Genomic DNA, 72,089 nt, shown 5'->3' on the forward strand with positions numbered 1-72,089 from the left:
TCTGAACCAGTCACATTTATCTCTGAGATTAGGAGGTCTCCTTTCAGTAACCTTAGATGGATTTCGGTAAACCTCTTCTCTCCAAGGATCCTATGACATCATTTGTTTCCTAAAAGTTTATAACAAGTACATTTGAGCATAAATCTGAAATATCTACAGAGAAGAAATAAGTTGGCTAAGACACTCTCTTTGTTGAAGTCTGCAAAATATTTAAAATAATCTGGAGAATTCAGGAGATAAGATTGGCGTGAGTTGTAAGGGTATTCAAAAATTGTCCACAAATAAAGTGTTAACTCACAAGCCTCTGATAAAGGGCCTTACCAGCTGGGTTACTTCCTTAAATGTGAGTTTTATGTATTTTATTAGCTATTGAAACTAAGCTGGATTCTTGTCATTAGCCAGCACAGTTTTAAGCTTTCCAAGTTGTGATGAAATAGATTTCAGTTGCAGTATTCAAGACAGATCTTATCTGTTTTTTTATTCCTTCAATTTACAAGTAGTATGGTTTCCGTTTTCCAACCTCATGAAGTTTTTGGATGAACAGCCCTTCGCGGCAGGATTCCATATAACTTTCAAACTTTAACATTATAATTTGATCCTTGCATCCCAAGATTTTACATTGATTAAAGCCTATGAACCAAAATCAATTTAACTCTTTTTTCAGGTTTTAAAGTTGTAAATTTTACACTTTACAATATGGTTGTATTGCATACTGTACTGATATGTCTGTTCTGTGTGTTAGCTTCAGGAAGCAGGTAAAACTATTAAGGATTTCAAAAACTTTAGTTTGTTGAAAGACTCAATTCCTTTTATACTAATACCATCGTTGTACTGTCCTGGGATTAATTCACCTCATGATTGGCTTTATTTGAATATTTCATTAAAGGAATGTCATAAAAAAATATTTTCACCATCTCTGCCTCACCTCTTCAAGACTTGAATTTGACTTCCATGTGTCTAGTCTGCATTGATTTAATCTCAGTAGGGTTTCCAGTCAAAATTTTGCATAACAATTTCTTTCACTTAGGGCCTAGTGACACTTGATTAAGGTGTAATTATGCAAAATTATGTAATACTAAACAATACAACCATTTCCAATCTGATAGGACAATCTAAATACTTTTAATTTGAAGTTTCGTCATTTATGCTCATTTATTGCAACATTTTGTAAAATTACTTTTGTTGAAATTACGGGAAATTGCAGCCAATTACCGTTAATTATTACAAAATTTTGCCAAATTACCCAGTAGAAAATTACAACATTAAGCTAATTTCGCATAATCATTACAAAATTTTGCAATATTACGTTGTAGAAATTATGCAAAATTACATTGACGTTGGACACCCTAACTCTCAGAGAACATATAATATTTCTTTTTGTTCAACTTTAAAATAAGAATTTGAATGTAGCAACATTTTATCAGAATTTTATAATTTGAAAGATATATGATATTATTCATTTTTAGAATTTTTGAGAAAATGAAGAAAATCTCTAAACCAACATGGGATCAAGCTCGAAATAAACAGGAACAATTATATATTATTTTAGCTAGATGTGGTGTAGAAATAAAATTATAATGTTTAAAATAATATGATTTTTATTTTTGATAAAATAATAATTTTAATCATATTTACACTTGAAGCAAGGATTGAAATTGCCAAAATACACTAGTTTTCATTGGAGGATAAATATATACTGATTACCTAGATTGTCAAACATGATGTAAAACAGTGTGCAGGGGCTTGTGCAGTATTGAAGGATACCTGCAATGCTGTACATTTTGAAGCTTCAAATAACACTTGCTCCCTTGCAGAGGTGGGATGATTTAGTGAATGGTGTATTTTGGGACCATCCCATGTAGTTATACAACCAATCAGACCTACTAGCATGTAGTTCTACAGCTGTTATTGATCAAATGTATTGTAAGATGACTGGACAAATTTAAAACAGCATATTAATAGTTATTATCTTATTAGTTGACACATATTATATCGCATTTTGTTTTTAAATATAACTTTAAGGGGGTAAAGACAATGAAAGTTATTACCTTTTGAATTTTGTCCTCCATTCAAATTTACTAACAATTAATATCTGCTCCAGACATAGATAATATTTAATTTGCCAAAAAAATAATGTTGGCTGTTATTTAGTCAATTTAATACTGCAGGCAGCAGAGCTTGTTTGGCCCCTAGCCTGTTCTAAATGCACCATTCAGCCTAGACTTAACCTAACCTAACATCCCACTTATAGAGCATGTGCATCCTCCTCTCAAAAGTATTCATCCAACCATCAAAACTGTGCATCTGACCCTTTGAAGGTGCCCATCCTTCCTATAAAAAGTGCCCATCTGACATACAAAAAGTTTCTATATGTCCTATGAAAAGTGCTCATCCAACCTTCAAAAAATGCTCATCCAACCTACTAAATTGCCCATCTGACATGCAAAAAGAGCCCATCCAACTTACTCAAAGTGCCAATCCAACATAGAAAAAGTGCCCATCTGACCTACAAAAAAAGTGCCAGTCTGACCTGCAAATAAGCTTGTACATCTGACCTATAAGAATATATTTGTCTTGCACTGGACTATATGTTATACTCGCGAATAAAAGTTGCTGTAAGTTTGGTGTTGCAGTAGGGCAGATATTCTGTGTAGCACATGGGCAAGGTGAATAGAATGGATGGGGGTAAATGTTGATCAATATTACGGATTTAGTATGCTATTTATAAGTCTTGACTATGATGAGGAGGGGAAGGCAAGCTGCCCCCATCCTGCAATTTACTGTGGCAATGTGGTAAACAGTAGTGCTTCCTGAGCCACATCCCTTTATAATCTCCAGCAATATGTTCTAAATTTTCAATGCTTATTAAAAAAAATGCAGTGTTAATTCAGGATTTTCTAGTAAAAATTGTTTTATTATATAGATAGATTTGTTATGATTGTGATCATATGTTATTCCATATTGCAAGATATACCATTTTATTTACCATGGGTTTGTATTTTCAGATAACTTTATTGGAAGAGCCTCCTGAGGAGGAAGCATTCCCTGTATTCATGGATACTCAAGCATTCAAATCTCTAGTGAGAAAGTTACATAATTAATTTTTCCAACTATTGAACTAAATTATGACACTGTTGAATCCCTGATACTTACATTGCAACCCTGAAACCAGGGTGTCAATGTTACATTGCTACCCTAGGGATGGTTTTAGGGTTGCAAAGTATCTTTTGCAAATAGTTGTGGATAACTACAACTAAAATCAAAAATAAATATATAGAACTTATGTTAACAAATACACAAATATTCATTCTGTATATCAAAAACAAACATCCAACTTTGGAAAGTTAAAAGCACATTTGACGAATCAAAAGTTAAATGTTCCAGAAAATGTTTTATAAATACAACTTTGTCTTTCACGATGGCACATCCTCCTGTCCAAGAGTTGGCCCAGCCATAGAAATTCATGAGTAGTGCCACTAATGCCCCCTGATCAGCTAGTGCAGTTGTAGGAAACCTATAGGCTATGTAGGCTATGGAAGGTTAAAGTCTCTGCATTGTCTCTCTGCAGCAGCTAGGCCACCTCACTAGCACTTTAGCAATGAGATTTTTTCTAAATTGTTTTCCAAAGAAAGCTAAATGATTGTATATAAAGAAACAGGTTCCACTAAATAGGCCTAGATCATCATTGAGCTTCTGGATATAGATATTGACTACTTCTGCAGAATCTACAAGGCCCCCACCAGGAACCAGGATCTTGGTTTAACGTTTATCTATCCTTTGTTTGCACCTGAAACTCAAAAATTAAGCATTAATCTTTAAATGTATAATTTTGAAAAGCAATATTTTCGTATACCTCAAATAAGTGACATATACGTCTAGTCTTCTTAATCTTTTATAGTGTCTTTTCAAGTGTTATTAGTTCTAGATGGCAGAGTCCACAATAAAAGGCCAAGATGATGAAAACCTAGCCAATTTAAAAGTGGTATTTTCTGATAGTGAAATAAGGCCCAATATGTATTTCTTGAATTAAATATTTAACACTATTTGGAGTTGCATAGTTGTCATTATTAATCTAAATAAATCTAAACCTTTCTTACAATCCAGTATGGGGTTGGGAACAGATGTTCCATGAACTCTTGACATCTGACCATGCCTTGCCATTTTTCCTTAAGCATGTTATAGAAGGCATTAAGAAGCTTTTCCCAAGGCATGACAGTGTTGAATTAATTTCCTTAAGCATGGGCCACAAAGAGGCTTCTAACAATCAAACTACATTTTCTATAGGAATAAGTCTAGCAATTTCTCTAAGGACAATATTCCCATGGCTATCCCAGGGAGCTCCATGATGATGTTGATCCAATCAAGGTTTTCTGAAAACTGACTTGGGAATTAGTTAAAATTGATTAAAAAAATGTCTGCCAAGAAGTTGCAGGTTTACAACTTCAAAAATTAGATTTAATTTCTGAACTCAAATATATCTGTTCTAAAACTAAATAAATTTTCCAGTTTAATAAGCTTATAAAAGGGTTTAATTTTATATAAATTATAATTTTAAATTTAGTTGAGAAGTGAAAAAATCTCCATAAAAGAACCTGTCAAATCATTCGTTGGGATGTTTAGAAAGATGAAAATTTCCCTGTATGATAATTGAAGGACTGCAGTATGGATTTGGTGAAATATATTGGCGTACAAAGCCTAGGGGTGTCAGAAATGATTTTTTTTTGCAAACTTTCTGAAAGGTTTCACATCGATATGTATAAGGATATCTACTCGATATAAAGCAATATTTATTAATACTTATTTTAACTCAAACTCTTAACTTAATGAATATAGAAAAAATATGCCGGTTTAAGAAAGTTTTAGAAGGATATTTGTAATCATCCAGAACAAAAAGTTTTATCAAAATTAAACTTTTTTAGGTTTAATGGACGTTTTCAAAAAAATGCAAAAAAAATCATTTCTGACACCCCTAGGCTTAGTACGTCAATATAATTCACCAAAAACATACTGCAGTCCTTCAATTATCATACAGGGAAATTTTCATCTTTCTAAACATCCCAACGAATGATTTGACAGGTTCTTTGATTAAAAGTTGAAAATATTATATAGGAGTGGACATTACATTACCTTGGGTTCCCTTAGTCAAGGGAAGCCTTGGCAATGTAATATTGTAATATTCCCCTCTATATTTATTGCATCCCTTCGTGTAATAACAAATTAACAATGTATGCATGTATTATGTCACAGTGGTAGGCAATTAAATCAATAAAATGATTATGACTTTTAAATTTCAGTTTTGATTGATAACAAGCTTTTTTTAAATTACCTGTTACAAGTAATCAAAGATAAGCTTTCTTAATTAGCTTGAAAAAAATCAAAATTGAAATCAAAAGTTGACTTTATTGTATTGATATTATTGACGGCCAACATATGACTTTCTTTTTTTACCATGAGTAATCTATAGATCTGTAAATAAGCGAATGTAAGTTCAGTATCCTAAGTTAGTTGAATCTGTTTTTCTAATTTTGTATTTTTGTATTGGGTCAAAAATCTTTTTCTTTTAGGAACAGAAAGAAAATTTTCTTCTGGTTAGCAAAGGTAATAAACTGTTAGTATGTTAGTAAGTTAAATATCTACATGACTTGATGGGCAAACATATTTTGACCCAGAATTGAACTAAACCTTTCATTAAATTAAATTAAATTAAATTTAATTGGCAGAAAATTGGCAGCAAATATCAAAAATGTCAAAAATAAGAAGATCCTAAAATCTCAGGCATCTGGGTTTGCACCCACCATCAGACTCCAACAGTAATTTGTGAAACTTTGGGAATTTCCTAGTGCCTGGGTTTTTGGGAAATTTCCCAAATGCCAGGGTATCTGGAAATTTCCCAAATGCCTGGGTATTTGCGAAATTCCCCAAATGTCTGGGTATTGGGGAAATTTCCACGATTCCCCAAATTCCTTGAAATTTAATGGTGGTGTATTTTAAATATTTTACAAATTTCCTAAATGCCTGGGTATCTAGGAAATTTGCCAAATGCCTAGATTTTCAGGAAATTTTGGGAATTTCCCAAATACATTGGTATCTGGTTAAATTCCTAAATGCCCTTGTTATTTGGGAATTTTTCAAAATGCCTGGGTATATTGGAAATTTTATATTGATTTTAATCTGATGGTGGTGAATTTCCCAAATGCATGGGTATCTGGGAAATTTCCTAAATGTCTGGGTATGCAAGAAATATCCCAAGTGCTTGAGTATTTGGGGATTTCTTCAGATTTTTAATTTCCTGTTGGGATCTGATTGTGGTGTATTTGGAATATTTTGGAAATTTCCCAATAATTAGTTATTTGAGAAATTTCTAAAATCTTTAAAATTTACTTCCCTCAAATTCCTAGAGGAAATAGGAAATTTCAAATTCCTATAGAAATTTGGAAAATTTTGGGAATTTCTCAAATGCCTGGGTATCTGGAAAAATTTCCGAGATTCCCAAAATTTCTATTGGAATTTATGGTGTTGTATTTTAAATAATTTAGAAATTTTCCAAGTGCCTAGGTATCGGGGAAATTCCTCAAATATCTAAATTTTTGTTAAAACCTTATGGTGGTGTATTTCAAATGTTTTAGAAAGTTCTTTTAGAAATTTATAAATACTTGGAAATCTGGGAAATTTCCCAAATACCTGGGTATCTGGGAAATTTCTCTAATGCCTAGGTTTTTGGGAAATTCTCTAAAAGTCCAGTCATTAGAGAAATTTCAAAATCTTGGAATTAAACCACCTTAAATTTCTATAGAAATTTGGGAAATTTTCAAGAATCCCCAAATACCTATTTTAATCTGATGGTGGTATGTGTTAATTATTCTAGAAATTTTCCCAAATGCCTGGGTATCTGGGAAATTTCTCAAATGTAAGGGTTCCCAGATTCCTCTTGTATTTAAAAGTATAATTGCTGTCAGATCATGTAAGTTGTGTAGAAAATTACTTAGAAATAGTTAAATTTCAATTCATTGGCAAGTTTACCTAAACCATTGAATGGATTCTAATCTGCGATTATGTAGATCTGTTAAATCAATTATGAGTTGACCTTAGAGATTCTAGATCTAAGTATTGTCCCAAGCCCTATTCAAACTCAATACTTCATCTGAATTTGAAATAAATTCCCCACTACCCTCAATACCACGTGTTCGTATAAAATGCCCTCTTTTGAGCGAAAATTTTATGTACAAATTAAAAGAAAATAGTATTGAAGGCTTTGAGAGCTAGTTTTTGTACATTTTTTGAGACTTTTCAAATTATTAAATGCCTTTTTTTCAAAATTAGAAAATGTAAATACTTTTAAATAGAAGTTTTGGTGGTAGTGAGATTTGAAATTCCAAAATGAGAATATAAAATTCAAACTTTTATTTTCAAACTGTGTTGTAATCTGTAACGGATTAGGAATACCTTAGAATTTACGTATATATATATAGAAAATGCAGCCAGCGCTTTATATAATGAATCAAAGCAAACGGGAACGGGCAGTGCACAAAGAACCTTAACAGTAGAAAGACTTATATACAAATATAATCTTCTACCTTAGGTAAGTGCAGCTCCCAAGTTTATATTGATTCATAACTCAGACTATTAACATAATGTAGACTGATAAATATATTGAACTGTGAATAGCTAGTTATAGATATTTATACTAACATAGACAAGCCAGGATACATACAATTCTGCATAGCTAAACCCAATACATAGCTACCCAGAATTAATAGCTCCGCAGAGTTAATAGCTCCACAAAGCTAACAGCTCCGCAACATTAATAGTTAATAGCTTCGCAAAACTAAATATCTAGCTCTACATCAATGGACTAGAATATATAGTTCCACATAGCTAAATACCATGCATAGCTCTGCAATGCTAGATGAGATAAATAGCTCCGTAAAGCTAAGCCGGATAAACAGCGCTGTAAAGCTAAGCCGGACAAATAGCTCCATAAAGCTATGCAGGACAAATAGCTTCATAAAGCTAAGCCGGCTCCTTGGCCCTGCAAAGCTAGATAAGACAAATAGCTTTGTAAAGCTATTTGTATAAAGATGATCCTTAGCTCCGCAAAGCAAAATTAAATAGCTTCATATAATTAAGCACGACAAATAGCTTAGTAAAGCTATTTTTAAAGATAACTGATTTTAATTATATCAATAGTTAAGTAACTAAACTACCATAAGAGTTGCTAAAGCTTTATTATAAATAATGACGGATTAGAGTTTGTGGCATTGTTTATCTCTGATATCAAGTGAGATAATCAATACACGCTAGATAAGGTTAATAGCTCCGTAAAGTCAGTAGCTCCGTAAAACTAGATAAGATAGCTCTGTAACACTAAGCAAGACCAATAGCTTAGTAAAGTTATATAAAAAGATAGATAATTCTTGATTGATTATAAGTATATTAATAGCTAAGTAATTAACAATACCACAAAGGGTTAATAAAAGCTATAATGGAGATTACGACTACCCTACCCCCAGGGGGAGGTGACCATGAAGACCATGGGGCTGTAGTTCGGGTCCTGCCTGCTGATGATGTGTCTGAGAGATCTGTAGAGGAAGGAGGGAATGATCTGGATAGGAGAGGGCCAGGAGAAGGTGAACCCCAGACGGGGGATCCTAATGTAGATCCCCCAAACCCGGAGGATAAGCCGGAGGATGCAGACAAGAATGACCTCCTGTGGATGAGACTGGGCCTCCAGCCAGACGGAGGCCGGGTAGATGTAGTTATCAGTAACTGGAGAAGGATCGAGGGTCAGATAGATGTTGCCTGGCAGAGCCTACATCAATTGATTGTAGATGCATCTCAGGGGCATAGGAGGATATCTAAGGAGGAAAGCTATCTGAGGATGGAGGTGGAACTGTTGACCCACATGTCCTTGCTGATGCTGAGAAGGGCGGAGCTCCTGATGTTGTTTGAGACCGAGGTGGATCCGAATGCTGAATATTAATCTCCTAATTATAAATATACAATTATTACAATTATCGAATTAATAAATATGAACAAAGAGAGTCAATTATTGTGTTTTAAATTCTGCTGTAGATCGAATAAAACTTGGGGTTTACAGCAACTGTGGTATTGGCGGTAGTGAGATTTGAATGTAAAATTTCAATAAGGGAGAAAACGAGCATTAAGCCTAATGCTCATTTTCTGCCTTATAGAAAACAAGCATTAAGCCTAATGCTTGTTTTTTGTCTTATAGAAAACGAGCATTAAGCCTAATGCTCGCTTTCTATTAGGCTGAAAACGCCCAAAACCCCCTTATGCTTGGGTTTAAAGGCGAGAAAGTGTTAGAGTTCCCCAACTGAATAAATGTAGACATTAAGATTTTAAAAGGCGAAGGTAGTGAGGGTTATGGAGAATTGAAAAAAAATCTTGAATAAATGTTGGTAAAAAGATTTCAACAAGACGGTGGTAGTGAGGGTAGTTTGAAATCGAAAAAAAAAATTCTTAAATAAATGTTGATAACAAATTTAAACCAGTCAGTTGTAGTGAGGGTAGTTTGAAATAAATTCCCTCACTCACAGACTAATAGAAATCAACATTTAATCAAGATTTTTTTTTCAATTCTCCACTACCCTTACTACCACCAACTTGTTGAAACTTGTTTATCAACATTTATTCAAGAATTTTTTTTCAATTCCCCACTCACTAACACCAACTGTTGAAACTTTTTTATCAAAATTAATAAATGTTGATAAAAAGATTAGAAGATGATGGTGGTAGCGGGGGTGTTTAAAATTGAATAAAAATAATTGAATAAATGTTAATATTATGATTTTTAAAAGTCAGAGGTAGTGAGGGTTGTGAAAAATTGAAAAAAAATATTGAATAAATTTTTAAAAAAATTTAATTTAATAATTTAATCAAGGATTTTTTTTTTAATTCTCTACTACTCTCACAACCTCCGACTTTTAATAATCTATATATCAACTTTTATTCATGAATTTTTTTAAATTTTAAACCACCCTCACTACCACCAACTTGTTGAAACTTTTATATCAAAATTTATTTAAGATTTTTTTTTTATTAATACCACACTTCCCACACTACCTATGACTTGTTGAAATCTTTTTATCAATATTCATTAAAGAATTTTTTGTTAAATCAATAACTACCCTCACTACCACAAACTTTTTAAAATTTAATATCAACATTTAATCAAGACGTTTTTTTTCTATTCCCCACTATCCTCACTACCTTCTTTTTTAATAATTTAATATTTACATAATTTAAATTATATTTTTTCCAATTACCTTCATCCCCCACTTCCAGGGACTTCTTAAAATCTTAATTTCACCATTTATTATTTTTTTTTTCAATTTCCAACTACCGTCACTTCCTAGACAAAAAGCTTAAGCAAGTCTTTAAGAAAAAAAAGAGGTGGTTTAAAGAATTTTAAAGTTGAATTTCTTGCTAAATATTTTTTAATGAAAAATATCTGCTAACTACAATACATACCTATGTTTATGAAAAAATTCACCTATTTTTCAGCAAAAAAGGCATTTTATATGTTCACTTGCCTCTGCCCCTCCCCTCTCATCTCCAATAATTAAAGTTTATCATAGGTTCTGTGTCAAATCATGTTGTTATGTGTTTAAATTTTTATATGTTTCATTAAAATTTTTGTTTTTATAGCAGCTAGGGTTGTCTCTGCCCCCCCCCCTCTCATTTCTAATAATTAAAGTTCATCATAGTTTCTGCTTCAAATCATTTTGTTATGAGTTAAAACTTTGTATATTTCATTAAAATTTTTGTTATAAATGCAGCTAGTATTAGTATGGTTCAGTCCTATCCCTGCAACTTTTCTGTACCTGGAATTGATGCTTTTGAACGAGGAGGTAAATGTATACAAATCTACTGTTCTAAAAGCCTGAATTAAAACTTAAACCTGTGATTCTGGGTGCCCTTTAGTTTCAAATTTGCTTCCCTGAGCTAAAAGTCTAAAAGCCCAAACCAAAATTTCAAACCGGATTTGAACCAGTTTTGGGCGCGAGCTATAAGTTTCAAATTTGATTTGCTGCTGTCAACTTGATACTGGCGGCCCGGTCTGGGGATCAAGGTTGATCCAGCTGTGATCCCAGTATTTAATGGGATCATGTCTGGATCAAATTTGAAACTAGCGAAAAACAAATGAATATAAATAATAAATATGGGGGTTTTGACAATGAAATGACATGACATGAAAATGATTAAAAGATTAAAATATTTTGCCAAATTAAATAAAATTTATAATTTTGATTCTTGCATTCTACAAGATGAAATAAATTCTACTGCTTAAATGTGTATAAAGTACAGTTTATACGATTTATATACTTTCCCTCTCCTATCCCTTAGAATTACTCCCCCCCCCCTCAAATAAATCTCCACAGAGTTCTAATCCCCCCTTCCCCTCTACATATGGAAAGTGCCATCCCCTCCACCTTTATTTAAGTATAATTAATCAATTGGTCCAATAATTTACAATATGTGACCGTACATTTCTTTGGTCTTATGGTTGATAAATACATTGCTTATTACCGTTTCTGATAAATGGTATCAAAACTTTAATGATATGGTAGTCATAGTTTTTATTGATATTTACATTTAATTTAAAGCTTCAAACTCTAAAAATGAGTCAGGTTAAGCCTAAGACTTCCTACAATTATTTCTGAAAATTCTAATTATAGGAATGGCTGTGCTAAGAGGAAAAATCCATATTTACAACTATGAAACTAACAAGTAAGTAATTTAGAATCTATTAGATAGGCAGTAGAGTAATTAACAAAATGAACTGTGATTTTAGAAGCATAAATCTGAATTAAACCCAGCATTAGACTATGAATTTAGCCCATACAAATAGACTTATTCTTTGAATACCTTCCTGGTTGAGTTTTAGGGCTCCAATGAGTTGTCAGCTTATTTGACCCAATTTAAGAGCCCAAAAATAACAAAAGCTCAAGGGAAGCATTTAAAAGTTTCGTAATTAGCTTGGTTCTGTTTGATCACAGATCTTTGTTAAAATATAAGCTTCATTTCTTCTAAGTATTTAAAAAATAAAAATTCCTTCTAGTCTATCCTTCACTCAGCTCTGACAAAGCACTATGTTAAACATCAACTTTGTCTGAAAAATAACAATTATGAATATAAATACTTAACAGATTCATATTAAACCTCAGAATAATATTTGGAGTTTATAGATGACTCTTCTAAAAAAGTCATAGAACTAAGATAACTTCAATTTGGGTCTATATTAATACTAGTTTTGTTAATTCAAAAGAAGTTATCAGGACATTTCATAATATCTTCTGCATCAACATAGGCCAATAAATAGCAGATTCTTCTGGCGCCCATCTCCATTCAACATTTAATCATTAGCAGGGGGATTTTAAAATTTTAACAAGTATCTACATAAAGAAAACAACAAATGAGTGATGGAACTTCTCTCAGTAGACATCCACTCCTAGGTGTTTCATAACAGATGCATTAATTAGTGATGATTGATTTATATTAATGTGCATAAAGAACTAGTAAAAATGTAATCAAAGAATTAGAACCTTTCTTTTAGAAATTCGTTGCTGTTCTGTTCTGTTGCAGTCAGGGAAATCAGTTTCCATACCCCAAAAACACATTTCAGAAATTTACATGTTACACCTCAATTTCTTTGCTGTTTACTGCTGAATTTGAATTCAAAAACTAATTTTAAAAAAATTAAAAGTTGAATGAGCTAGAGCACAAAAACTCAAAAAAACAGCCTTGGTTATCGATTTGGAATGCTGTTTCAAATTCCCAAGAAAACAATGTCTAACAAGACATTTTTTGAATTATTTATTTTTGGGGCCTGGGACATTAATAACTTTTTTTTAATACATTAAATTTTAGGCTTTAAAGAATATATTAACATCAACAGAGCTTTATTATGATTGGATGCAAAACATAGTTAAACTATGATTGGATTCTTAATATTATCCTTTCTAGTTTTCTAAAATCATTAACATTAAGATGTCAAAAACTGGCAGGCCTTATAATAAGAATAAAGCCTAAATGCTTAGCATCATCAATTTTTTACTGATTTTAACTGTTGCCCCCCCAAGAAGGGTTTGCAGCAAAAGAAAGGTTTTAGTGAAAAAATGCAATATTTTTCTTCCTTATTTTGAAACTTTTGTGCAAAATTTTCCATTTCTTAGCGAAATTGAATGCAACAAAAATTTAGCACAATTGAAAATATATTTTTGGAATTTTTTTTTTTGTAAAACCCAAAGGTGTTAATGCTGTTTTTTTGTCTTTTTTAAATTCCAAATTTTTTGCATTTCTTATTTTGGAGAAATTTCGCATTTTTTTCACAAAACACATTGAAGCAAAATTTCTTGAAAAAAGCAAAGATTCTGCTTTTTAACTTAATGTACAGGAACTGGAAGGACTCTTAATTTTAAAAAACCGGTTTTTGATTTTTCTGTACTATATCCAAAAAAGGGTGGATTCAGCAAAAGTGTCCAGATTGGATATTCAGATTAAGCAGTCAGGATTAATGGTATCCCATTCTAATGTTCTCAGCTCTGATACTCTAAAGTTTTCCTGTCTATTAGGATGAATACTTGTACACTGTTCTTCTGTCTCAATCCTAAGAAGCATTGACCACAAGATGATGGTGGATAGTCTGATACTACTGTTTCCTAAAACTATCTGTACTCCTTAAGAAATGTCCTATTGAAGATTTAGTTCCTGCTCCCCTGAAAAGCTAGGATTTTAAAGTGTTGGATTGAAGCAATGCATTCAATTCATTAATCTTTAAAAGGAATGAACAATGAACATGCTTCTATTCAAGCTGTGTTCACCTTAACGAAGAAGAATATAGAGAAAGTTTCTGTAGTCAAGATTTTACCTTTAATTCTATAACATTCCTAATATATGATATAGAGTTTTCAGTTGTAATTATGTGTAATTACCTAAGACAATTTCTTTCACTTACACCTGAGCATTACACAAAATTACAAGATAATTATGTGCATCAAAGAAAGCCTAGTTTTGTGTAATTTTTTAATACAAATTTGCTTTTTATTATTCCATTTTATCAATGAAACTGATTCATGTTTTAAACACACATTGGCAGGGTGAGTTAGATTGGAGTAATATATAAATAGTATATACTTGTCTCCCTCTCCCTTGCACTAAAATAAAAGTTGCCGTCAACATAAGTATATAATCGGTTTTGTTTTGTCTGCTATATATACAGGCAAAGTTAGAAATGTTTCCACTGATAAAAATATATTTAGGTCTTCAATATAGATAATCTTGCAGTTTCTAACATTGAGCACACCGATTTGCTTAATTTGAAGGAGAGCATGTACTTATAATGCAGAACTAAAACCAATAAATATATATATATATATATATATATGGAATTGTTAAATACACATTTATAGATATTGAATATAAATATGTATAAGCATTGAATCTTAAATTATTTACAGTATTTTTAACACCCCCTCTCTACAAGTCCTGATATCTTATCTACCCCCTTCCCATACACCATACTCCCCCTCCCTCTTTTTTCACCAGTTTTCAAAACAGTCTTCCTTCCACCATCTCTCTATCTCCCCACTACCTTTTCTTCATCTCCCCTTCTCCATTCCTTTGGGTTAGAATTTGCGAAATTGAAATGCCTTATAAATAAAGTAATTTTGCTTAATGTTGAAAAATTAGGTCATATTTACCTAAAATTATTTGTATTTTCTGAAATATGAAATTAAGGTAATTCAGCATAATTTTGTGTGATTACACATAATTTGACAAAGTAAAAATACAATTGGGTTGGAAACTCTTAGACTTAATTAATATTGAGATGCTGAGGTTCTTGTATTCTTAAAAAGAGGTACAAACACAAATATTGTTGATGGAGTTCTGGCAACCCAATAGAATCTTCAAATAATCTCTGACAACCTGACTTTTCTGTTAAAACCCAAATTAAAAGTTTTATTAAAGGTAAAAACAGTCAAGGATAAATAAAGTTGAAGGGTCATAAAAAGAAAATTAAGCTTGCCATGTAGTGATCAATGTACACTAATCTTTAATAGGTGTTACCATCGAAGTATTGTGGTTTCTGGGGTCTGGGATGAAACACTGGACTGCTTAACGCCCCGTAGAAAATTTCAGACTATGACAGCTGTAGGGGACTACATTCTGATGACTGGAGGAAGTCCAGGGGGAGGCTCAAGGTAATTTTTAAGTCCTTTTTAACAGATATTTTAGCTTTAGAATCTCATCTTCCCCTCCTTCTGTCCATTCTCATTTCTACAGATCCCATGTTGAGCAAGTGGTCTCCATTCTAATTATCATGGCTTAACTTAGTTTTAGCCATTCTTCATAATAGTATTTCCTAATTTTTCTTCACCTAAATTGAAATGCAATAAGTTCAGTTTGATCTTGGTTTACCTTATGTTTGGACCTCATTCTACTTTCAAATTTGTGTCTCCCTTTCATAATGTTGCATTCTGGACTGATCCAAAAAAAGGGTGAACGTTCCCTTAGATACAATGAGAGATTGGAGAGACCAGAACGGATTAGACACTAGTACAACCCGAGCCACTGCAGTAAACACAAGTTTCCTGCATACAGCTGCTCTGGGTCCTGTGCTACATACAGCGTACAGGATATTTATATATTTACAGTGAGTTCCCATGAAGATGAGCAGTGAAGATTAGATGATGATGAATCCTGCATACCGAGTGAAGCCTAATGATGGATATGGTGAAGGTGCAGCTAAAGATGCATCTGAAGATGCAGATAAAATGCAGCTGAAGATGTAGTTGAAGAGGATGAGGATGCAGCTGAGGATGAGAGCGAGTCGGAGGATGAAAGTGTCCCCAGCCTGGAGACTGACCTTTCATCAGATGATGACCAGATAAACATTCCTGGAATAGAAGGAAGGAGTTCTTCATTGAGAGATCATGTGGATCATGAGGATCAAGATTGTTGTTAGCCCTTTGATGAAGGGGCACTTACTCCACCTCATATCCCTAGTATCTGGGATCCTCCTGAACGTCATGGAGCCCAGTTACATGAGTTCCTCCATTCAACCAGGGAAAAGATATTGGACTGTTTGTTTGTGCAGGTTTTGAGGATGAAGAGATATCTGGAGGAGCAACAGAGGTTAAACTTGATCCCTGAGTATGAGATATTATTAGAGGGTTTATCCCTCCTTAAGATGATAGGATCCAAGCTTGATAGGATTGCAGAGATCTCAAGAGATCCTGCTCATGATGCTAAATAAGATATTCTTATTCATTTGATAAGGTCCCCAGGGATCTTGATCATGATGCTAATAAAAAAGGATCATGGCCAATACTCATTTGACTTTATAACAGTATCATATTAATAATATGTTTGTGTGATTAAAAATATCTAATAAATACAAATGTGCTAGATTAATGTTTTATTTATTGGGAAGGAACAAGGTTACAAAGATATAAGAAATATACGGTATTAGTCTGAACTAGGACTACACCTGAAGTATGACCTTATCTAATTTAATACCAAAGAAAGTTTATATATAGATCAATCCAAGATGAATCATGTTTATTTGTGGAAACTACTATCCATATTGTTTTTCTTCCTCCAGATAGCTTCAAATATGTGCTTCTGTATCTAAACCAGATGAATATCTTACAGCTGTAGAGATATGAATAAATGAATTGCTTGACTGTAAAGTTGAAGTTTATTTCTAAGATGTTCTCTTCTTTCTGTGTCAGCATAATCCCCATATGTTTACCTACTCATCCACTTTCCCTTTTCCAAGTTCATTTTTTTTGCAACATTGGTTGATAGCATATCCAGTCTCTTTACATAGGGAGTGAAAGGAATCAAGGAGTTCCTGATAATCTTCTTTGAATTCTAATTGGAATGGAATGCTTGTGTTGTCTGCTTACTAGATCTTCTGGTTCGTCATCATGTTTAAGTGCCCATCTGAAATTCTTAATTCTGTGTAGGAGCATCAATTTATTAGAACTAGTCAGATCTCCTTGTCCTGTCCCACTCTTTAAATATGTTTCTTTTAACTACTTTCCAAACATTTCTATAAGTTCCATAAGTTTGCTAAACAAAAACACAGGAATGTGTTTTATACTAACACTTTGAGTGCTTGATACTCAAAAAAAACTTTCCAAATTTAAAGAATACACCTTTGACATAATTATAATATGGACAAGGCAATAGACTAGAAATGGACAAATAGGGAAAAAGTGTTCTGGAGTGTTAATTTAGGCAGAACAAGAAAATGTCATGGCAGAAAAAATCCACAAAAACCCCACAAACGCTAAATGATCTATGTAACTGAAAGTTTCTCAAACCAAATTTGCAAAGTTTTTGAGTTGATGATTTTTGTTGAACATGCTTAAAAAGTTTAAGTCTGTAGATTAGATATTTAGACTGTGAAAAGAATCGTTTACAGGATCTGGAAGAAAGCTAATTGGGTCCAACATATTATTTGTTTGGTTTGTCAGAAAATTGTAATGGTATTAATATAGTTAACTTAAAGAAAAAAAATGAGACATCTAGAAGTACCTTTAATAATATGTTTACAGGAATCTTTCACAGGAAAATCCGGTGAAAATGTTGACAGCTATTCCAAGGAATTTCTTGTAACTCATTCTGAGGAATTTTTCATAACTCTATCCAAGGAATGTCTTTTAACCAATTCCAGGGAATTTCTTGTTAACAATTTTGCAGAAAAACCGGAGAAAATGTCGACAAAATTTGTGGAAATTCTTGGGAATTTCCAACGAAAAGTTCTTCAGATCCAATTCCTGGGAATTTCCTAGGAACTATTCCCGAGATTTTCTCAAGAGTTCCTTAGGAATATCTAGAAATTCACTAACCAGGACTTAGACCCAATAGTAGTGAATAACTTAACCCTATTCCCGCTGGGGGGAGGGGGTCAATTTGACCCCCCCCCCTGTAGTTTTTTTTACATAACTCAAAAAGTATTGGTCTGAGGCTGTTGAAATTTTCTGACTTTTCTTACATACCCAAAGCCCTTCCTTTAGGTCTAAAACCGGGCTTTAATACTAACTGCCTGAGTCCTCAGGCACACTGCCTGAATGACTGCTTTTGCCTGTAGCAAACTAAATCTTTGTTTTGACCCACTTTCACTTGTCAGATTTTGATAAAATTTAGCTTTTTGGAAAGCCTATGACATAAGGAAACGGATTGCACAAGTTTTGCGAAAAAAATTGCAAATTTTTTGCAAACAACCTGTCAAAGGAAATTTGCACATTTTTAGTTTTTCTTGATTAAAAATCAGGTTATTTAAAATTTTGCAAAAATTTTTGCATATTTGAAATGGCATGGTCAAGGGCTTTTCAAAAATGTATAATTTGTCATTTTTTGGACAAATTTTTTTTGCAAACATTTTTACTATAAGACTGGATTTTGCGATAAAAATTCAATTTTCGCAAATTTGCAAATTTTTTTGCAGATTCTAAAAGTAGAGCACAAGAGCTTTCTAATGATGTATCATTTGCATATTTGGACATAAAACATGGGATTTAGAGGTGGGGGGTCAAATTGACCTCCCCCCCAGCGTATCCTGGTTTTCAAGTACCCCAGCGGGGATAGGGTTAACAACTATATTGCCCCTCCAACTTTTTAAAAGTATAACCATCTTCTTAAGTCAGAATGTTACAGTTGTTTTTGATCTTACTGAAGTTGTCATGTATTTTGTTTATTCAGACAACTAAATTGTCAAGAAAAAATAAAAAATAAAAACAAATTTTAAATATTTTTTTAAAAAGATGGTTCTTAAGTAAATTATCATTTTTTATCAATAAGGATTCAAAGAAAAAAAGATTTAGTTAGGGCAGTGCATAATAGAAGAAAATCTCAGAAATTTCCGGAGAAGCATTCAGGAGAATTTCTCAGGAATTTCTTGGGGTGAAATTCCATAAAAATTCTCAAGAATTTCTAGAAACTTATTCTCTTATTTAATTCCCCTGTAATTCCCCAAGTCCTAAGAATTTTCCAGAAATTTCCGGAGAAGCATTCAGGAGAATTTCTCAGAATTTCTTGGGGTGAAATTCCGGAGAAATTCCCAGGAATTTCTTGAAACTAATTCTCTTATTAAATTCCCCTTAAAATCTGCAAACATGGTGACCAAGTCCTAAGAATTTTTTAGGAATTTCTTAGGAATTTCTTGAGAAAAATTTCAGAGAAATTCTCAGTAATCTCTCAAAACTTATTATCTTATTTAATTCCCATAAAAATCAGTAAACTTGGTGACCAAGTCCTAAGAATTTCTCAGGAATTTCCGGAGAATTTCTCAGGAATTTCATGCTGTGAAACTTAAGAGAAATTCCCAGGAATTTCTTGAAAATAATTCTCTTATTTAATTCCCCTAAAATTATGTAAACTTGGTGACCAAGTACTAAGAATTTCTCAGGAATTTCCGGAGAAGTAGTCGGAGAAATTTTCAGGATTTTCTTGGGATGAAATTCCAGAGTAATTCTTTAAACTAATTCTCTTCATAAATTCCCCTAAAAATCAGTAAACATGGCGACTAAGTCCTAAGAAATTCTCAGGAATTTCTGGGTATTTATTCTGGAGAAATTCTGAGGAATTTTGTGGGGAAAAATTCCGAAGAATTTCTTCAGAATTTCTTAGGAATCAGTTACAGGAAATGATTTTTGAGAATTTTCTTGGAAATTCCTCAAAAGGAAGTCACCACGGCTGGAGAATCTTGGAAAATTCCTCACTTTTGTTACTTGGGTAAGCTCATCCATATCAAACTTAAAGAATATAGGAAGATGACTAGACATATTATTTGGATGAATTATCACACCAGCTTTGCTAACTGAACTATAAAATCTTTCATTACTGAGGAAATGATCAATAGTGGAAGTGTGAGTTATATTGTGTAACTTACTTCTTTAATTCGATCATTATCTGACAGATTCCAGATATATCAAAGCCTGTCCTCTGCAAATGTTCTAATACTTTGCACAAATTGTGTAGCTCTAGAAAAATCACAATTTATACATTTTTACATTTTGTTATAGACAATATTTTGTCTTTTTCACCCGGGAGAGATAGCAGTTCAAAGATCATTAATATTATTATTTTGGAAATCCACCATTAAGTATAAATTTAATACTAAGAATTCAGCATTGGGAAAGTTAAATTTTGTACCCGAGAAACCATCTTACGTACCTTACGAAATTTCGTTTTCTGCTTTGTTTCTGTATTGTTTCTGTATCGTTACATGAAACGTAACATTACATAACGTTTTAGAACCGTATTTGAAACATTTCTGGATACTAATCCAAATTGTATGCTAATGAACAATTGTATTTGTCAACTATAAATTTCTTATGTAATTCCTATGTGTTAATTAATTCATGCGTCAAAATGTGTAAATTTTAATCTTTTTAAAAAGTTTTTAAATTTCGTTTCTGAATCGTAAAGTTACGTAATGGATTTAAAAAAAAAATAAGGATTTAGTGTTCTCTATATTAGTAAGATATATTTAGTGTTCTTTATAGAATATTAAGAAGTACTAAGTATATATACTTATATAAGATTTTTTTCTTCAGATTTTTTTTGCATTTGAACATTTTAAAACAAAATTTGAAAGGTTTTTTTATTAATGTTTTACGTAACTAAAACGTTAAAAGTTCGAATTTTTTACGATCTTAAAACGTTTCTGGGAAACGATACTGGAAAACGTTTCAGTAACGTAAAAAGTGGTTCGTTTTACGTAGCATTTACGTATCAGGAAAACGAAGCCATAACGTAACGCTACCTTACATAACGTTTTTGTAACGTTCTAGAAACGAAATTTGGTTTGTCGGGTAGTTTGGATCCTGAAGAAATCACACTTGATTTAACAAACAAATTTTATGAGTCCATTCTTCCACATCGTAGCAAGACCCCCTTTACCCCGTCCAGGTTTGACCACTGTATCCTCTTTGAATGTAAGCACAATAGACATCACGAGTTACTAGGGTTGCCAACTCCAAAATTTTGCTCAGAACTGCAAATTTCACCAGTTGGGAACCAGATTTCTTTATGCATAACCACTTCAAAACCAGTGAAATAAGGGCATTTTATAACTGAAAAATAACAAAATTAAGCATAAAGTAAGTAAAAATTACATGTGAATCATAAGTTTTAGCAAAAAAATGTAAAGAAAATCAAAAAATAACAAGTTAAGTACTAAGCTTAGCAACAATTTTTCAGAACATAAAAAAAAGGGTTTTACAGTATAAGTATTGATATATCAATATGCTTGATCTAGAAGAGATGTTATGGTTACAAACACTTCCTCCTCATTAACCTCCTCAGGGGTCTGATGATGAGAACCCTTATCAGATTCAGAATACATTGTAACGTTCATGCGTCTAAACAAACTTATTGCAGCAGATGCTGCGAGCCTACAGGCAAGGAAAGTTTTATTTTCAATGATAGGTAGAATTTAAATTATACTGTCTATTAAATATCCCTTCCTTAACTTTTAGGATATTTAGTTAAATAGTGTATACACACAACACATAAAAAAGGGGGGAAAGATGTTTATGCATCTTTAGTAAATATTGTGAAGTTGTGAGGGGTAACCATTGCCTGAAGGTAAGATTTCAAAAATAGAATGCTATTCAACATTGGGACTTGTATGCGATTCCTCAATCTAGTTTTGACATATGTCATAATGGAGAATACACGCTCAACCTGAGCATTAGAGCAGGGGAGAGAATATACTGCTAGAGCATACTCTGCAAGCTCAGTGAAAACTGGAAGCTTTTTTATAGTTATAGTTATAGTATTTATTTCAAACACAAAATACAAAATAATATTGCATGATGGTTCAGCTTAAAATAAAACACAAAAGAAAATTTATTATGAGCCAATAAAAAATATATTGTTTGATAATTTTGTTTTGATCGTATTTGTTGAAACAAAGTACACATATTGAAAACTCAGCTAAGAATACATTCATTGTGCATTTACAAGTAGATAATTAGTCAGCACTTAAATAATCAAAACATTTTCAGGAATGCATTAATTGAACTTATGAATACATATTGATTCAACAAAAGGCAATGTATTCTCGTTGACTGTAGTAGACTTTGACATTCACCATTAGCAGAGGGTGTGAACCCATTCTTGTTGACTGTAGTAGACTGTGATATCTACCATTAGCAAAGGGTGTGACCCCATTCTTGTTGACTGTAGTAGACTTTGATATCTACCATTAGCAAAAGGTGTGAACCCATTCTTGTTGAGTGGAGTATACTTTGACATCCACCATTAACAAAGGGTGTGAACCCATACTCGTTGACTGTAGTAGACTTTGACATCCACCATTAGCAAAGGGTGTGAACCCATTTTTGTTGACTGTAGTAGACTTTGACATCCACCAGTAGCAAAGGGTGTGAACCCATTCTTGTTGACTGTAGTAGACTTTGACATCTACCATTAGCAAAGTTTCCCCCAAAATACTGTAGGATTTTCTTGCCATTTCTCTCCTAGCTCCTCCCAGTTCATGTGTACAACCTTTCTCCAGCCTTCCGCAACTTTCTCCTGGTCCTTCATGAACTCAGAGAAGGGGAGTTCCTGGAAGGAAACTTTTCCAATCTCAGATGGTCTCAGTTTGAGCTGGTTTGCTAGAATCTTGTTTGTCTGTGGGAGATGTAATTCAGTCTGCTCCACAGCGATCAGCAAAAACTTCTTACATACCTCCCTAACTTCATCCTTGGACTTGGGTCTAATTTCAGCAGTTTCCAGCTCATGGTTGAACTTCACACCATAGTCAATCCTCTAAATTAATCTTTTGTAGACCACAATTAAAAATAGTACAGTTAATTCATTGTAAATAAATACAATGTTCAGCTAGAAATAAAAAAGGTTACCTTGTAACTTATCATTTATGTTTGATCTTATCTCTTCCCAAGATTGACTCATAAAGCCTTCCTCTTGTACTCTTGTAGAGAACAGTTAGATTTGAACGAAGCAAATCAACATCAAGGGAAGAGGATTGAAAACTGGCATTTACAGCTTCATATTCCTGGACAATAGGAGTCAGGAATGTAACATACAAGAAGTTTCTCCGATCCTGAAAAAGTAGAAAAACATTTATATTTTTGTTTAGATTTCAATAAATGAATTATGAATGCAATTATGCAATTGTTGTAAACTACAATCCGAATTACCTTCAATGTTTGATAGATCTGTCTTATTTCATCCTCTGGCCAGGTGGAGCTGTATCCATGATGAGCTGGAAGTATGCAAGCAACTCTTCCCAGTTCACTAAGATGTTGTATAGTATCTTTCCCCTAACTAACCATCTGGTTTTACAGAATTTTTCTAAAGGTGTTGGAAAACCCTGATGATCAGGGTTCATTGTGAAGAACAATTGCATAAATTCATCCCTCTTTAGTGAACTCATAGAGAAGTGAGCTGGAATTTCTGTCAACAGAAATCCTATTGTAGATGGAATGCATGTAAATGCATGCTTCATTATGAGAGCCAAAGAATGGCAAACACATTTCAACTGAACACATCCTGGAGAAACTTCCTTTATCCTGGACCAAATACTGTTGTTTTTTCCACTTACATTATCGGCCCCATACGAGGAAAATCCAACAACATCCCTAATGAAAAGGTTATTTTTTAATTTTTTTTTAAGTCTGAAAACCATTTACCAATGTATTAAAAGAATTTTAGAGGAGTGGAAAAAAAATATTCGAATTTTAAAGTATCCTATTCCTTGATGTCTTTAGTTTGATAGTATTGCTTTTTATCCATTTTTCATTGTACTGATGTTACACCACCAGTAGTACTGTTCATCTTTACAGTTGTGGTTCCATTTCTTTCAGAATCTGATACACTTGTGGTTCCATTTCTATCAGAATACCGCTTCCAACAATGGATATTTTTACGGACACAAACTCGCAAGGGCCATACAGAGGGATCCAAGGTTTTCTCAAGATTTTCAGTTGGTATATTTGATGTTTCTTTTGTTTTAGACATCTGCAAAATTTCACCAACTGTTATCTTAATATCAACTTCATCTAGGTAATCCACAATATTCTGATTAGTGGTCAACCTGAGGGGCCTAAATCTTTCTAATTTTCTCTAGAGTATTGGATCCAGAGACTGCTGGCTTCCCTACATTCCTTCTTTTGTTTTGAGAGTTGATTCCATCATTTTGATCCTCGCTATACTCTGAGAGATCTTTCTCTACCCATTACTGCTTTAACCCATTCGTGACGGGACGGTCAATTTTGACCGGGTAAGGTTTTTAATTTTTAGCGCCTTCATTTTTAAACCAAATGTCGTCTCGTTTTATTCCAGATCCTTCCTACATATATGCCGAGTTTTGCCAATAGGTGGCAGGTCAATAGGTTATACCGGCTTCAGTTGGGACAAGGACAAGGAGGAGCTTGAGGGCCTCACTGCCCTGGGATACTACGAGCTCTTCCAGCCAGAGAGCTTTGTCACTCAGGTCGTCCACCAGTCTCGGCTGTATGCTACACAAAAGGATATAAGGCAAGCCCAGATCTGCATGAACCTGGCGAACTACCGCTGCATGGAGGCCATGTTGCTTCATGGTGGGTATGCTCCAGTCCCCAGGAGAAGGATGCTCTGGGAAGACAAGCCGGACTGTCGCAACATGCTGGTTGCTGAAAGCATAAGGTATTTACTATGCATAAAGTGAATTCTTAAAAAAATTATATTTAGTTTTTACTAATGTGTTTTTGTCTCAGAAGAGACGAGCTTGAAGCTGTTATGAAGGCTCTTCACTTCTGCGACAATGCTCAACTCAATGAGGATGGTTTTTACAAGGTATTTATTTGTTTTGTTTTCTTCTGAACTCTTCTTTTTCCATCCTGCTCCAACACCATTGTAAAACAATATATTTTGACATATTTCTTGAAGAAGTAAAAATTCTGCACTTTAGTTTGACTCTAACTTGAAATATTTTTTACAGGTCCGGCCCATCTTTGATAACCTCAACAAAAACAGTTGCAAATGGTTTAGAGACCAACAATACTTCAGCGTGGATGAAGTGATGATTCCCTACTTTGGCTGACATTCGGCTAAGCAGTACATTAAAGGAAAACCCATCAGATATGGCTACAAGGTAAGACTAATTCAATTTTTATTGTACACTGTATTTTACATTGTACAATGTACAATGTACAATGTACAATGTACAATGTACAATGTACAATGTACTGTACATTGTAAACTGTCCTGTACAGTACAATGAACACTGTACAGTACATTGTAAAGTTTTCACTAATACATTGTATATTTTTTAAATTAAATGTGAAAAAAATTGTATAAATGTTCAGGCCTGGGCTATCTGCACTGCTGATGGTTGTGGTGTTCACTTTGAGCCATACTGTGGCCGCCACACAAATGTTGTTGATGCTGGCCTGGGACAAGGTCCTAATGTGGTCTTGGACCTAGTACAGAAGGTCCAGCTTCCAGTCGGATGTGAAGTTTTCTTCGATAACCTCTTCATGACCTTCCCCCTCCTGGACAAGCTGTCTGAGATGGGTATAGCTGGAACAGGAACAGTTCGGCAAAACCGACTGTTCAAGGTGCCCATCGCTTCCAAGAAGGATGTTATAAAGAAGTCAGTGGAAAGGGGTTTCCAGGAGACACTCTACAAAGGTGACCAGGTTTTAGCATGCTGGAAGGACAACCAGCCGGTTTACGTGGCAAGCAACAAGTACTCTGCTGAGAGGACCAACACTGTTGGCCGTTTCTGCCGGACTGAGTGGAAAAAATTCAGGTAAAATCCTCTAGAAGTATATAAAGGAAATTAGTTTTTGCCACAAACTCTAATGTTTTAATTTTCTAAATCTTTACAACCTGATGTTGTAGACCTTTGATATTTCAGATTCCGATACCGGAGATGATAGAGGCCTATAACCATAATATGGGTGGAGTTGACCTTTTAGACAATATGGTTGCCTGCTACAGAGTCCCCTACCGAAAGAAGAAATGGTGGTTCAACATATACGTTTGGAGTCTCAGCGTCAGTGCTGTGAACGCCTGGAGACTTCGTAATCGGGTAAAAAGCTATTATTTCTTTCATAATTAAAATGATAAACAATAGAATATTTCAAAAGAATAAACTGGACATTATTTTTTCACAGATTACTGGCAACAAAGAGCCCTACCTCAACTTCCTGCGAGAGCTGGTGATCCAGATGTTCAGCAAGTACGGCACCATGCCCCAAAGAACACGGTTCAGCTCAGGCCCCACCAATGGGTTAAGGTATGACGGCCTCAACCACTGGATAGTGTCCACTGAGTCTAACAGTCAGGGGAAGTCCAGTAGGAGGAACTGCAAGCACTGCACAAATGAGGGGAAGCGGGACAGCAAGACAATTCTCAAGTGCGAGAAGTGCATGGTCCCATTGCATCAGCACTGCTTCAAGGATTACCACGTGAATTAAAATGATTCTTATATTCTTATATGTATAAAAATCGAGCTTATTTTAAGACTGTGCCTTCAAAGATCTCAAGAGTAAATCGAACTTATTTTTAAACTGTGTTTCCCAAGAGTGTAAATCTAGTGTGAACCTTGTCAGATTGATTTTGTTCTCTTTTTTTGAATATCTTATTTCCTTATGAATAAATATTTTTTTCTGGATTTTTGATTCCATCTTTCATTATTCTTATTATTGTCTTATTTTGTAGTTTTGAATAATATGAATATATGTGTTTTCAATAAAGAAAAGTGGAGATACGGAACCCGGTCAAAATTGACCTGGTCCGAGCCGGACAAAATGTGCCTGCCTCTGTATCTCCACAACCCTTTATTGAAAAAAATTGAAACTTTAGATCTACTCTATGGACACTATAAAGAGTTAACCCTGTGAATTTCAGCAAGATCAGAAAAAAAAATTTGTCTCGTCACTAATGGGTTAAGGGGGACTGTGAGATTCTTTGATCTTGCCCCTGTCCAACTGTAATCATCAGTACCTTTAGTTACCGCACTGTAAGATTTAGCATCAAAACTTGGTACAGGATTGACATAGACTTTATCCCAAATGCATTACAATAACTCCATCTTCTTCTCCATCACTGACATCCTCTCATCCATTATAGCATTTGAGGTGTCCTGAAATGCCTTGACACTAAATACACTATTTGCCAGAAACTTAGGTTTATGGAAAGTGAAAGGTAATGTCACCACAACATTTCCATGTCCAGCTTAATCAATTTTTGATATTATTAAAAAAATGGTAGATATCTTTCATTTTCTTGGATATTTCCCTCTGTATCCTCTTGACTAAGTGTATCCAAAACACCGGTTTTATCAGCACCTCTATCAAAAGCATAAAACATTTATCCTAAAATTCCATCAACTAGAATCACTTTCCCAGACCTGGAAGCTTTATAAAGAAAGCCTTGATGACTGGCTTGTTTCTATACAGTGGTCTCACTATCCATTTCATCCAGGGTAGTATCTAAAGAATTATCTAGGACTTCATTGGATTTTGGCCCCATTTTCGCCACAAGATTGGCGAAAGGCAGATTATATCTAGAATCTTCCATAATTATACTTTAAATTGTGTGTAAGCCTTGAATTGAGATAGCAGTGTGTCAACTGCCTAGAACACTCTTACTAAGAGATGTTTACTACTAAACTTTTAAACTCTATGAATCTAAATGAAATGTCATTTCAAATATATGACGTTTTCTATCTTTAAGCTGTCTTCATAGAGTAGGGACATAACTACTACTGATTGTACAAAACATGAAATGTAATTTTTCTATTTAAAAAATGAAAAAATTGTCATATCCATAAAATATCCTATTTTTTGAAATGCTCTTAGAGCTAGTAAAATATCATTTCTTCAAAACATATTCTATGAAATGTCATGTTCTTGAAATAGCCTATCTTTAATATTTATGAAATGAAATGACATATCTAAGAAACATTCTATCTCTTAAATGTCTTGTAAATGATATACAAAATCTTTGAACAGTCCTATTTTTTAAACTAGTTTTTTCTTTTGTAGTGTTTTATCTGGTAGTCTTGCATGAAAAAGGCTATGAGGCAGTTTTGTATAAGTGTAACTATTTAAAGTATGATTGAAAGATTTTGTTTTGCTTGTTTAGCCTGGGTTTGATTGAGCGTTTTGATGGTAAAAATTGGACAACCCTTGGCAAGACTTTAAGTGTGGCAACATATGCCCACTGTGCTTTAGGAATCAGGTAAAAATTAGTCTTATCAAGTATACAGAAATGAGTAATGGAATGATCAAGCAATAACCCTAGGGTGGGTTGTAATACTAATCTTTTTCATGAAAAAAGTTATTTTTTGCTCAAAAGGTAGTTTTTACAGCCATTATTTTTTAACTACATTTTGAGTTTAAATGTGCACTATTTACTAAGGGTGTTTTTAAAGTTTAAACTGTGTATCATTATACAAAGAGAGATTTATTTTAAACAGATGTACTGTAGAAAGTTATGATATTGGTCTAAGGAATTTGAGAAGCAAAATACTGTGATAGACTCATGAAATCCCCTTGAACCCTAAGAACTGATATTTGTCTCTTATCAGAGCTAAAAGTCTAAACCAAGTTGAAACTACCAGACAGATTTAATCTGGCTAGTGGCACACAGCTTCCTTTACGGCAGGGGCCACTTGCCTAGATTGAAAACTATAACAGCTAACACTGACAGAACAGAGCCGGCGATTTAAAAAATTCAATAAAATACGACTCAGGTCTAAGCTGTCGTTGAGCCTTATTTACGTCTCGGGCTTTCAGATTTAAGTTGCATCTAATTTTCAACAGAGTTTAGTTCATAAAACCGGTTTAATATTCTATTTGGCGGATTTTCATAGTTGGAATTGGCGCATTCCGGGTTTTGATGAGATTAAGACCCAACATTGAGCCTTATTCTCCACTAAAACCAACCAAGGTCGGTTTTATTTTCATTGGGCCTAACTCCTTAAGTCGAGCCTAAGATCTCGCAGCTGTCAATCACGTGACACAAGCTGTCGTCAGAGTTGGGTCAAAGATTGGGTCTTAAAGTCGGGTTTAAGGAATTACGGCTCGAGCCGAAGCTTTTAAATCGCAGGCTCAGGGGACAGAATGCAGGGTTGCCAGGTTTTAAAAGAAGGAAAAGGCTAAATTGAGAATTTTTTAAGGCTACTTTTAGCCCTCTAGGATACTTTTTGATGCTTGAATTTACAGTTTATTTACCTTGTTTAATACTAATTTATCACTAATTTTATCTTAAAATACTATTTTCACATTGAACAAACTCCAAAACAACAAATAAAAAGAACTAAGTTTTTTGTCTATATTAAAGAACCTTATTCTTTCATACTTAGACATACTATGGTTAGAGATATTTCCCAACAAGACAAATAACGTTCTCAGAACATTAGATAACGTTCCTTTTAGGACGTTAATTAACGTCACTATTTAACGTTCCAGGAACGTAAAAACGTACCCACTTTTACGTTATGTAATGTAAAAATGGTACGTTATGTAACGTTAAGTTTAACGTTATCTGACGTTCATGAACCAAACTTTTACGTTCAGAAACCCCAAATATGGGCACAGTTTCCACTGAAGTAACGTTAAGTAACGTTATTTAACATAACAATGCACGTATAGTTGCGTACATGAACCTAACTTTTACGTCAATGAACCCCTAACATGGAAGCAGCTTTCACAAAAGAAACCCCAAATATGGGCACAGTTTTCACGGAAGTTATGTTAAGTAACGTTAATTAACATAACACAAAGTATGGTTCCGTGCATGAACTAAACTATTCATTAATGAACCCTAAATATGGAAGCAGCTTTCACAAAAGTTAGGTTGAGTAATGTTATTTAACGTAACAATGACAATATGTTTACAAGAAACCAAAATTTGATTTTTATCAATCCAAAATATATGCTCATTTTTCACCAAAGTTACGTTGAATAACATTATTTGAAATACCAAAGAACAAAATCAAACTTACCTAATGTTCTGATGAGAACACATATGTTCTTACCTATTGTTTTGTAGAGCACTATAGTACTTACCTATTAATCTGTAGGAAACACTTTGTACTAAACTTGTGATGTAAAAAATACTTTGTACTTGCCTAATTGTTCTATAGAGAACACTATGTTGAGAACACCAAATTCAGTGATGGTTAATTATTTCTGTTAAATTATGGCTTCCAGCTTTAGTTTATCGTTGATTATACTTGTTCAATTATCCCATGTGACATTTGTTTGAAATTTAACAAACATAATGACGCATAAAATAAAAACTTCGTTTTTTTGTTCTTCTGCTGCAGCTGATGTGAGGGAGACTGTAACTAGGATAAAAATATACCAACAAATAAATAGTAAATATAAAAAATCACGGTACTTCTATTAAACATATTTAAAATCAAATTCAGTGATGGCTAATTATTTCTCTTAAATTATGGCTTCCAGCTTTCGTTGATCGTTGATTAAACTTGTTCAATTATCCCATGTGACATTTGTTCGAAATTTAACAAACATAATGACGCATAAAATAAAAAACTTCGTTTTTTGTTCTTCTGCTGCAGCTGATGTGAGGGAGACTGTAACTGATGTGTTTGTCGGTATGCGACTCGCAAGTAACTGGCCTGGTGAACACTGAACAGTGACCGCCCTGACTCAACATTCAACAGTAAGAGGACGCGGTACCTATAAGGCTACCGGGTGTCCCACGAAACATGACAGTTGGTAAATAGTTTAGAATGTCTTTTTCCATAATTTGTAAAAAGATAATGAAGCAAAAGATTTTTTAAACTAAAAATAACGATTTATTTTTGTTGTGGGACACCCTGTAGCAGCTAAACCTGATCGAGCGCGCTCCAGGTCGGGCCGGGCCGGATTATTATACAACCTGCAACCAGCTGGAGCTGAGGCACGGCACTCTACTCCATNTAGGGGAGGGAGGGGGGGAGGGGGCTGATTCAAATATCTTATAATGCTTAATATATCTTATATGCTTAATAATTAACTATTCACATGAAATATGGTACGCACAAAACATTTTTTGAAATGTTAAGGGCAATTTATATGAATAGCTTAAGTTCTAGGCATTGATATGGATTAAGTCGCAAAATTTGCAAAACTTTTGTTACGTATATATCGATGCATGGATATCAATTACGTAAAACTTTAAACCTTACAACGAAGTAAGATATTTGTAAATTAACGTTTATTTACGAACCCCAATTATACGTCAAATACCGTTATCTGACGTTCAAAGAAAACCTTAAGCTGACGTTAAATCTTACGTGTTATGTAACGTAAATTTACGCTAATATATTACGTAAATTTAAAGTTCAATATAAACCTAAAACTAACGTTACCAACCTTCGTAAAGGTACCTAAGCTTACGTTATATAGATAACATTTACGTTATTTAACGTTCTGTAACGTTACAATTGTTGGTACGTTACGTAACGTTACATTACGTTATGATTTAACGTCAGTTACGTTAATGGGTTTAATGGGTATATTGCTCACAAAAAACTCTTGAACTATAATGTGAAATATATAAAACCTGAACACGAAAAACATCTAAATCTTTTTTCGTGACAAAAGCTAATCTGGATTTAAAACTTCAGATCGCTGGGTGTGAGCGATCAAGATCTCTATAGGTTGTTGCACCTCAAAATGATCCTATAGGTGATTAATATTTATTTTTCTAAAAATTGTAATTAGATATAAATATTCAAAAATGTATTATCAATTGATTGAAAATCTAACGTCATCATGTTTTAGACCTCAATTATCAAGCAAGCATGTAAACCTGTGAATTTAGACCATCTCTCTCGCAAATGGATAATGTCCGTAATGTGAGTATTTTTTATTTATAATTCTTAAAAAGCCGCGCCTTATAAATAGCTTATTTTACTGAATATCGACTATTGTCCTTATTATTATATTATTTAAATGTGATTAATATTTCAGTTATCACCTGCTTATGGAGGATAAATAAATACTCAAACCTGGATTTATCTTCTATCCCGAGTAATAAAGAGGAACAATTATTCCACGGTACATGAAATCTTTAGCACGTCCCTGAGACACGTGCGACACATAAAGTGAGAGACGAGAGTCAATTAAATAAACATAATCAAACCAAAGGTGTAAACCTACAAGTCTCACAGACTGGACTTTTTACCGCACTGTATCATATGCATTAAAAAAAATTACAGAAAAATCCTTTAGATTAACTATTCATTAAAAGTCACAAAATTTCACGGTTTTAGTGACAAATTTAGAGTGCTTAGTACAAAAAAAACTATAGGGCCGGTCAAGCCTGTTAAGGGTTAAAAGCTCAAATAGTTTATGGGAGAAGCCTAGTTTTTATTAAACTTCTTTAAATAAATTAGTTAAAAAAAATACTCTACAGATTGACCCCGAGAAGTAAAACATATTCAATGACCTTTTCAAATGACGAATTCATGATGTACAAGGGGTTGTACAATTTTCAGCTTTACAGTCTGCATGAGCTATCTATTCTAATTTATCTAGGATTAATTAGTATCAGTGAAATCTTCCTAGGATATAGTCTCAAGTTAATTAAACCTGTCCATATATACATCTGTAAATATTCTAAAGATTCTAAAATTCCTATCTTTTCAATTTTGGCACTAGATTTGTGACTTTTTTAGAAATCCGCCAGCCGCCCACTTGAGGTAGCTGCGTTTTTACTTTATAAAAAATATTGTAATAAAAAAAAATTAAAAATCGTCCATAGGGTTGCAAACTAACGATTTATTATTGGAGAAATCGCTGTAAGGCCTAAAAAAAAATATTTTTTTAAAAATAAATATGATACATATTTCATACTGAATTTCATATTTCATACTGAATTCAGATTCGAAAACCATTTCTTAAAATATTAAAATCTAAAGAAGTTATGGCCAAATAACGATACTAAATTCAGGTTTTTTTAACTTGTTAATGTTTTTGATGAGTTTTTTAGCTCTTACTCACTCAATTTTCAATTTTTTAAAAAACGCTTTTCTTATTTGAATTTGGCATAAAATTTCCAAGAAAATGATGTATAACATGAAAATACAAAATAAAATTTTTTTTTGTGGCTCGACTTTACAATATGTGGAGGGGGGGGAGGAATAATACTCGCAAAAAGACCCATGGGGGGATTGATATTTGGAGAGGAGAAACGGATGAGTAGGAAAAATAACTTGAACTATGGTCTTTTTTACACATCTAAAGCATTCAATACACTTAATTTGTAGAATTAAAAATTATCAATTTAATTTAATTTGGCAACAAATTTAAATGTATTAATCACTTTCATGTCCAAATCCACATATTTATTGCTTATTTCATTCATTTTTTGCTTGTTTCAATTTTGAATCAGACTTAATCACAGAAAATACTGGGATCACAGCTGGATCAAATTTGATTCCCGGACCGGGCCGCAAATTTCAAGTTGACACCAGAGAATCAAATTTGAAACTCAAACCCCCCACTGTGTTTTTTTGACTGAATGACTTTAAATGACTTTTGATGCACATTGCACAAGTAGGGTGGAGGACAGTCAAATGGTGGGAAAGTGTTAAAAAAAATCAGAAATGCCTAATAATTTTTTTATTAGTTATGCTACAGGGCTTTAATTTTTATATATGAAAAGCCCTTGATAAATGGATGCAATAACATGTGTTACATGTTAATATTTGTCAAAAAAAATTTTCTGACATACTTTTTTTAATTCTCCTTTGAACCCAAACCATTGAAGATAGGGGTCTCATTTTTCAATTAGCAGACCTTGAAAAGATGGATTTTTCAATGAATAAGCAGGTTTTTTGGAAATTATTAACTAAAACATAACATTTACACAACTTAGAGACATCTCTCTAAAATAATTCTAAAACGGAAGAGCCTTTTTGAATATTTTCTAAATCATGTGGAATTCAAAAAATTGTAAAATTTTAAAATTATCTAATTGTTATTTTATGTAGTTGTATTTTTTTAGACATTTCGAAACCTCATCATGTTTTATATTTTCAAATGGGTTAGAGATGAAATGAAATGAGATTAGTTAAGATTAATTTTCAAGATAAATTAATTTTTTCAGTGACACGGAAACGATTTTGCTAGGAGGTATGAATCGTCGGGCAAAAGTTGATAAATATGATGTCACTGGCAATATCATGGAAACCCTACCAAGCCTACTTATTCAGAGGTAAACTGCGTTTTGCACTATAAATAGCAATGAAAATTACCTTTCTGTCCAAAACTGTCAATTTCTCAAAAAATGTGAAGTTAAAAATATAATGAAGTTATTTTCATACATAATTTTGTATTTTGATTTAACCCTATCAAGATTGCGGAAGCAGCTCTTCCTCCCCCTGAGGAAATTCAAACAGCAAGGTCCACTAAACTCTGGGGGTCTTGTTGAAGACACCCTGAGTCTGTTGGCAGACCCCCACATTTTCATTTGAGACCCCCAGAGTTTCCTAGGAAACTTTATTTTTATTGAGCACCCCAATATTTTTGTATGAGAGCTTATTTTGATTGGAGGTCCCCAGATTTTCAGTGGAGACCCCAGATTCTTGTAGGAGACTCCCACATTTTCATTAGAGACACCCAATATTTTTATTGCAGACCACCATTGTGCAGCATTTTAAAATACTGCATCTGTGTATTCTTGGAAGTTTACCCTTTAAACATATATTGTTCTGCGAATCTTGAATATTTACGCACACACAACGAGTCTATATAAACCCTTGTAACTTATAAATGTTACTCAGTATGTACACGACCTAAAGTGAAGAAATAACTGTAAGTTTTCTCTTTCTTTCCTTTCATTTTTTAAACCTTTCAATTGTTTGTTGGAGACCCCCATTTTTTTATTTGAGACCCCCAGATTTTTATCGGGGACCCCTAATATGGGGGTCTCCAACAAAATTATGGGGTCTCAAATGAGAATCTCAATTTTGTGGCATCTCTGAACTGTACTCTAAGACATGAGCTACTAGTTTAAAGGCCCCCCTTGCGAGCCCCGGCAAGGTCCTGATTTAAAATGTAACTTAGAACACCTTAATGATGATGTGTATGCGTTACTGATTTTAACATTCTTTTCAAGCTATTTCTGTTCGTTCTTTTCATAATCGTTAATTCTCATGAAAGAACGATTGTTCCCCAGGAACATTGCCCAACTGTATGTAGCACGCAAACTTGCATAGAACTAGTAGTATAATTTTTGCCTATAATTAATCATGAGCATGTATTTAAACCCTAATCCTTTACTCTCAGGCCTTTTTTAGGGGGGCTTGGCCGCAATTCTGCCACATTGTTTATTGAAATTTGATCTTTTTTTTATAAATTAAGTGAATTATCACTGAAAATAGTTCTATGAATCAATCTGATCAGGGGTTTTGACCAAAATTCTTGAAAGAGGGCTTGTGCTAGTATTAACCAGCTAGGACAAGCTGTACATTACACATACAGTAAACCCAATTATTTTACTCTCTCTCAGGAGATTCAAGGCATGGCTCCTCTTCTCAAATTAATAAATTTTGTCTTGTTGAAAGGAAAATTAATTTAATCTGTGAAAATAGACTTTGAACATTCTTGTAGGTTACATCCTGGATGTGGTGTTTATAAAAAAGAAATCTATGTGGCAGGAGGATTTGACCCCAGGTAAGATAAATATATTAAAACATATCATTTACAAATTTGACTTTCAACTGTTTCATCTTTAGATTTTAGATTTTTGGAAACGTCCTATGAATTGACTTATAGGGGGAGTGGGGGAAGGCAGGCGGCCACAAGCCACCACTATTTCCCCTTCCGTACCACATATTAGCTTTTTTCTCTTTTGGCAGCCATGAGCCACCACTATTTCCCCTTCTGTACCACCACATTTGACTCTTCCAGGCCAAACTACTTTTTTAAATGGTATATTTAGGGCCTTTAAAGTGTGATAAAAAAAATCCAGTTGCATCATGCACAAAAGCACAATTCAAACCATTTTTTCAATTCTATTAAGATTAATATTTTGTGTGTTGAATTCTTAAACTGTTTTACAATGAAATTTTTTATAAAGGGGATGGTGGAGATGGCACATTCGATGTAGGGGGGGGTGTGTGTTAATTTTTGGTTAAATCTTCCATTTTTTTGGAACCCCAGGAATACAGTAGCAGCAAAAAATCCAGTAATTGATCTTCTTATGTCCTCTTACAACCTCGAATGACTTCCAAAAATGAAAATCTTTTAACTATGGCTTTATGCATATCAATTAAAATCTAGTAACTCCAGGAATACAATAGCAGCAACGAATCCAGTGTTTGGCTTTCTAATGACCTCCAACGACCTCTAATGACCTATAATGATCTCCAAAATAAAAATGTTTTAACTATGGCTTTATGCATATCAAAAAAAAGATAGGAACCCAGGAAATACCATAGCAGCAATGAATCCAGTGTTTGACCATCTAATGACCTAAAATGACCTCTAAAAATAAAAAAAAATTTTAACTATGGCTTTAAGCATATCAAAAGAAAGCTAGGACCCAGGGAATACAGTAGCAGCAACACATCCAATGTTTGACTTTCTAACAACCTTTAATGACCTCCAAATTGAAAATGTTTTAACCATTGTATGTATCTCAAACGAAAGCTAGGAACTAGAGAATACAGTGGCAGCATCAAATCTAGTGTTTGAACTTCTAATGACCTAAAACGACCTATAATAACCTCCATGAAAATATTTAAATATGGCTTTAGGCATGTCAACAAACATTAGTAAACCAAAAAGAATTGAGTGGCAGCAACAAATCCAACGAAAAATCACTCATTAAGCAACTCATCTCATCTCTCACATCAACCAGTCTCTTTATCTAAAATAGCCATCACATTTAAAAGACGACATTTACAGAAGTTGCTTGAAATTGTAAAAATAGAGGTAGTTTAATTTAGATTTTAGCAAGTAAACTAAGTCAATTTTCGTATTGAGGGAGCTGAGACAATTTGTTCAGGTTAGTCTGAAGAATAAGAAAATATTATAAAAATCACAATATTTCCTGTCATTACTTAGGCGTTACAGATTTTGTAAAAAAAAAACGGGATTTTTTGCAATTTTCTCTTAACACATAGCACATTTTCACACAAGGGTTCCCTTCAATACTGATGTTTATTTTACGGTGCGTCATTTTTAATATTCATATTGCTTTTAAAAATAAGCCATTTTTGGTGAAAATCAGAATTTAGATTTGCAAAAAAAGAGTTTTACAGTTTACATTAAGAGAAATCATCCTTATTACATATTAACATTGAAATATTGAGATCTAAATACATGTATATGTATTGCGTGACGCGGCTGGATTTTTAAAATCACACTTTAAAGGCCCTAAATATACAATTTAAAAAAGTAGTTTAGCCCGGAAGAGTCAAATGTGGTAGTAAGGAAGGGGAAATAGTGGTGGCTCATGGCTGCTGGAAGAGAAAAAAGCTAATATGTGGTACGGAAGGGGAAATAGTGGTGGCTCATGGCCACCTGCCTTCCCCCGCTCATAGGGGTGTGATATTTTGTAACTTTTCTTAAATCATATCACAGAAGCAAAATACTATTCCACTTGGAATTCTTAGGCATTTTTCAAAAGATTCAAACATGTGACCCTCAATGGGATTTAATGATGAAAAATCAGTAGTGTTTATGAACATGAAAAGTTTGAACATCTTGATTATGGGTATCCATTGAACTTGCTTGAAAAATGGAGTTAAACTAAATTTACAGAATTAAAAAAGGAGCAAACCTAAGCCTCTGGAACCTCTAGGTTATCGTAGTTTTCAGATTGGTTGCATATTTGCTAAATATGGTCTGTTTTAAATTTGGTCTTGATCTGTTTATGTCTTATGGGTCTCAATCAGCTTCTAAATTGCTTAAGTTTCAGCCAATACCCCCTTTCATTAATATTTATATTTATATTTATAGTTATAACCCCTTATCAGCTGTAGAAGTTTACAATATGGTGAGCAGGAGCTGGAGAATGATTGCTAGCCTCAAATCGAGCGTAGTTGGCCCCAGCTTACATACATACAAGGGGAATCTTGCCCTGTTTGGAAATAATTCAATCCAGATATATGATGGAGTAACATGGGCGATTGCATCAGAGTCTCTTGGCAAGAAATTTATATGGGTGTTTTACTTAAAGTACCATGTCATTAAGCATCACAGGTTTCTGAGTTTCAGAGCAAACAAATAAATGACAAATGCTGTCAAAAGTTGTAGCATTGCTTATCTATGTATAAATTTGGCTTGTCTGTCTGTTTGTTTGTTTGTATTCAATAAACGTCAAAACGGCTGAACCGATCGGGCCCAAATTTTTTTGTGGTACCTCACGGAGCCCCAGCTGGGAGGTTTATGAATGATCAAAATTTCAAATATTTGTCTCCATCAAAATTCGATCTTCATTAAGTTTTTGATAATTTTGAAATCCGCGAATTATTTTTGTTTTGTTTACGATGTACACAATTTATTTGGAAGGCTAGTATAATAAAATGTACAACTGGGTACTTATTCTGCTTGGCGCTTGCATAATTACCCTATTAAATTTTGATTAACTATGTACTAAAATATCATTGTCACTTTTATCAAAATGCTATGTGTTTTATTCATAAGAAAGAAATTGTGTTTTTTTATTTAAGCATAGCTATGGTCACATCAGAAACATTCATTTAATGATTAAATTGAGTATTGATCTTTTCATAAATTTCTTAAATTTAGCTTATACATAAAGCTAGTATATATATATATATCCCATGACATTTATTAATGATCGGTATAGGCTTTAATGGTTTGCTTTTAAGTCTTAAAATTTCTTTATGCATTGCTATGATTCCATCAGGAATATATATTGAACATTTAATTTGTGTAATAATATATAAATTATCTCAATGCTTGCTTGCTTTTTATTCAAGAAATTGTAATTCTTATTAACCCTATTCCTGTTAGGGTACTTGAAAACCTCCCTCTAAATCCCATGTTGATATTCAAAAATGACAAATGATAAATCACTGGAAAGCTTTTATGCTTTACCTTAAGAATTTGCAAAAAAAAATAGCAAATTGTAAAGTTTGAATTTTTTTCTTCAAAATCCAGTTATAAAGAAAAATGTCCAAAAAACTGTATGATACATTCTAGAGGAAAAAATCCCCGGACAAGGATTATGAAATCCGCAAATCAGCAGTGTTAAATCCTGAATTAACCCCCACCACCCCAACAGAAATAGGGTTAGACATTGGTATTATCCCATCCCGAACAAATATTTAATATTAAGATTTGAGATTGTGTGTTTTGCTTAAAGCTAATGCAAGTATAAATCTATCTAATTTATTATTTAATTTATCAATAAACATTATAGGCTTTAGTTCTGTTTAGTTTCTTTCTTCTTTCATTCTAATATTTAAATTACATTAACCCTAGCTCTCTTATTTTTAACACTATCACCGTGATCTTTTTTGTATAGAACTTGAAAGAATTTTTTGTAAATTTTTTATTATGCATAGGGCGGTAAAAGTCTGGTCTGTGCAAAAAAAATCTAAAATAACCCAAAACTTTCGTGACTAAAGCTACATATCTAAAAAGTATATTTTAATTTTAATTTTACAAACAGGGTGTCCTAGTAATTAATGGAAATGAGTGACCATTTTGATATTCCCTATCCTGATTGGGCTATTATTGTCTAACATATTTTTAACCCCCCCCCCCCCCCCAAGATTTTGGACTTAGAGTTGAGATAGGGGAGTGTGAAACATCTTCCTAGTCCAACTAGTTCAAGGCCTCCTCATAAAATGAAAAATTAGACCTCTAACTTTAATTGTTAGGGTGTAAGGGAGGATTTTAAAAAGTTCAAAAAGTATGTCGAAAAATTTTTCAAAAATAGTTTTTTTTACTTTTAACAAATATTAACATATGACACATGTAAATGTATACATTTTTTGTGGGCTTTTCAAAAATATAAGTCTTAGCCCTGTAGCTTAAAATTAATAAAATATTTGATAACCATTTCTGTTTTTAATCACGGAACTGGTTTTACTGTCCTAAATCCTACCCTTAGCATTGTATGGTTTAGATATTAGAAAATTAGCTATTTTCAGTTCTGGTCTAATTTTTAAGGAAAAATAGTTTTTCAGTGGCTCTAGAGGTTTCAACTGAACAGCTTATATATTTATAACTTTAGAGTAAACCAAGAAGAAAGGAACCAGAGGATTAAAAGTACTTTTCCTTGAAAATTAGACCAGAACTGAAAATTGTGAATTTTCTTATTACAATTTTGCAAATTTTCTGTGATTCTGTTATTTAATCTTTATAAAATTTTAGAATTTGATAGAAATAATATGAACACACATTTTTGCTTTTCAGAACTTTTGATTTTGAGAGAAAAAAATTGCAGTTTTTTTCTTTTATACCATAGGAGTACCAAGCAAAATGAAAAGTTACAAAAAATATTGAAAAAACACCATACAGCACAAAAAAGTACAATTTTGCACCAGACACCGCTAATCACACTTTTAGTATATGAATTGTAATACTCAGTTCATTGTAAGACAGATTTCCAGGAGGTATTAGCAAATGGGATTTTATACCTATTTAGGTTTAAAACTTTTAAATTATTTTTTGGAAAATTATAAATTGAAATTATTTTGACATTTCCTGATAAAATAGTTATAATTTAAAATATTTTTAATTTCACTTTTAAATTTTATTAGTTCAATTTAAATGATTAAATTTTAAGATATGTTTTAGTGCTTGATACCAATGAAAACTTAAAGAAAGTTTACTTGTAGCGTTTCCAATGTAATAGATTATTCTCTTACGCGTAATTACGTGCAGTTACACGTAATAATTTTCATTTTGTGTAATTTCGCAGGATTACGCATAATTGGGGAAATATCCATTGTAATTTCGTGTAATTTCTACAACGTAAATTCGCGAAATTTTGCTTTGATTATGCATAAAACGCGAAACTATAATTAGGCATAATTACGGTGTAATTTCGTGTGATTTTTACAACGTAATTTCACAAAATTTTGTAATGATTACGGTTAATAAACGAAACTATAATTACGTGTAATTATGGCGTAATTTCTATGAGGTAATTTTGCGAAATTTTGTATTAATTACACATAATTAGCGAAACTTCAATTTCGCAAAATTACGCCGTAATTTCGCGTAATTTCTACAAAGTAATTTTGTGGAACTTTGCAATAAATACATCTATGAAATTTTGAAGTATTAACTTTTAATTTAAATAAATCAACTAACTTACAAGGAAAATAATGTCATGCAAGTTGAATCAGAAATTTCAGCCAATACTATGTTGATGTAATTTTAACGTTCGACAACTAAAAAGTTTAACAAAGGGAGCACAATTTTTTTATCAAAAAAATACATAATCAATAAATTTTCGACGACTTGTTAATATTTCAACCTACTTTTATCCAGTTTACCTTTCTTGTTTAAAAAAAATGTCAATAAAATCGTCAAAATATGTTTGACATGGTCGTAGAGGGCTATCTTTACACATACTTTCCTGCTATAATTATTTCTGAGAATTAATATGTACTTTATTTATTACGGAATTGTTTCGTACTACGTAATTTCACATAATTATGCATTAATTACACAAAACTAGACTTTCTTTAGTAAACGTAATAAACTTGTAATTACCGGTAATGCTTCTGCGCAAGTGAAAGAAAGTGTGACACGTAATTACGCGTTACATAGTAATGACTGGAAACCCTATTTACATGAGAAATAACATTTTTACATATATAGGTTACATCTTTATAATACACCTTAAAACAAATGAATTTGATTTTCTGTCATGATGGTTTAGAGGAATTTCTTAGGTTTGATTTTCAGTCCCCTAAGTGCCCATCTTTAAAAAACCGTCCTGTGTGTCCCAATCTTTTAATAATCTGGTCAATTTTCTAACAGAAATTTTACAATTTTACTTTGTTACATTTTCCAAGATTACATTTTCAATCTCTCTAGTGAATGAGTATGATCTAAAGCCAAGAAGCTGGACAAATTATGTTTTTATTATCAGATCTTTTATGTTAATTATCAAATTTTTATCTTGATGACATAGAAAGTATTTTTTCCTCTTTCCAGACTGTAAAATGGGTTTGTCAAAGATGAAAATTTTGACTTGGTTGCTTTTCTGTTTAGGAACATTTGTTTAAAACTAGAAACTTAAAATTAGAAACCAAATCAACTAAATGTGATTTAATATTTTACAATTATGAGTGGAAAATACAAAATGCAGACAAAGTTGATAAAATTTGTAATCATTTTTCAATTTAGATTATAAATGCCTATTCAAAACAAAACGTTAGATGTGTTGACTAAGAACTGTACTGTTGGAGTTCATGTTGGGAAATCCTTCACTGAAGCAGTTGGTAAACAATTCTGATATTTTAGTACATTGATATAAAAGTTAATATTGATTTTCTAGGTTTAAAAACCTTCTATGCTCCATATACAACAAAGGCCTTGAATCTTCAAGATTGTTTGTTCCAGTATGTGGCTTTACCACACTGTGATATCGTTGAATTCCAGGTAGACAGATATCTGCTTTTCGGGGTCATGATTAATGCCTTTAATTAAATCCCCTTATCATGCAACATAATGCATATTCAACATCACTCAAAATGATAAGGATTGCATGGCAATGGCTTTTATTGTTGTAAAAGGTTAAAAGTTCAACAGTAATCAAAACACCAGAGATGACTAATTTTATAATTTTATCTGTAGAATGATCAGTGCACTATGGGTCAAAAAATTGGTTATTTCAACAGAGAAAGTTTTAATTCTTCTAATGCTTGGGAGATGTCAAGACCTTCAGGTAACTACCAATCAATATTAAGAACATTCATCAAATGCATGATCAATTTCTATTTTCTTTTAAGATATGGAATTACTAAATCCAGTTCTCTGGATCATAAGTAAATAAAAAGTCTGAGAAATTGTACCTTGATTTTTTCTTTTTTAATCAATTTTAATTGGTTATTTTTAATCAAATTTAATTTAAAAATTTCTTTTTTTTAAAAAAGGTTGTATTCCCCATCACTGCTTGGAAGACAGAGTTAAACGTACAGGAATGGAAAAAGTTTTTTAAACAAAACTTTTAATTTTTTACAAAAAATTTAGCAATTTATCATTTGAACATTGAACTAATATGTACAGTAAATTTTTTTTTTCTAAATATTTGATATGAAAAGATTATAAACTTGATTCACTGACTTCAGATTATGCCTTAGCAGGTATTCTATATTTTTTGGGATGGGGAGGGGATATTAATACACAAATTTATTTTGTAAATTGTAATTTTCTTCCATTAAACTTACCTGTGCATTATGTGGTGCATTAAATATCAAAAATTAAATGTGACATTCAAGTTGTCACTCAATTTTAATGTTCATTGGATCATGTATTATTTGAATGCAGAAAAATGTATTTCATTAAAAAATTTCAGGAGTGCTAGTAGATTCTGCCTATAAATGTGGATGTATTTGTGTCTCGACCAGGGGATGTACTAACTTTAATTGGAGTAAAACAGATACCAAATGTTACTTGAAGAATTATGTGAATGCACCTGTTGTAGACTCAAATATGATATCTGGGGTTCTCGACTGCTAACAACCTGAACAAGATAATAAATGTAATATTTTTTGCTTTTATTTCAAATAGAGAGGAAACCAATGAAAACTGGCAACAATATACAGGGTTACCCACAAATGATGAGACTGTAAGACGACCGAAATCCTTAAAATATGACTATCCCAAGATTAAAATAATTATTCTGCCTTTCAATAGCTTTTTAAAAAATTAATTGGCAAGGAAAAAAAAGTTTACAACTGCAGGGAATCAGAATTATAAGAAACGAGACAGTATAAATTCCGTCCAATTGTCCTGTATGGTTAACCCTGCTTATCTTGTCTTTTGAATAAGGGTTTTGAAAACGTATAGTTTTCACTTTAGTTTTGGCTATTTGCAATTTTTTCAAGCTTTTTTAAGGACGTACTTTTTTTCTTGTGAAACAGTATTTCCATTTTGATGGAAATTTTTGCAATACAAAAAATGCCAGATTTGCTGATTAATTTCGCAAACTTTACTCAAAAAATTTCCCCAATTTGCTGGAAACTATATGTTGACACTTTTTTTAGCATACAAATGGATTTAGAAATTCAAAAACTTACAAAAATAATTTGGGCTTGCATAAAATATTTGAAAATTTGAAAATTATAAATCAAATTCCACAGGGACTATACATAAAGTCTATCCTTACCAATAAAGCCAGGGCAGGGGGGGGGCGGTCTAAGAGACTCAGAACTATTACTGAGATGCTCCTTAGTCAGGAAACTGACTTTTCCTACACCATCTCCCCTCTGAACATGGTGCAGCCCCTAATGGGATATCTGAACATATATTTAGTATGTTCTGTGAACTGTTTTGCTTTACTGGAAGTAAGTAAAGAGGCTTCTCTTCCCTAAACTTTTCATAAAAATACCATTGGTCCTTTCTCAGGTTTTTTAAACTCACTTCACAGCTTAGTCATTGCTGCAAATACTGTTTTTATTTGTTATCTCTATTAAATATTTAGTTAGAATTTGATTTTATCCTCTTTTAAGAAACAGGGTTTAGACATATATGTTAGTAGGAATAATGGTTAGAGGTTAACAGTTTGATTAATAATTTTAACTTGGCTGTAGCAATCAAAGCAAAATATGTTTTGCTATTACTCTATGCATTACAAATTACTATTTCAAGGTAGAAGTAAAAGTTTGATTGCAAATTAAAAAGTTGATAAAGGAGTATATAAAAAGTATAAGAAAAAACTTGGGAATGGAAAAACCGTTTTGGAAGAATTCTGAATTTTGCAGGAAATTTTTTTGTTTTGTTGTAAATTCTCCACAAATATCCGCGTTTTTGTAGAATTGAGAGGTAATCTGTTTCACTGTTTTTGCTTTATCATTTTAAATTAAAAAAAATAGGAAAAAGTCTCAAAGTTTTCAATTCCTATATCTTTGAAACCTGAGGACGTAAATCCCAACTCCTCAGCTTTAGAAAAGGTAAATATTTAAAGTACAAATTGTGCATATTCTATTTTAGTTTTTCAAATGTCAAATAAAATGATCCAGTTTATCCACCATAGTTTTTATGCATGCTTTTCATTTCCAGTTTATACCAGATTATAGCACTGCATCAAATTATCAGTCAATTAAGTAGCAGGGGTGGAGGGGGGGGGGGGTTTAGACTACAGTAGACATGAATGACAAAAATGTGAAAAATAAGTTTTATTAAAACGACACATTTATTAAAAAACTTTGAAAACAGATATTGAATTTTAATATGTAAATTTCAATTTTGAAGACCTTGATATTTCATAACATAAGCTTTAGAATATCAAATGTTTTACCATCAGGTTGCAAAGAAAAAAGGATTAGAAACTTTGAGTTTTTGGCAAAGAATCAATAACTTTCCAAAATTGTTGCAACTTGTAAAGATTCAGACAACTTTGGTAGAATAGAACCATTAACAAACTACTTCACTAGCTCATCCAACCAAATAATGAAGATCCAATAAACCAGGATGGGTATTGGGTACTAGGTAGCAAATAGATTATCAAGAACAGGGTGTCCCACATCAATGGGTCTAAATTACAATTTGGGGACAACTCAGATAATTTAAGAGGAATGAATCATTTTGAAAAAGTTAATAAGGCTAATAGAACATTATTTTGCAGAAAATGCTAGATTTTTAAGTATTATGTGCGTATTTTGGCGTAAATGATTGGAGATAATCTAATATGAAATGAAACGCTCTGTACAATATGTCACAACCTCAGACAGTGGAGGTTATTCAGTTCAGTACATAAATACCCAATGTTCAGTAATCTGGGAGGGGATTTTGAAGATTCAAATTTCAAACTTTCTCCCTAGATGGTTTTTAATAAAACAAAAAATTAAATGTTGATATATAATCTTGCTGTCTTTCCTTTAATTTATATAACTTTATTTTCATAACTGTTTCAAATAGTTTTCTTTCTTACAATATGCGAACCAGAAAACCAAAACAAAATGAAAATAATTGAACAACTTCTCCGACCCCTCCCCCCCCCCTCCCCCTGGGTCCCGGCTAGGGTTTCCATTTTTCGGGAAAAAAATTTTCCATTTGGGAAATGGAATGATTCGGAAATTTGTTGCGTAAACGGGAATTCCGGGATAATTCCGGATCAAATGGAAACCGGAATGTTTACGGTTTACATTATGTAAACTAAAAATTTTTCCGGTTTAGGGAATGGAAACCATAAAACTGCCAGTTTCCATTTCGTAAACCGGAAATTTTCCCGAAATTTCCGGTTTACATAACGTAAACCGTAAAATTTTGAGTTGCCATTTCGTAAACCAGAAAAATATTTCCGGTTTACGTAACGTAAACCATAAAATTTCCTTTTTCTATTTCGTAAACCGGAAATTTTAACACAATATTAGACATAGAAAGCAATGTTAAAACATTAAAAGTTGAAACTTATTAGTTGACATGCATTAAATACGCATTTATAGTTTTACAATTATATATTTACAAATATTTCACTATAGTTCATCATGACTATTTTACAGTTACAGTTTTCACTTTCCCCACAATATTTTTTGACAAATTAGTTTTTATTTTTCAAGAGGGTCATCGGATAGGCTTATGCCCCCCCCCCCTCCCCCCCCCGTTTTTGACCGGGATTGGATGAAATGAACCATGTAAATAAGAGTTTATTTAAACTAGGCTATAAACTGGTGAAATAAAAAAATAATAAATTTCGACCTTTTTTCCCGCATAAATGTTTAACTAGTTTTAAACTTTCCCTTGGGCCTTGTGAGTTGCGCCTCACAAATGTTGGGCTCGGTCAATTCAGCTGTTTGGACGTTTATTGTATACAAACGGACAAACAAACAGACAAGAAAGTATATAAATAGAGTGAGAACCAGAAAACTCTGGAAAAGGAGAACGACTTCTAAACTTAAATTATGACTCTAAAGTGTTCAATTAACATGAGACACGGCAATTACGTAGTATATACTATACTACTGTATAGTGTATACAGACCAATTTAAAAGTGATTTTATAAGTTACTATTTAACCTATTTGCTTTGTAACAACATCAATTAGAATCAAGAATTGCTATACATGTCGTCTTCCTTTCCGCAGTTTTTCAGTAGATGAAATTATTTTGAGACATGTCAGTCAGGATTTATATTTTTTTATGATAATTCACAGTAGTATTACTTTAAATACAGCTACACCAGGCGCACATTCTAGTATTCTGTTGGTAGTATTACTTACTGGTTTTATCTTTTACATAAGTTTAAGATGTCTTCAACGTTTTCTGGAACTTTTTTCCAGAAAATTCTGGAACAATTGTTTCGTAAACACTATTCAGTAACGTTCCGTAATTCCAGAACAACGTCCCAAAAATTTCTGGTTTACGGAATAAAATCGTTTCATAATGGAAATGGAATAAATTTCGTGGATCATTTCCGTACGTAAACAGTAACCCGGAATTCCGGAAACCCTAGTCCCAGCAGGCCAAATTGTGTAAATAATTACCTGTTATAAAATACAAAATATATATTTGTTCACATTAAGATGGCCACAGCACTAGGCCAGCAAGCCTTTTTCTGATTTCCACCCAGACATTGCACTTAATTTAACCCAAATTACCGAGCATTAATATTTGCTCATTTCTTTCTTTATGGTTTTAAATATCATAACTTGAATTCCAAACCTTTTGACTCTATTGTCTTGAAGTTCATTTAAACAACCACTGTCCTCCGTCTTAAAAACACAATTTCAGAGAGGGGGGTCCACTCACTTTTTACAAGAAATTACAAAAGTTGTAATTGCAAAAAATTTCATGAAAAAAGCATAGCAGCAGATCTTTTAGTTGAAATTACCAAAGTTCTAGTCTAGCAAGCAAACAATATGTTAAACATTTTATTTATTTTTTAATAGTATTAAATTTTATTTTAGTCTGATTCCAGTATTTGTATGTCTTCTAAAATTGTGGACTGTGGTGGAGGTAGAACAGGTATACTCAGAAGTATGATAAGATGAGTTAAAGTTTATTGCTAAAATAAATGTATCTGTATACAGATACATAGATATAAGATAGAGATTTACAATCACAAAATTGATAATTATATTAACAGTACAAGTATAAAGCAATTAGGTAGATAATAGCTCTTGGCTGTTTTGATTATATTTTCCTCCTAATTTTAGTAATAATAACAAAATATTTCAATTAAATAGATTTAAGGAGAACGATTAGAGATCAGGGTGCAAATGCAAAATAGTGTATACATTAATTCGAATAACTAGAGTTTAAAGTAATTTTCTGACATGTACACAACAAATATCAAAGCATATTAAAACATATCTAATTAGTTTTACATGAATAGCAATTCGGTTTATAACACATTGTCCTATAATTTTCAAAAAGAGAATTTAGTAGTCTATTTTTAAATATACTTAGAGAGTTGCTTCTTTTTAAGTCAAGAGGCAGGTTATTCTACATCTTAAGAAGAGAGCTTGATGGTAAATACTGTAATGAGCACATTTTGAGAATGTCAAGTTGATAGTTAAGAGATCTTTCAAAGGTTCCAAGCTTTTTAAAAATATTTTCAAAATATGCAGGAAGAAGTTTATGTGTATATTTATACATAAATATAACTTGGTTAAAGTCTACCAGATCATTAATCTTTAGAATCTTATACTTAAGGAAAAGAGGATCACTATGAGAGTTATCAATTAATCGTATTGCTCATTTCTGTAAAATGTGAATTTGTTTCATTTCTGAACATTTGTTACATCCCCAGGCTGAAATTCCATTTTCAATAAATGATCGAAATAAAGAGTTGTAAATGGTTAGTTAAATATTACTAGGAAGAATATTTTTTACACTTGACAAAGCAAAAACTGCACTGGATGCTTTGTTTTTAACCGCCTTAAGATGATGGTTCCAGTTAAGATTTTCGTCTAAATGAACACCTACAAACTTAAAAGATTCATTTTTGCATCCAGTTCCTACTCTTTCTATATCTTTATTATCTATTTGAAGTTTAAGCGAGGTGATACTTACATCTTCTTTTTTATTTTTGAAGAGAATATATTTGGTTTTAGAGGCATTCAAAGTCAGTTTGTTTGCTTTAAACCAATCTTCTATTTTAGAGAGCTCAAAATTTGCCAAATCATATAAGTCGTGTAAGCGTTTTGAAGAAAGTTGCAGTGTTGTATCATCGGCAAAAAGAATTGTAAAAAATTTTGATGCTTTAGGAAGATCATTAATAAGAATTAGAAATAAAATTGGTCCTAATATCGACCCTTGTGGTACACCACAAGAGATTTCTTTAAGTGAAGAGTCAACACCCCTGATTGAAGTATATTGTTTTCTTCCCTTTAAATAATTTTTGAACCATAAGTTATAAGTCCCACGAAATCCATAGTGTTCAATTAAAAGTAAAAGTAAAATAGGTTTACTCGCAGTAGTATACCTGAGGACATCTGTTCATGAATTTGAAGCATGTCATAATAAAATACAAATAAAATATTTAAATACAGTTTTGTATTTCTAAACCTTCCCATGGCATAAAGATATTAAACCTCTCGTAGTATTGTGAAGAAAGAAAAACAGAGGCCGAATTTAAAGAATTTAAACCGCGGTTGGTTCCACTTAAAATTGTATTTAATTTTTCAAGATTTAAGCCGGCGCTCAATTAAAACCAGTTTTTGGTGAATTTGAGACGTGGCTTAAATTTATTAAATTCGGACACAGTGTTATTTTCTCTTTAAAAGGATTTATACAACATTGACATTGAAGGAGATTGCTAGAATTCAACACGTTTCAAGATAGATATATGATGAATGATGATATCTTCAAAATCGATGTCAAATATAAAAGAAATACAACATTTTCTCCCATTAGTTGACACGTTTTCAAAGAATAGAAAAGTGTAAAAACAGAAATAAAGAACACAAAATGGCACTTATTTCACAGTAAGATATGCACTTTTTTATCACTGAATAATTAGTCAGACACATAAAAATTGTTGACACTTGTGACGTAAGAAAACAGAGCTGTACTGAGTGTGTACACAGTACACATTCTAAGTTGCCATCTGTTGTACTTGATAATCTATTTGCTAGGTTGGGTAGAATTCTTTAAAAAAGTTCAATTGAGTTATAGGTTAAAATTGAACGTATTAAACAAACCGTAGAGAAATAAACATGAAAAATATGTTGTATGTTGATATCTTTAAAAAAAAATTTTTGGCAGAAGTTTTTGAATTTGTTTAAATTTTTGCACAGTCTGTAAAGTTTAGGATCTAAAGATTTTAAAAATGAAAAGTCAAAACCATAGGTGGCTTCAAAACATTTCCCCCCCCCCCCTCGTATGTAATCGGAATAGGGTTAATGCATAAAACTATTATTCGTAAACATTGCAACTTTGTGGAATTTGAACTCAAGAATATCTGGGATTTCTAAAGTTTAAGCCAGCCCTTCTGGAGCCCTATCATGTTCATCAAATTAAATTAAACAAAATTTCACATTCGATTGAAATTATAAATATGATGAAGTCTCTGTACTTTTAACTCTATTGAGAAGATTTGTTTTTAATGCTAAATATGTAACTAAATGAACTTTATTTTCTCATACAGTGATCGACGTCAGTATCAATACAATGAAGACGACTTTTCTATTACGGGTTTGGCAAGCATTTTACAAGAAAACATTTAAATAATGTTTTTCCATTTTTATATTTATCTAAGCTTCGTAAAACCAAAATAGAAATAGGTGGCTTCAAAACATTTCCCCCCCCCCCCTCGTATGTAATCGGAATAGGGTTAATGCATAAAACTATTATTCGTAAACATTGCAACTTTGTGGAATTTGAACTCAAGAATATCTGGGATTTCTAAAGTTTAAGCCAGCCCTTCTGGAGCCCTATCATGTTCATCAAATTAAATTAAACAAAATTTCACATTCGATTGAAATTATAAATATGATGAAGTCTCTGTACTTTTAACTCTATTGAGAAGATTTGTTTTTAATGCTAAATATGTAACTAAATGAACTTTATTTTCTCATACAGTGATCGACGTCAGTATCAATACAATGAAGACGACTTTTCTATTACGGGTTTGGCAAGCATTTTACAAGAAAACATTTAAATAATGTTTTTCCATTTTTATATTTATCTAAGCTTCGTAAAACCAAAATAGAAATAGAAAGTCGTCTTTATTGTATTTATATTAAAGTATGTGACAACGACTGTGCTAAATTTGTTCAAAATTGTTTAATTTTGACCTTCTCCTATACTGCCATTGAAAAATATGGACTCTTCTCTAATACCAGGAACAGTCCCTTTATCAGAAATGAGCTCAAAAGGAAAAGCCAGCCAGAAAATATCTCAACTTAGGCAAACTCAAACAACTTCAGTAGTGAACAAAACTCAGTAAATCTTAGAACAGGAATTGCCTCAAACTCTAATCTTCAAAATCAAGATCTACCCATACTTGCCCATTCTGGTCTATCGGGATCTTGTCATAACAGTTGGATAGTTCTGCAATCGCTTCTCTTTTTTGTACACAAGACAGTACAAATAACACATCTCCTCTCCTGTACGCGTACTGCCCGTTGGGTAACCTCTGCGGTATCTCTTTAGAACCGGCCACCTGTTGTTGACATACAGTGGTCGTTAACATCTCCTGCACTGACTGCATCCGTTTCTCTAGTTTGTAGGCTAGGTAATCTTCCCTTACTCGTTCCTGGATGGTTACATTAGATCTGCTGGGTGCAAGGTTCCCCAGCTAACCACATCCGACAACTCAGCTGCAAAAAGCTCTGGATAGTTGGCGGATAATAACTTCACATTGCCACACTCCTGTGGTGCCATCGTCACTCCAGTAACATTGAGAAAAATGGCTTTCTTCTCGTCTACTAGGTAAGAACCCATCACCCTCGTCCTGGTGAATACTTGTATCTTCTCAAATGAACAGGTGCGATTGTAGCTGTAGATAAATGTCCCGTCCCCTGTCTCGCATCCTCCTAAATTCAACTTGCATGGAAGCTCCACATGGTCACTCTTACTTTCCACTAACTGGCCTTGGGCCACAAACTCTGTTCCCCCCTGCATCCAACCTTGTCATCCACTACCTTGAGTTCTCCAGCTGCTGCAATTTGAACGAAAGTAGTCTGATCTATCAGGATATCAAAGATCTGGTTGCTACCTGGTTGTCAAAACTGTCTCTGGGTACTCAGCAACCTGCACCACTCCGTTGAGACCAACATGTCATGCTGTATTGTAGGTACCTTAGCCACCTTGAGGTGAGAAAAAGCCCCACAGAAGTATCGGAATCTGCTCTCCTTGATTTTGCACTTATATCCTTGTAACCTGGTTACCGTCCTGGGTTGGACGAGATACATCTTCTTAGCAGAGCTAGGTTGTTCCATATTGCCGTGGCAAACGTTAACACCCACTCTCCGGATCTTGGTTGGATATACACAATCTGTGTAATCCAACATAAATGCACTAATTGCCTGTACTGCCAAACCCACATACACCACGTAATGAGTTAGGCAGTTCATCTCGTTGCTTGAACTTTACCTTGAGTACAGGGAGGAATAATCCTTGACAGATCCTCTGACCTTTCTTCACCTTGAACGGCGTCCCTGCCCAATTGAGTATCAGAGCTTGAACTTCTCCACGGAAGTTGGAATCTATAACTCCCCTTACTACCATCAATCGACTAGCTAGCCGCTCTCCGAAGCTAGCTGCATGTAGTGTCCCAAAGGCACTTCAATCCTCAAATTCAGTGGTACCGGCGTGACTCGGCCCGGTTCTAGCTGCACATTGGCTGCGGCACTGAGATCATACCCAGCGGCTCCTGTCGTCTGACTTACTGGCTGCTTACTTCCTCGCTGGATCAGAACCTCTAGCATGCTATTGGTTGATAGCGCCGCCATTTCGTCCCTTGATGAGTCAGATGAGTCAGCTAGCTGCCTAGCTGTTTCCAACAATCTCCTACGCTGCAGTACTGGTCTCTCGCTCTCGCTTTCGGTCCTGGCACTGACGGTTCACGCACCCTCTTGGCGGGCCGCGCCTCCCCAGTCATCTCGGTGTCTTCTACCGTGTCCCCCTCTGCTTGTGCCTCCACTACCGGCGGACTGCTCCCCATTGGTTCATCTGCCGGCATGGCCTCATCCTCATCCGCTACTTCCCGCTATCTCCTCACCCTCCAAGTCATCATGTTGGTGTCCACGGTATCCCTCAACACGGTCCTGGAATTGGCCTGATGCTTCTTCAGGCGTGTCACATGCACCCTCAACGTTTTCCCCTCTGTGCCAGAAGGGCAAATATCAACTAACACTTCCGCTAAGCGCTGTACTACCTTGAAAGGTCCATGCCAGGCATTCACTAACTTGTCAGGTTTTCCTGGTACAAGTCTAGGGATGCAATACCAGACTAAACAGCCTGGTTCCCAGAATATAGATTCGAATTACGCCGGATCACGGCTTCTCCATTACGGTGTATGTAGGCGTATACCTCTCTCATCCTGTTGAGGACATCCTTCACAAACTCCTGAGTATTCTCGAACTTCTCCACTGGATTCTCCAGTATCAGATCCAGAGGAACCTTGCCTCTCTTCCAAACAAGGCCGCATAGGGTGTCAGGCCTGTACTTGTATGGAGTTTGGTATTATATGCAAATACACAAACTCCCACTAACTTGACCCAAGATGGGTCATCTTGCTCCAACAGGACCCTCAGAATTTGACCCAATACCCGGTGGAACCTTTCTACCAGAGAAAGGTTAGACTGTGGATTGTAGGCTGGGGTCATGGTCCTGTTTATCTGCTGCTTACTCATCAAGTCAGCCCATAGCTTGGATGTGAACTCCTTGCCTTGGTCTGAGTGTATCTCCTCAGGACAGCCGTAAATAAAAATCACCTGGTCCAGCAGCGCTCAGGCCACTGTCTGAGTCTCCTTATTTGGGATGGGGACCGCTGTCACCCATCTTGTAAAGTGGTCCTACACCGTAAGTATATATCTGGGACCTGACTGTCCATCTCCTAGTGGTCCTACTAAATCCACATATAACCTCTCAAATGGAAAACTAGCCACTCTTGGTTTGTGCACTGTCTTATGGATGTCTGTGGTCTTCTCCTTCGCCTGACATTCCCCACACTGTGGTGTCCTGGTCTGGAAATCCTTCCTCAATCCCGGGTAGTAGATGTATATATTAGCCCTTTCCATACTAGCCCTCACTCCAAAATGCCCTGCACTCTTGTGGGCGTGTATATAGTGGAAAGCACTTTCCCTCAAAGCTAAAGGGACCAATATCGTGCTAACTGGCACTTCAGTTCCGGGTTGAGTTGCAGGAAGCACTAGGATCCCCCTCTGGTCCAACTTCACTGCTCCTGTAATTTCCCTCCACCTGAGTAGCTCTTCCCCCTTTCCACGTATCTCCTCCTTTGAGGGTATCTTCACCGTTCTGACCCATCCCGCTACTAACCAAAGGTCGGGGTCCTCCCTCTGCTCATCCTCCTACTCCTGAGTGGGAGCAGGTAGATGATTGCTCCTGTATAATGCATCTGCATTGAGGTTACTTCTTCCCGGCTTGTGTATCACTCTGAATGAATACTGCTGCAGCTCTTCTAGCCATCTAGCCAATATCCCCTTGGGATTCTTCAGGGTCCTCAAATGCTTCAAGTATGACGAATCGGTGTACAGTTCAAATGGCGCATATTTCAGGATGTGCTCATAGCGTCTGATACCAGCTATGGCCGCTGCCAACTCACCCTTATGGCTCGGGTAGTTCCTCTCTCCTGAGGTTGTCTTTCTTCCAGTAGCCTCAATAAATCTCTCCACCCCATCTTGCTCCTGTGACAGTACTGTACTTTAGGCTGTCCCCGAAAGATCAGTGGTTAAACGGAATGGTGGTCCTCCTTCCTGGAACCGTGGGTAGGCCCTCACCGGCCCACTCCTAAATGCCTGCTTCAACTTTCGGAAACTCTCATCCATCTCCTTGGTCCAAACAAACTCTCCCTTGAGACTCCTCTTCTCATTCAGGGGAGCGGCTAACTTTGTAAAATTCTTGATAAACGCCAGATAATAGTTCAGAAATTCAGTCACATTCTCCGGGACTGGCCATTCTAAGATCCGGGACACATAGTCCGGAACCATTGAAATACCTTCTTGGGACACCCTGTGTCCCAAATACTCCACCTCTTTCTCAAAGAGGACAGTCTTCCCAGGATTCAGCTTGATCCCAGTCTCTCTGTGACGCTGCAAAACTTGTCTGAGTCCCTCCACATGCTGACCTTCTGTCTTTGTAGCCACTGCAATATCATCCAAATATGCGTCTACATCTCTCTGGTCTACACCCTCATCTAACACTTGCTGTACAAACCGTGAATATACCGCTCTGGCCGACGACAAGCCGAAAGGCATCACCAGGAACTGGTACAGACCCTAGGGAGTACTGAACGCGGTGTATTCCTTGGACTCTGCTTCCATTGGGATCGTCCAGTATGCTGCTGATGCATCCAGAGTACTAAAGAACTGCTTTCCCGGCATCTTGTCAAGGGTTTCCTGGATCCGAGGTAGAGGATAACCGTCACTGATAAGACAATTGTTGACCTGGCGGAAATCCACAGCATACCTCGTACTCCAATCCTTCTTCTTTACTGCTACCAATGGACTACTCCAGGGTGATGAAGAAGGTTCTATTATACCTTGTTCTGGCCATATATCCAGCTGAGTACGCAGGTAAGCTTCGTCCTTGGGGTTCAAGGGTCTTGGTGACTGTTTTACTGGCTTAGTACCTGGCTTCATCCTCAACCGGCATTCCGTCAACCCAGTCTGACCAAACGGACAATCTTCCTTTTTAACACATCTTCATAGGAGGCTACCAGTTCCTTGACCTCCTTCATCAACTTGGGGTTGCTGGTCAGCACTTCCTTCTGCTCCAGCTTCAATTCCTTCCACAGTTGCTCCTTTCTCTCCTGAGGGTTCAGCTTCTTTACTGCAGGTGCCGGAGGGGGTGTCCAAACCTCTTCATCCTCCTCACCGGCCAGTTCTGCCTCCATGATCACCTGTCCTGGCCTCAACCTGATGGGTTGGGTGGACCTGTTGCTGATAGCCAAACATCTCCCTGCCGATGCTCCGGGCTCCTGAAATAATTGGGATGAAATTTCTGCACTGGCAGTTCTTAATATTTTGGAAACCTGCTCACCTTGGTTCCATGCTGGCTCTCCTCTCCATCCCAGTTCCATTGAGAACACTCCGGGGATTCTGTCCTTGCGCAGCTTCACTTTGCTTCTGGGGGTGGCTACCTCCACCCTCACAGTCTCTCCAGGTTGGATCCAAGCATCCTCGAGGCTCCAGATCAGGAAATCGGCTACAGATTTCTTTTCTTGTCCCTTTCTCCCCCTCAACTCAGCCCCCTTGGAACCAATCCCCTTGGACTCAGCCCCCTCAGACTTCATCCCCTTGGCTTCAACACCCCTAAACTCTCCCCCCTTTGACTCAACCCCCTTTGGCTTAACCCCTTTACATACAATTGGTACTAAATCCTGAGTAGTAGGTTAGTTCGCATCCAGGTCTTCTTGGATCTGGTGAATCATCTCTGTTACAGCACCATCAGGGTCTATGACCCTTGGGTTATCTCCACTGAAATCCAGCTTCAATTGGGCCCTGTTGAGGAAAGAGGACCCAAGGTTGACGTGGTGACTCAGGTTCTGGATCACCAGAGGTTTCATCCGGAACACCCTGTTGTGCCCCTTGATCTGTACTGAGACTGGGGACCCTATCCCCTTCACTCTTAACGTACCCCTAGTAGCTGCAGTTCCAATTTTGAGCCCCGGGGGAGGTGGGCTCAACTTCAACTTCAACAACTCAGCTAACCTCCCAGAGATGATCAGGGGGTACCTGACCTTGTTCCCAGAATCAACCAACCCACTCAGCTCCTTCAGCTTGCTTCCAACCTTGATCCTTAATAGTAGGTTGCATTTGAGGGGTGGGGGGTTTAGTGCAGCAATTATCTGGACCTTCTGCACAGGGCCCTTCCATCTAAAAAAGACACGGATTCTTCTTCTTCTTCCCAGAGATCCAGATCCTCCTCCAGGGCGTTGTTCTGTTGCTTCGGGCTCCGGCACTCCTTGGCAAAGTGTCCCCCTTTTCCACAGTTGTAACATCCTTTCTTCTTGGAGTTACTCTCCTTCACTCTGGTCTCCCTTGGGGCTTGTTTGTCCACTATCTCCTTCCCGTCCAGAGTCTTCTTTGCCCTACACTCCCTCCGGAGGTGGCCTCTCCACCAGCATCTAAAACACTCTTGGTCCTTCCCCTGCACTGCGTCAATCTCCATTGGTACAGGTCCACTTGCTGGCTCCTCCGGGAGGTCTACCATAGTTCTTCTGGCAGAGCTTATCGTTACCAGCCCATCGGATGATGAGCTTTCACTATATCCTCTGTTCCAGGCATCTTTTTTGGCAGCAGTCGCTTCCACGACCACCGCCCGGAGGGCCAATTCAGTCTTAGGGTTGGCACCATCCTGCTGACTGCATTGTTACACAATCCCTTAATCACGTGCAACATCAGGGTATTAAAGGACCGTTCATTAGAGGCAAACGAGAGATTAAACAGGGCCAGCTTGTTGGTCAGGTAAGATTGGACATCCTGCTGTCTACCCTGCATATAGGCTATAAACTCACTCCTGACCAGCATGGCCTCATTGTCAGGACAGAACACTTCTCTGATCATAACTGAAAACTGGTAGAATGTCCCATTCTGATAACAGTCTTCAATGGGCCCGTTGTCCCTAATCCTGCTCACAGCTTTGCCCGCTAGACTCTCCAGGAGTATGGTCTTCTTCATATGCTCGGTCATGACCACGTCAGCACGACATAACAAAAATTTTGCCAACATTACCTCGTGGTCATGATATAACATCGTGCCATTATCAAGGAATCTCGGCACGCTTTGCAAGATGGCTTCCCGGGTCCGGAAATCCTGTATCTCTCCTTCAGGGGGAAGGGGTACTCCTTCAGGTGCTGGGGCTGCATCTTGTCCAGGTGCCTGGGCTGCTCCCTGTCCACGAGCTGCTGCTAACTCCTGATTAAGCCTATCTACCTCCTCTCTCAGTCTCTGCACTACATCATTTGCCTCTTCCATCTTCTCTGGCTCCTCCTAGCTCCCTTGGGTTCAGTAATCGGATTTTATTTTTCCTTCCAACTACTCTCTATCCCACTGCTGCCACCATGAAAAATATGGACTCTTCTCTAATACCAGGAACAGTCCCTTTATCAGAAATGAGCTCAAAAGGAAAAGCCAGCCAGAAAATATCTCAACTTAGGCAAACTCAAACAACTTCAGTAGTGAACAAAACTCAGTAAATCTTAGAACAGGAATTGCCTCAAACCCTAATCATCAAAATCAAAGCTGTAAGACCTCAGAGTCTAAAAACACAGCAACTTCCTTTCTACTACAGTCTATATCTTATCCTGAGTTCACTCTCTAGAGTCTATGAATAGTTGATAACCATACTAGGTTCACTCCCTATAAGCTAGGAATATAGATGGTACTATACTGTTTATTTAGTCAAAGCATACAGTTTAAATACAGGTTATCCCTGCTATAGACTACAAGTTATGATAAAGAATATTTTGTTTATTACACACAAAAAAGACTATATAAACATCAAGCAGTAGTAAATATTATTGTGAAGAAAAATATCCCTGGAACAAGTAGGAAATAAGCTGGTATAGTCAAGTTTTAAAATATGTACTCAAAGATTGTCTGACGGTCCTACGCTGTAACCTCCCCACCCATACTGGTTGAATTCAAGGTCTAAGCTAAAACTTCCCGGTATACACCTAAATCCTTACACCATTTTGAGTTTGTGGCAGTTTGGAGAGTGATAAACTCTGCTAAATTACACTTTGTATTTCTTAACCCTATCTCTGCTGGGGTACTTGAAAACCAGGATATGCTATTTTCTCTTTTCTTTCTTTCTTATTTTAATTTATTTTTATATCCTTCTTTTTCCTTCATTACTTTTTTTTGTGTCACTAATTCTTTCTCCCCCACGTTAACCCTATCCCAATTGATATTGGTGTTCCCCTTCCCCCCCAACCTATGATTTTGCCCTTGGAGTTGAGAAAGGGGAGTGTTATACATCATACATGTCCCTAATCAAACTTGGCCTGCTCATTAAAAAAAAATTAGACCTCTAACTGAATGGTTAGGGTGTCAGGGAGGATTTTTAAAAAGTTCAAAAAGTTCGTCGAAATTTTTATCAATTGTTATTTTTACGATTGAAAAATGATAACATATGACACATGCTATTATATCCATTTTGCAAGGCCTTTCCAATTATCAAAGTCTTAGCTCTGTAGCTTGATTTATAAAACAGTTATTAACCATTTCTGATTTTTTAAACACCAACCCGCTGTTTGACCATTCTCCACGTAGAAAAAGTAAAGAAATTTTAGCGTTCTCATATAAGCCATTTTTAAGCTATTCAGAAGAAACCCCCCCCCCCCCCCGTGATAGGGTTAATCAAAAATAAACAAAAGGTCGGAAAATTGGAAAGTTGGTTCAAAATATAAAATATGAATTAGCTACAGATCAAAAATTAAATAATTTGAAAAAAAAATCTTAAAAACTAATTGTAAAACTTTGTGTCTCATTTTTAAATTTGTCTCAATATTTTCTGTAAGGGGAATATTAGACAAAAAAACTTCACATTGAAGATTAAAATTGGATCAATCAATCAATCAGTCAATTAATATTAAACATATAAAGCACATTGTGAAATTATATCTAGGCATTCTTTAAATAAACTTTGAACTTGTCAGTTAGCAGCTGTACTATTTGTATCTATATCCTGATATATTCAATTATTTATGTATCATAAGTCAGATTGAACAAACTTGTTCAAGTGTATATAGATTAGACTATTAGTCATACAGTTACACATTATTCTTAGAAAGATAGGTTCATAGATAGTTAGATGTATAGATGTATGTGCATTGTGCATATGTATAAAAGGGTGAATGCAGTAATATTTTTTAACCCTATTCCTGCTGGGGGGGGGGGGGGGGGGGGGGGGGGTTCAATTTGAATGACCCCCCCCCCCATAGTTTTTTTTTGCAACCCAAAAAGTATGGGTCTGAGGCTGTCCTTTTTCCCATAACAAACTAAATTTTTTTTTGACCCACTTCCAGTTTTCAGATTTTGATAATCTTTAGCTTTTTGGAAAGACAATAAGATAAGAAAATAGATTACATAAGTTTTGCAAATTACTTGCATGCAAAGATTTGTAATTTTTCTTAATTACACAACAGGTTAATTAAAACTTTTACAAATTTATGCATATTTAAAATGGCATGGTCAAAGGGCTTTTATAAAATGTATAATATATCATTTTACGGACATTTATTTTGCAAACATTTTTACTGGATTTTGAAAGAAGAATTACAATTTTTGCAATTTTGTAGGTTTTTTAGATTCTAAAAGCAGTAATAGCTTTCAAATGATGTATCATTTATCTTTGTTGGACATCAAAAATAGGATATAGAGGTGAGGGGGGGGGGTCAAATCGACCCCCCCCTCCTCTCAAAAACCCAAGCAGTTTAAAAAATCCTCGAATAAAAAATTTTACTCAAAGTTAAATAAGAAGAGAAAAAAAAGCGAAAGAATATAATTTTTATCACACACAAAATCTTAAATAGAATAGTTTTGGAGAAAAAGCGGGAAATTTAGAAAATTCGCATTTTAGCATTAAATTAATCTTAAAATAGTCCGAATTTAATGAATTTGAGCTGCGTCTCAAATCCGCCAAAAATCGCTTTCAATTGAGCACCCCCTTAAATCTGAAAACATACAATTTTAAGTGGAGCCAATGATATTTGAACCGCATCTCAAACTTAAGCCGAGGCTCTAATTATGTAAATTCGGCCTCTGGCTCCTCAATTTTTAAATTCTCAAAAATTCATTTTATTCACAGATTTCAGAAAGAATATAAATCATCAAAATGATTTTTTTTTTCAAAAGACTAATATATACTAACTATTCTCAGAAGGATGAAAAACAATTATGATGAAATACGATAATGAAATCATGAATTCGACTTTTTTTGCTTTTTCGTCAATTTCTTTCATTTCTTTCATTTTTATTCTCCCAGTTTTCTTTCCTTCTCTCTTTCTTTTGTTGTTTCATTTCTACATTCTGCATTTCTTCTGTTTCTTTCTTTTTTTAAAGCTCTCTATCTTAATTTCTTTCTTACTATTTTTGTTTCTACGCTTCTTTTTTTTTCTCTTTTCTTTCTTTCTTATTTTAATTTATTTTTATATCCTTCTTTTTCCTTCATTACTTTTTTTTGTGTCACTAATTCTTTCTCCCCCACCCCCTTTCGTTGTTGACATTAGACAGTATCTAGACAGTTCTTTCTTCCCCCCCCCTTGTTGTTGCTAGACACTAGACAGCATCTAGACAGTTTGCATTATTTTCTCGTTGTTTTCCTCCTTTAATTCAGCATCCTTTTTACTATCATCAATTTAAACTGTTATCCTCCGAATTTACTCCAATTTTCCCAAAATTTTCATCAATTATGAATTTGCAAAAACATGATAGGGCCTTTTTTGCAGATGAACAACTTTTTGTTTTTTTTCTTCTAATAAAGAATTTTTCTTTATTTGATTTTTATCTAACATTTTAAGAGTAACGCTAGGAATTATGTTTTTGCAGCAAACTCATATTTTTTTCACCCCCCCTATATTCTAACAATCTGATAAGTCTTTGATATATATCGATAGTATAATCTAACAGAATTCATAATTTGAAATACTCTAGGTCTACGACATTGGGTCATAAAAAGAGAGACATTAGAGTTTGTGACATTAACTGAATACTTTTCCAAGAAATAATTAAAACTCAATTTACTTTTGACTTTTTAGATAAAGTTATTTAAGCAACTTGTGCACTCATCTTTATCAGAGATCTGATTTAATTATGATGATTCTTAATTACATTTCATAATTAAAATTGTGAACTATAGTCTTTGGGCACTTTTTCCTGTTTTATTACGTAGTCTGCGGATGGGAATTAAACATCCAGACGATCCCAATAAAAGTCTCATCCTTTGCAGTAACCTTGTAACTATATTGTAAACATCCTCTTCTTTGAGCGAGAGGGGGTGGCTGCCATGAGCCCCACAAAACAATATTCGAACCTCTATAATTGTAGGATCTCATCCTTAAGTAAATCGGTAAAGGCTATATCACCCCGAACTAACCAGAGTGAGAGAAGCATTTGGCTTCTTTTATTTGAAATAAAACGTTTTTTGGTCTATAATTTAACACTCTTTAAACTTACGGATTTGTTTATTACTTTTTCATTGAAAATGTATAAGCCGACAAAAAAGTATTTAAGAAAAAAGGTTAAAAATTATGTATAAGGGGTTAAATTGTGATCTTAAGTCGCAGCTTTCTGAAAAATTGACAGAACCGTTAAATTCACGTGATATGCAGATATGCATATATAATGTGTAAATTTGTATTAACATCTTGATATATCAAGTTGTAATCTCTGTTTGTCTGTTTGTTTGTTTGTCCGATCATAACTCAGGAACCCCTGGACCAATTTATCTCAAATTTCGACTGGGGAACTCAGGAGACCCACGGGAATGTTCATAGCCTAGATTTAAGATTCTAAGTTGAGTGTGTCGACTGTAAAATTTAGTTTCTCGGTAAAATCGTAAAGTGCGGGTAAACGGCGTAGTAACTTTTAGTAACCTTGGCAGCGCTGAGTACCCAAGCTAGTAGGAGATAAAACAAGAAAGCGCAAAGGACTTGGGCTAATCTAAATTTATTAATAGATTTTAACAAACATGAACAAAAAAGATTTAGGGTCTCTACACAGTATCATGTTAAAAAAATTTCACAGAAAAATGGCTGGTTTTCAGTCAGATTTCCGAATTTTAAATCAAAATAACATGACTTGAACACTTCTCTATAAAATAAAAAAGTTATAGGCAGTCAAGTCTTTTTTGACCTGGATAAGAGGTTTATGGTTTCAAATCATTTTTCCTGCCCCCCCCCCTCTCCCTTAGCTAATACCCCCCATGCCCCCAATCCTCCAAGTAATCTCCTAACATATGCACTATGCAACTACTAAAGTATCTATTTTTTATATCAATTAATTATGACATTGTTATACCGAGAATAACTATAGCTGGCATAAACCAGTACCAAAATTCCCATTCTGGTTTAAATATTTCAAGTTTTTATTTTCAATAAAAAAATGTTAATACTTGAGGTCAAAAGGCATGGTTCAAAAAGAAATGTATCATTTTAGCAAATTGTGAATGGGTTCCAGTTGAGGCTCAGGGTGTATCGACCATCTCCCCCTCTCAACCCAAATATCTAGAATACGAATACGCATTTATTTATATTTGGCTTTTTACGCTTTAACTTTTCAGAGCTTTCACTTTCAGTGAAGTAAACAACTAGGCTAAATCAATCAATCAATTAAACTAATTGTTTTTGCGTAACAACAATAACAAAGGCAGCCGATCTAATGTAAACAAACATCAGTTAGTAAACTGTGAAAGTAGTATTAAATCTTGATAAAAAGATTGAAAAAGTTAAGGATTTTAGTTTTTATACGAAAAGGACCTTATTACAGAGACATTTTCAGTCATATTCAAGGTTATCCCCCCCCCCCCCCCCCCTAGATGTCTGTTTATTATTTGTGTAATTGTTTACAATCTTTATTATTGTTGTTACGCAAAAACTAGTTCTTCAGCAGTCCAAAAACGTCACAGCAAAGTGTACGGAAACCCTATCGCCCCCTCCTTCTATTCAATTCTCCTTGGTGTTTGTCAAATTCCGAGAAAAACCTAATGTTGTAACACTGTCAGTGCATACTGTACGAAGTGTACAGATATCTCTACAGACCACAGAGCGTCCCATATCATATTAGATTAGCTCCAATCTTTACGCGAAAATACGCACATAAAACCCGAAAAATCAAGCATTTTCTGCCAAAAAATTTCTATTTTCTTCATTAAATTTTTCAAAATGATTCATTCTTCTTAAATTTTCTCATTTATCCCCCCACATCGTGATTTAGACCCACTGACGCGGTCTAATTTAATGTACAGGGTGTCCCAAAAAATATGGGAATTCAGTGACGAATTCGATATCGTCTTTTTAGATAATTCTTTGATTTAGTAAAGTGATACCTACTGAGAAAGCTGTAATTTGTAAGAGTTTCGTCTGCTATGTTTACATTTTGTTTGTTTATGTTTTGACTGCATACGGTTGTACTTAGTAAAACAAGAAAATTGCAGTATTCAAACAGAGTAAACTTGTCTGTGTCTTCACTGTTCATCTTGCAGAGACATTATAGACACACCTTTACAGTCTTTTACCCTTTTCATAAAATAAACTCTAGCAGACATAATAATATTATGGCTTTTGAAATTAGGTACTACAATGCTAATTTAACAACAAAGACGATATCCAATTCGTCACTGAATTCCCATGTTTTTTGGGACACCCTGTATATAAATTTAGTAAAACAACAATTGTGACATGTTCAATTTTATTCTCAGTTCTTCTTTTTACTCGTAGTTGTTTTTGTAAACAAAACAATTCTAAACAAGCTTCTAATCAAATTGAATTTTTAAAAATTTTATTTTCTAAATATTTTCATTTTTTTTTCAACTTCTAATTTATCTATATTTTTATATATATTTAATTCTATCTATCTATATATATCTATCTATCTATCAATCTTTCTATATATATATATATTATATATCTATATGTATCTGACATGCCTATGTATCTATCTATATATCTATCTATCTATATATCTATACTTCATATTTCTTTATGTATCTGACATGTCTATGTATCTATCTATATATTTATCTATCTATCTATCTATCTATCTATCTATCTATCTATCTATCTATCTATCTATTTATCTATCTATCTATCTATCTATCTATCTATCTATCTATCTATCTATCTATCTATCTATCTATCTATCTATCTATCTATATATCTATCTATCTATCTATCTATCTATCTATCTATCTATCTATCTATTTATCTATCTATCTATATATCTGTCTATCTATGAATATATTTATCCATCTATCTATCTATCTATCTATATATATATTTATCTATCTATCTATCTATCGATCTATCTATCTATCTATATATCTATCAATCTATCTATATATATATATTTTATATATCTATATGTATCTGACATGCCTATGTATCTATCTAGAGGTCAATCTATCTATCTATCTATGGATGACAGATACTTCATGTTTTTATATATGATTTCAGATTCTCGTATTCTACACCAGTTTGCCTCCCTCCTTCAGATCGAGATAAACAAATATATTGCAATCTACAAATATATGTATATATATTTATATTTACATGTATTGTATATACATAGTTTTGTCTATACACGATAAGTACAAGTAAACTTAGAGGGGAGACAAAATTCACTATTTTTAGATTTAAGTTGTGAAATTCACAATTTGAATTTGAATCTTTAAACAAAGGGCCACTTGCCTAAAGCAATGACATTTTATTTAAAGGGAGTGTTCGCGAAAAATGAAAGGGGGTATAGGCTTAATGCGATAAAAAAGCGAGACGTCTTTAACAATTTTCTCCTTATAGACGCAACAGATAGAAGTAAGATTTGTAGCGATCAAAAGCGCTTTTTTATCGCATTAAACCTATACCCCCTTTCATTTTTCGCGAACACCCCCTTTAAGTGATAAAAAATTATAGGAAAATAAATTATGGTTTTTAAAAATTTGTAGTATCATTTTATAATTGCTGACATTTTTAAAAAGTAAATTTGGATCACGATTAGCTATTCTGAACTTAAATTGATTCGTTTGTTTTGAACAGATTTAAAGAACCTGTCAAATCTTTCCCTGGAATTTTTAGAAAGATGAAAATTTCCCTGTATGATAATCGAAGGACTGCAGTATGGTTTTGGTGAATTATATTGGCGTACTAAGCCTAGGGGTGTCAGAAATGATTTTTTTTGCATATTTTTAAAAACTTCTATAAAACTTTTTAAGTTTAATTTTTAATAAAACTTTTTGTTCTGGATGATTTAAAATATCTATTTAAAACTTTCTTAAACCTGTATATGTTTTCTATATTCATTTAGTTAAGAGTTTAAGTCAAAATAATTATTGATAATTATTGCTTAGCATCGAGTAGATATCCTTAAACATACCGATGCAAAACCTTTCAGAAAGTAGAAAAGATTCTGCAAAAAAAGCTGACGAAACCAAACAGAATTTTTATTTTGAACAAAAATATTTAGAACTTATAAAGAAGCTTTTCTGGGTTGCACTTTGCTCTAGTTTTGCATTATTTTCATTTGTGTAAAACAGTAAAAAAGAGATTCTGTTGATGGTTTAAAACTGAACAGCTGATGATTCATTGGAGGGAGGAATGGCAAAAACACCAATTCATAATTCCCAAATCTTTTTATGGAAAGTGATTGTAACAGACTGCTTCAGGGTACAGGGTACTACAATGTAATCAGAGTAAAGTGCAACCCAGAAAAGCTTCTATATAAGTTCTAAATATTTTTGTTTAAAATAAAAATTCTGTTTGGTTTGGCAACTTTTTTCTGCAGAATCTTTCCTACTTTCTGAGAGGTTTCACGTCGATATGTTTAAGGATATCTACTCGATGTAAAGCAATAATTATCAATAATTATTTTGACTTAAACCCTTAAAAAAGTGAATCTAGAAAAAATATGTCGGTTTAAGAAAGTTTTCTATAAATATATGCCTAGGCCTAGGCTAAGTACGTCAATATAATTCATCATACTGCAGTTATTCAATTATCATATAGGGAAAATTTCATCTTTCTAAACATCCCAGGGAAAGATTTTACAGGTCCTTTATAAAGTTTCACCTCTAAACATATTATAGTGAATTGTGAAGTTTACATTACCAAATTCTTATATCAAGTGTTAAGCATAAGCATTTAGAATCCAAACATGGTGTTTATTTTGAAAAAAAATGGCATGTCCGATTTAAAACGGTACTTTTATTAATTACCTTTGTGAGATCAAGTAAAATGTGTACTGTCGAAGTTTCAAACTATTATTTTTGAAAATTGAATATTTTAATTGTGGTTTCTTTACAAAAGTGGCTTGCGGATTTTTTCTACAGAAACATGGTTGAAAATGTCAGAATTAACCCTTGAAGCCAACATTTTTTTTTCTCATATAAGGATACCGTGGAAAATCAACCATTGAACATAATAACGACAGTTAAAAGACAGTTAAAACAACCATAATGACGACAGTTAAAAGAATGCCAATTTTTGTTGTTGTTGTTGAAAGTTAATAAAAAGATTTAAAATCAGCATATTTTTAATTTAGAATCAATTGACAAAAAGAGTGTTCAAACTCATCCCAATTGTTTTTTCCTTTTTAGAAAGTTATTATCATGGTGACAACTTACAATATTACAATTACATATTACAATTTAGTAAAATGTTTGCTTATGATATAAAGTTAAAGGAACTGTTAAGGAATAATGAGAGGGGGTTTAAAAAGAATCCTGTGAATCTCAGGCATTGAACGATACATATAAGACATCTATCTGATGTTTCTGTCTCAAAAAAATAATATAAAACTATGTCAAATTTACTGCACTGCCATTGGCTGAAATTCTGGTGACGTAATACGGACTATACGAACTATAAGTAATTATATTATTAATTATATATATAATAAAATGCAAAATAAAAAAATATATAATAGGAGCAAACCTGAGATTTTCAGGCTCCTGTGGGATATCGTAGTTTTCAGATTGGTTGCGTATTTGCTGTATATGATCTGCTTAATACTACAACTTCATACAAAATTGCATTTATCATCAGAGTTTTCGTTTTAATTTCTCGATGTTTTATAGATGTTTTATATGGATCGTTTAATGCCTGAGATTCTCAGGTTTTATCCTATACCCCCTTTCATTTTTCTTTAAAGTCCCTTTCATTACGAAAAAAAAAGATTTAAAAATGTCATTTCAAAATGCAACGTCATTTACAAAAAAAGATTAAAAATCAATGAATGATGGGATAAAAATAATGAAATGAAAATGCTAGACTTGGGATGATTGATGAGTAAAAATAAAAGTGTGTTTAAAATGATAATAATTCTGTGAAGGGGGAGGGGGCCCGTCTTCTATTACATTCATGACATCATTCTTATCAACAAAAATGTCACGTAATGTGTACTTGAATACTTAAAAATATGTTTGAATAATCAAAGGGACTGAGCCTGGAACTTTTGAATGGTGGATAACGAGATTAATCTTAATCTTCAGATTAAATAATGCTTATTTTCATACTGTTATTAATCTCCAGATTAATTAACCGTTCGGGATTAAAGATATCCCATTCTAAAGTTTCCAGCTCTGAAGAGATATTTATAAAAGGCGTATCTGACTAACCTTTGTGCATAGTTTAAACCTAAGGCTATTTTAGTAAAAAATCTGAAAAATATATCTAGTCATTTTCCATCTAAAAAGTGTCGAAATTCGTTTTTTTTTCAACAAATGCATAAATGCTCAAGTCATCTTTATAACGAACTTACATTTTGTAAATTAGGAAAATGTCAGTTTTTTTCAGAATCTAAAAAGTTCACTTTAATTGTTTTTAGAGTGTGACCCATAAAATAGAAAATAATACCTTGCTTCATTACAACATCAAAATCGTATAAGATATATATATATATATGCATATATAAATGTATATATATAAAGTTATTATCTTTGTTTGTTTGTCCGATCATAACTCAGGAACCATATGGACCGATTTGCCAAAAGTTTTGATTGGAGAACTTGGGAGACCCACGGGAATGTTCAACTTTGAGATTCTAAGTTAAGTGGGTCGACATAAATGGCGAAAATTTAGTTTCCCGGTAAAATCGTTCAAGTGCGGGTAAACGGCAGGAGAAACTTTTAGTTACCTTGGCAGCGCTGGGTTCCCAAACTAGAAATTAGAAATAAAGTGATAACCAGAATACCGTAGAATAGGAGAACGACATTAAAGCAATACTGAAGTGCAATTGGTGTTGTTATAAAGCAACCAGCTTATATTACACGGTGGACTAAGCCAGTGGGGTCGGTCAAATAGGCCTAGGATTAGGCCGGGTACTGTAAAAAGTCTGAACGCGCCATGGGAGTTGTCATAGTTAGCCCTCCGACGAGACTATTACAAGAAAATTGACCCTTGTCGTATGTTTGTCTGGTTAGGGCGACGTACTGTACCATAGGATAGGGTCAGTACACGCTGTTCTCTGGCAGGCCGGTACAAACTGGGCAGGTCCTGTTCGAATTCAAATTTACTACGGCCCAGAGTGATTAAGTTATTAAGTCACTTATTAAATAAAATATGTTTGATTTTACACTGCACAATCGCTGTACCTCTTGTTCATTGGACTATTTAAAGTCATCAATGGAAGATAAATGTTGTCTTCATAATCCACATATTTATAGGTCTTTCTTTAATTTTATAAATTTGATTTCAGGTGAAACAGAATGCATAAGAGGTTAATATTTTGTTTCTGTATTATTATCTGTCTGTCATTTCATCTCACATCGTCTTTGCACATCTGCAGGTAAACATAACGTAACACTGCGCCCACTAAGCAGCAAAAAAAACTTTTGAGGTTCACTCACATGATGTTAGATACTTTCTCAATGGATTTTTTCCAAGTGGCAGCTTCCCAAGGGTATTTTCTCAAATGGAAACTTCCCAAATGTGCAATTTCCCAAGCGGTAACTTCCCAAGTCTGTCATAACCGCGGCGCTCAGCCCCTTAGCTTATCCTAACCACAGCGCTGCGCCCCCATTGCAGCCGGCGGCGCCTCAGAGGGCCTAATATAACAGTTGGGAAGTTGCCGCTTTGGAAATTGCACATCTGGAAAATTGCCATTTGCGAAATCGCCCTTTGGAAAATACATTTGCGAAATTATTTAACACCACCTAATATCTAGAAAATGATGGTTAACTTATAAATTCAAATAGATACAAGTATGTTGATTTGAAGCTTGATTTTGGTTTCTGCAATCAATTGAGTATTTTGATGGTTTACTTAATGACTAAGCACGGCATACAATTGGAACCCTGAATGTAAGAAAACTGACTAATCAAATAATTCAGTACAATTGTATCTGAAGTCTCATTCTTTGTGGGTAACCCTGTATATCTTGCATTCCCAATTTTACGATTCAAGAATCATAATCAAGATTTATAAGACATGTTTCTGCTCCTGTTTTTCGTTTTATAAATTGATTATTTTAATTGCTCATTTGCAAGAAAAGTGCCTGTTGGATTTTTACCGCACCTCGAGTGGAAAAATTACTAAATTAAAAAACAATTGATCTGGAAATTAATTTTTTTTCATACTAAAAAGTGTTGAAGTCATTAGATTTTATTCAAATTCCTTCTCTCTGTAACAAATAAATTAATAAATCACTTTTGAAAGGAAACCATGATTAAAAGATATAAACTTTTACATACAGAAAACTGTTAGTCCTTCTTTTAAATCATTCCTAGAAAAGGGAAAAATTGCTTAGATGGAATTTTCTAAAATGGACCCAACAATTACCAAAGAAACTTATCCTGTTATCAGTTGTACAAAAAGCAAATTAAAAAGCTGTGCTGTTTGTTAATGCTGTTTTAGATTGATAATTTGATTTGTTCAGTATGCGGAAAAGCAAAGACGACTCTGAGTGTGTGTACGGCACGGAAACTGATCTTTGCGGCATTAGACGTTGCAGGAAAGGTCCCGGAGAAATTTGTGGAGGTGAGGAACATCATTTGTTTGTTAAAAATTGAAGAAACGTCTTTTTTTAAAGAGTATATTAGTTTTCTTGGTAATATTTGGAACATGTTTATTAATTGTCTGAAGCACTGACTTTAACTTTAAAATGTACAATTTTTTAAACAATTACAGCATGTAAAATAATTGGGCGAAAAATACAGTCATTTTCCGATCTGAATTAATCTTTCTCAAGTTTTCTCATGAAATTCTTATTTTGGGAGTTTGCCTTTCTGAAATGCTGTCAAGAACAATCATTTTTGTAATTAACCTTTTTTTTATTTAAGACCCTTTTTATGTGCAGTTTGTAAGAATATATATGTAGTATGTGTTACTATAAATGTATATTTGTGCAGTTTTGAAGAATATGTATGCAGTATGTGTTACTATATAGGTATATTTGTGTAGTTTGGAAGAATATATATGTAGTATGTGTTACTATAAATGTATATTTGTGCAGTTTGGAAGAATATTTATGTTGTATGTGTTACTATAAATGTATATTGTGTAGTTTTGAAGAATATTTATGTAGTATGTGTTACTATAAATGTATATTTGCACAGTTTGAAAGAATATATATGTATTATATGTTACTATATAGGTATATTTGTGTAGTTTGGAAGAATATATATGTTGTATGTGTTACTATAAATGTATAATTGTGCAGTTTGAAAGAATATATATCGTATATGTGTTACTATAAATGTATATTTGTGCAAGTTGAAAGAATATATATGTAGTATTTGTTACTATATAGGTATATTTGTGTAGTTTGGAAGAATATATATGTTGTATGTGTTACTATAAATGTATATTTGTGCAGTTTGGAAGAATATATATGTTGTATGTTTTACTATATATGTATATTTGTGTAGTTTGGAAGAATATATATGGTATATGTGTTACTATAAATGTATATTTGTGCAGTTTGGAAGAATATATATGTAGTGTGTGTTACTATAAATGTATATTTATGTAGTTTGGAAGGATATATATGAAGTATGTGTTTATATAAAAGTATATTTGTGCAGAATGGAAGAATATATGTAGTATATGTTACTATAAATGTATATTTGTG

General features: G+C 33.9%; 3 protein-coding genes and 1 long non-coding RNA gene across 7 annotated transcripts in view; all 4 read left to right on the forward strand.

Moving 5' to 3' along the window:
* Positions 1 to 668: 668 nt before the first annotated feature.
* On the forward strand, positions 669 to 38,485 carry LOC111709152 (influenza virus NS1A-binding protein homolog). Of its 3 annotated transcripts, XM_023482760.1 has the most exons (12): positions 669 to 755; positions 1,467 to 1,527; positions 1,709 to 1,816; positions 3,006 to 3,080; positions 5,565 to 5,598; positions 10,800 to 10,871; positions 11,700 to 11,751; positions 15,084 to 15,224; positions 28,141 to 28,236; positions 34,126 to 34,233; positions 35,631 to 35,693; positions 37,986 to 38,485. In XM_023482760.1, exons 1-12 carry the CDS (start codon positions 697 to 699, stop codon positions 38,254 to 38,256), a joined length of 1,140 nt encoding a protein of 379 aa, XP_023338528.1. In that variant the 5' UTR covers positions 669 to 696; the 3' UTR covers positions 38,257 to 38,485. The 3 variants fall into 3 exon arrangements, with proteins under 3 accessions (XP_023338528.1, XP_023338531.1, XP_023338529.1); XM_023482763.1 differs by lacking the exon at positions 15,084 to 15,224; XM_023482761.1 differs by lacking the exon at positions 10,800 to 10,871.
* LOC111709153 (uncharacterized) lies at positions 24,427 to 26,208 on the forward strand. Its single transcript, XR_002766793.1, has 6 exons — positions 24,427 to 24,690; positions 24,762 to 24,840; positions 24,986 to 25,138; positions 25,353 to 25,798; positions 25,907 to 26,080; positions 26,166 to 26,208. It is a non-coding gene; the product is annotated as an uncharacterized LOC111709153 (long non-coding RNA).
* Positions 38,486 to 41,558: 3,073 nt separating the features above from the next.
* LOC111709157 (uncharacterized) lies at positions 41,559 to 43,731 on the forward strand. Of its 2 annotated transcripts, none has more exons than XM_023482767.1 (7): positions 41,559 to 42,227; positions 42,395 to 42,457; positions 42,514 to 42,617; positions 42,813 to 42,903; positions 43,112 to 43,150; positions 43,307 to 43,321; positions 43,534 to 43,731. In XM_023482767.1, exons 1-7 carry the CDS (start codon positions 42,179 to 42,181, stop codon positions 43,695 to 43,697), a joined length of 525 nt encoding a protein of 174 aa, XP_023338535.1. In that variant the 5' UTR covers positions 41,559 to 42,178; the 3' UTR covers positions 43,698 to 43,731. The 2 variants fall into 2 exon arrangements, with proteins under 2 accessions (XP_023338535.1, XP_023338534.1); XM_023482766.1 differs by having other exon boundaries at positions 41,562 to 42,227; positions 43,112 to 43,156.
* A 25,963-nt stretch (positions 43,732 to 69,694) lies between these two features.
* LOC111709142 (neuroparsin-A) overlaps positions 69,695 to 72,089 on the forward strand; it is a 2,939-nt gene continuing 544 nt past the window's right edge. The window contains exons 1-2 of the mRNA XM_023482749.1: positions 69,695 to 69,806; positions 70,896 to 70,996. Coding sequence (XP_023338517.1) covers positions 69,727 to 69,806; positions 70,896 to 70,996 — 181 coding nt within the window. The 5' untranslated portion in view covers positions 69,695 to 69,726. The remainder of the gene's footprint in view (positions 69,807 to 70,895; positions 70,997 to 72,089) is intronic.

The sequence above is a fragment of the Eurytemora carolleeae genome, unplaced genomic scaffold (genome assembly GCF_000591075.1).
Source record: "Eurytemora carolleeae unplaced genomic scaffold, Eaff_2.0 scaffold220, whole genome shotgun sequence".
NCBI lineage: Eukaryota > Metazoa > Arthropoda > Copepoda > Calanoida > Temoridae > Eurytemora > Eurytemora carolleeae.

Coding starts and splice junctions, on each gene's coding strand:
- LOC111709152 (XM_023482760.1), top strand. CDS start 697: ATGGTTGTATTGCATACTGTACTGATATGTCTGTTCTGTGTGTTAGCT. Junction 1,528..1,708: donor ATCAAGCTCGAAATAAACAG/GAACAATTATAT, acceptor CTGATTACCTAG/ATTGTCAAACATGATGTAAA. Junction 3,081..5,564: donor CTCAAGCATTCAAATCTCTA/GTGAGAAAGTTA, acceptor TTTTTCTTTTAG/GAACAGAAAGAAAATTTTCT.
- LOC111709157 (XM_023482766.1), top strand. CDS start 42,179: ATGGGTTTGTCAAAGATGAAAATTTTGACTTGGTTGCTTTTCTGTTTA. Junction 42,458..42,513: donor ATCCTTCACTGAAGCAGTTG/GTAAACAATTCT, acceptor TTGATTTTCTAG/GTTTAAAAACCTTCTATGCT. Junction 42,904..43,111: donor GGAGATGTCAAGACCTTCAG/GTAACTACCAAT, acceptor TTTTTAAAAAAG/GTTGTATTCCCCATCACTGC.